Genomic DNA, 72,089 nt, shown 5'->3' on the forward strand with positions numbered 1-72,089 from the left:
TATCCCCCATGGAGCTTCACTTACATGGCGACCCACACAATGGTCCGTGATGTATGGCCTTAAACTGCACAGCATTGGTCCGTGCTGCATGACCTTAAACTGCATAGCCATGATCCAAGTGCACGACTCTAAACTGCATGGTCCAAACTATGTTACCTTAAACTTTAGCGGAAGTTTAGTTGCTCGACCTTAAACTGCATGGTCTTAGTTGTGTGACTTTAAACTGCATAACCACAGTCCAAGGTATATGACCTTAAGCCATAGTGCGTGTCCCGACCACATACTGTTAAACTGCTTTGCCCAGGTCCAAGAGGCATGATCATAGAAACGCCCCCATACATGCGCACATGCCCTTTACGTTCATCTTCACGCATGCCTTCCCTAACTGACCCATTCGTGTGCGCGCACCATCTTTATTGCTTCCCCAATGTGTCCATTTACTTCATTACCATCATCCACCATTCCCTAGTGAGTTTCACTCATGCTCACCAAACGGCGAACCATTTCGATATCCATACTCGTCGTCAGCTAGTGAGTCACCACGTTTCACCCACCATTCATACATCATCCATTTCTCATTAGGCAGCCTTATGTCATCTCCCCAAATTGAGTCAAAACCACCACGATACTCACTACATGACCTCCATAAACTGTCATTCATCACCACTATGGTCCAGCTGTATGACCTTAAACTATAGTACATGTCCTGACTGCATGATGTTAAAAGGCTTCGCACAGGTCCCGAAGGCATGACCTTAAATACGCCTTCACAAAAAAAGAAGAGAAAAAAAACAAGCATGGTGTATACCTGGTTAAGGGAACGCCATGAGTAAAAATGATGGACGGCATGGTCACGAAACCATGTGTAAAAGAGTCTCATGAAAACAAAACCCAGGCATGGTGAAAACCCAAAAAGGGCGTCGTGAGTAAAAACGGATGAAAAGGGTGGACATGACCGTAAGGTCATGCATAAAAGAGCCCAAAAATAAAAGAGGTTGGTGAAAACCGTCTTTACGGTGCCACTTCCCCAGTCCAAGTGAAAACCTGCAAAGGGCGCTAGGACCAATAAAGCAGATTGACGCAACATCACAGCCTCAACCGGCACCCAATTGCCAAACAAACGTAATTTTGACTACCAAGGTCCACACAAAATCCTCAACTGCCAGCATCCTATCACAACACAAAATGGCTCACCTGGGAGTGAGAGCCTCACAAGTTCTCCCAAACTTCGACATCAATATTAAAATGAGTCCCTGAGGGTGCTGACGATGAACAATAAATCCCTCGAAATCAAGAAGAGTCCTTGAGGGTACGGGCAATGAACAATAAATCCCTCAAAATAAAAAAGAGTCCATGAGGGTGTGGCCGATGAACAATAAATCCCTCAAAATACCAATCGCTCCATGTCGCAAACTTGTCTGATAGGGTGAAGACATTAAAAACTAATCCCTACAGTCTCGGGAGGATGAGGACCACGACAAGAGCCCTCAAAGTCTCTTCTCCCTCAAAGTCTCCATGGGTGGACATGCACAATGCATCAAAACATCTGAGCATCCTAGTCACAACATTGCATGGATTTCTCCTCGACGTTCACGTGGTCCTGTGGCTAGGAAGAAAAACGAAATAAAGCCAGAGAAAATTTTCTTAATGTTGTCCTTCTCACTTCTCTCGAAGCACAACATTCGGTGGGACATGCTATTTGAAGACATTTTGCAGCACCATGGGTCCCTGATGCGGAATAAAAGGGAGAAGCCAGTCAATAAAGGCTAACAAACAGTGGAAATTTTGACAGTCTCAAAATGGCACCAGGACTGGTCAAGATCTTCATAAGCACTTCAAAAGGCCACCTGCCAATTTTCGTCACAATCCGACATGTCTAAGGCAGTGCAGGCTGAGGAACAGTTTCGGTAAAATTAGCCTCTAGCACCCTAAAACGGACTCCTATAACTGGAAACCTACTCTCAAAGCATCAAATAGTCGTGAGACCACCGCCATTGGATTTAGCACGATTGAAAACCCCCAGGGGTCAAATTTTAGCATAAATGGACACTCCAAGAAGAAGTTATAGGCAAAAGATCGAAACAAGAGGAGCCGCACACTATTCCCATACGGCCACCTTGCAACTAAACTCCACATGAATAGTGATTTTCAACGGTCATATCTCACTTGTCCCGAGTCGGATTGCACTCAAATTTTGTGAGCGTGTTCGTCTTGTTGAGACCAGCGTTTCGATATGTGACACGCCCCCACGACGACGCCCGTGCGCAAAGAAAAGCTAAAGAGAATTTGTTGATCTATGAAGAAAGTTGCAGAAAAATCAGCAGCGACACACCTCATTTGAAAGGCCAAATCACGGCGCTCGCACATATATCGACGCGAGACCAGTTTTGTCGTGTGTGTAAGGTCTAACGGTATCTCTGGTTCGAACCCCGTACATGATGAATGGTTTGATTTCACACACGAAGCCAATGAAGTGACTGTAAACTCCGACGACGAAATTCCAGATTCCAACAAAAACTCAAAAGTTGTGAAATCTTCATTCGGGCACGAAATCTAACTGTGTTTGTTGTCACGCGATCATGACGGTATGTTCAATGTGATCCAGCGAAGAAATCACGAAAAAACATCAAGAAATGAGCACACTATCAATCCGAAGTTTTCAAAATTCATTTAAATTTCAAGTCGCAGGATTATGGCTTAAAAACATGATTCAGGGCTCGACATTGGTATCAAATCGATCGTCATGCCAAGCCTTACAAGAAAACAATCATCTTTTTGACAAACGAGCACCAGAGCAACCCTAGATCATCCATGAAAAATTACGTATGTTTTAAAGCAGCAGCAAAGACTGTTTTGGAATTTCATGTAAGCAGGGGAAAAACAGTAATTTTGCACACATTTTTAGAATTTCTTTAATTCAATTAACTCTTAATTTTCAGCAATTAGGATTAATTTTGATCAATCCACCTATGTTTGGGCAAAAATATATATATCACATACTATCATTATACACAGGACCCTTCACTTGTTTAATAAAATTTTTATCTTGCCTATTGTTGGGTCTCGTCTTGAGAGAGAGAGAGGAAGGAGAGAGAAACTTTTGGGTCGATACCCCTGGGCTTAACATAAATCTCTTTCTCTCTCTTTTCTTTCACTCTTTTTTTTTCTCTGCTCTTTTTTTTCTCTCCTCTTTCTTCATCTTTCTCTTTCTCTTTTTTTTTCTTCTCCTTCTTCTCATGACTAGATGAAGGTCTGAGTCCCTTCCTAGGCAACATGTGACAAGGGCAGTCACTGTCTCTGTCATCTCTCTCTTTCTCTCTCTTCTCATTTTTATCATGATTGAGATGATGGTCTAAGTCCCTTTCTAGGCGGCAGGTCTTGTAGCCTGCACGAGCAGTAGGGGCAGTCATCGTCTCTATCATCTCTCTCTCTTCTCTTTCTCTACCTCTTTCACAAGCGACGGAAGCCTATCGTCGTCTATGTTTCACTCTTTCTTCCTCCCTTCTTCTCTCATTCTTCCTCGTAGTCGAGCATGACCACCCATTTTCTCTTTTTTTCCCTTTTATTCTTTGTATGACCACATGATCCCCGTGCACCTTTGGGTCCACCTTTTTCTCCCTTTTTTTGTGGCCCCTCGTTTTCTTCCCTTTTTCCCTTCTTTTCTCGTTTTCCCTCACATTCCCCTTCGTGGTCTTTTTCTCTTTCTCACAATACATGGTCCCGTACTTTCCCTTCTGTTCTCGTTTTCCCTCACATTCCCCTACGTGGTCTTTTTCTCTTTCTCACAATACATGGTGCCGTACTTTCTCTCTCTCCCACTAAATGGGCCCGAACAACTACCATTGCCACGCCTTTTATTTCCAACGTCGTGCGCGCAACAAACCTCAATCCCGTGTGCAACTTTACCTTATTGCCCCGTGAACCAATTCCAATCGCCGCGCGCGTGAACTTAACTCCTATGGCCGCGCCAGAACTTAATTCCGATTGATGTCTGTGAACTTAATTCCTATAGCGTGTGTGAACTGAACTTCATCGCCGTGTGTGGACATAATGCCGTGCGTGAAACGTCCCACCTTCTTGCCGACCGGGCAACCTTTCCACCCAACGCGGTTTATATAAACAAAAACCCATCGCCGTGTGCCTCTCTCCTCGACACAGCCGAGCCCTTTCCCATCTTCGTTGTTGTGCCCCTTCTCACTGTTACCTCCTAATCTCTCTTTTCTATTCCTCTTCCTTTCTCTTCCATTGCTCGCACCCTCCTCAATCAAACACAAGCGGACTCTTCGTACCCCTATCTCTCTGTCTCTTCGCCCTTTTCAGCCATCCCGCGAGCCATCTCTTTGCCCTCTTCAGCCATCCCGCCAGCCACCACTGGTAGCCGGGGCACATCCATTTTCTTCACCACCTACTGCTCCTCTGTCATTACACTCTGTTAGTTGGCTGCAGCACCACCCCTCTTCTGTCATTACTCTCTGTTAGTCGGCTGCAGCACCACCCCTCTTCTGTCATTACTCTCTGTTAGTTGGCTGCAGCACCACCCCTCTTCTGTCATTACTCTCTGTTAGTTGGCTGCAGCACCACCCCTCCTCTTCACTTACAGTCGCACCCACAACCAGGCAGCCACCTCCTCTGCCCAATTTACCACCTCCTTTTCCCAATTCACCGCCTCCTCTCCACTCCAACCGGTTGCCGTCATCTCTCCACTCCAATAACCACCATCTACGACTACCCTCGTCCTTCTTACCTGCGATCAAGCCCCGACCCTGCTGCAGCAGCTGCTCCCTCTCTCAGCCCCTGTCACTGTCACCCATCTTCTCCTCCACTACCTGTGGCAATCTAGCCACCACTTCCGCCACCTTGCAGCAACCTTGCTGCCCTTTTCTCTCTCTAAATCCAATGGCGAACACCACACCAGCCACTGCCCCCCTATCTAATCCTCTGCTGTTCACGCAGCCTCTCCCCTGATCTCTCTGCCATCTCCCTTGCCAGCCATCACTCAACCGCCACATCTTGCTGTCCCACCATCGCAGCCTGCCACCTCTCATCAGCTGCCTTCTCATACATCCACCATCCTTCGCTCCAACTTCCGCCACTTTCTGCTGCAATCACCACCAGCAGCCACCTGCAACCTCCGCCTTCCCCATTCTGTTCCTTCGCAACAACCTCCACCTTTTCATCCGCCACCATCGTCCCATGCTCCCAGCTTTCCGTGGTCGCCATCCCATCTTGCATCATTCCGGTTATTTCCGCCCCGCTAATCTCTCCCACTCCACCGCACCATCCCTGTCGTTCGCCACTTCTGTCCCTTTGACGGTACCCTTTAGCTCCCCATTCTTCTGCTGCAATTTCCCTCTCTAAAAACCCCCAGGAGAAACACCGCACTTCTTTTTCGTTTCGTCCCGTTTATCTTCGTTTCGTTTCTTTTAATTTATTTCGTCCAAACTTCCCTCGTTCAAATAAACCAACTCTCCTCACCAAACAAAAGTCTCTCGTGACTTTATCCTCTCGTACCCACAAACCCAGTATTCTCTCTCTCTCTCAACTAATCTGTTTTTTTACAATATCTAACATTACTCTTCCTCAGTCACACATCTTCCTCAGTCACACAACAACCCCATGCATAGCCCTCTCTCTCTCTAAACCAAAGTACTTTTATTATTATTATTTATTCCTCTCTTCCTCTTCTAATACATTCGTTCCATTCCACCTTATTTCTGACTACCCTTTTTTCCATCTTACTCCATTATGTAGCTAATTTCAATTCAATTTATTTTATTTTATTTTTGTTACCTATTTCATTTTGTCTCATTCGTCTCCCTTATTTTATTTTTCTCACCTCACCCATTTTATTTAATATCTTTTTTATTTTATTTTATTTATTTCACTCATTTTATCTTATTTTATTTATTTCACTCATTTTATCTTATCATATTTTACTCTATTCCATCCATTTATTTTATTATAATAATCTCATCTTATTTTATTTTCTTCCATCTCTTTTATTTCATTCCATTTCATTTTATTTATCTCACTTCACTTCATTCTATTTTAATTATTTAAATGTAGTTCCATTTTATTTTAATTCACCTCTTTCATTTTCATTTCACTTCATTTTCCATCATTTGTATTTCACTTTCGTCGCTTTTTGAGGACCTAGCGAGAGTCGAGCTAGTCTTCATCTCTTCTTTGCTTGTTTGATCAAAGGGCAGGCTGAGCCTTGTACTCGTGCGAGTCCTGTCGTCGAGCAGTATTGTCGTTGCGTCAGTCTGAGTTACTGTATCCGTCTTGCTATCACGTCAGACAAACCGTCGCGCTAGTCCTGTCGTTATGCCAGCCTAGTCGCCTGGTCGAACTTCTTCTCTTATTTTCACTTCTTTTATCTCTTTATAGCAAGGTCGGGTCCTATGACCCACATCTCTGTATTTTTTATGTGTGTGCGTGTTTGCAGGAAAGGAGAAACATAGCAAGAGAGGCGATTCCAAACCAGCCACAGGTTAGGGAGCTCTCCAACGTGATCTAAAAAGGCATCCATGTGAATCAGCCCGAGTGTGTCACGAACCTAGGTGATGTAAGTCTCGCCTCACGACCATAATTCCTTTTTTACCAGTCGGGGAACCTACTCTTGTTTCGTGAACAAGGTTCTCGATAGAGCGGTCTCAAGTCCCTAATCTTTCGAACTCGAACTACGTGTCACCCGATCACCTAAATTTGAAGAGGTGAAATCGAGGCATCCGATCAAACACATTTATTTATACATTCGTCTTTCCTAATATGTTTATAAGGGAGGTCTATTGTTTTGCAATTGATGAAAAATTATTAGTTTTTTTTTTTTTTGTTAAAATTAGTGTTTTAAAACAACTTTATTTATTGTTGGTTCGTTGTTCGTCGTGGAATATTAAGACCACTTCATTTTCCTTCGTCATTACTTGTCTTTGCATTTAATGGTGCTTAAGTCATCGTTGCCTCATGTTACTTTTTCCCTCCACTTGAGAGCCAATTGCTGGGTACTTGGCAGCATCCTCTCACCAAATGTCTCTCTCGCTCTTTCACCATTGGACACCTATCCTGCTTCTTATTAAAATATAATTTATTTAATATATAAACCTTGATAACGAGAAAAGATAAAGAGCGTAATACGAACTTGGAAGTCGGTGGCCAAAAGGACGAAAACCACGGACTCATGGAAGTGGGGCACCACGCTTTTAAAGACACATTGAACTTTTTCTCTCTGATAAGGTTCGTATTCTCTCACTAGTAAGAGATTCTAATCTCGTGTGAGTTTTATATAACATTTTTTATTATATTAATGATTTATTTTGGTATGGGATGATATGCATGTGCTTAATTACCTAATTAATGTTTAATTATACCTATTTGATGATGATTTTGTAGTGAAAAAGCTGTTTATTTTCAATTGATATTTATAGTATCATATCATTTTGAAAAGCATATCACATTTATATATTGTGGTTTTGTATAGATCTTTTTAAGTGTACAACTTTGGGATTCAAGAATTTATATTCGATCTGACTGTATCTTGGAAGTTTACTCGTCGAGACCCTCAAAATTTTACTGAAATGAAGGCGTTTAACACTTCAAAAAAAGCAAGTTGCTCTCGTGCCTCCAAATCCCTAGATTTTAGGTTCCGTGTTTGAGAGTTTATGTCCACGGTGATATTTTATAAACCACAATGAGATTATGTGATACTTTGCTTAATCAACTTCCTCCATAAGAGTGCTACATCATGAAGTTAGGGCATTGGAGTGATTGTATATGAACTCGTGATCATCTTTCCATTATCCATAATGTCTTTTGTGCCTTTAAGCTCTCCATAAGGTTAGCACAATGGACTGGGGGGTTCATATTGATGCTTCCTCAACTTTGTTAGCTTATTCCCTATGCTAATGTAATTATTCAAATTATCAATTATAACTTGAACTATATACTTCTCACCCACTTACCTCGCCACATTATCTAACAAACTACCTAATAGCTTGACATCTTTCATTGCTTATGTGGCGTCTGCATAGAACACCTTTCTCAAGTGGATGTTTAGGTGCATTTTTATACATCATACAAGTCCAAGCAGCTCCAATAATTTTCCTCGAGTCTCATAAAGGAAGGAAGTGGCACCTAGTTGGCAAGGACAAGTATATGCTTGATTCTCGATCTTTGCATGAATTGTCCCTCTTAGATTCAGATTCAAATGGAATTTCAATAGCTGATTGTTGAAGGAATGATAAGCTTTAACTCGAATCCCATGGAGATAGGAGACAGATTTACCCATCTTCATGGTGTTGGGCTGCTAGATTAACATTACAGCTTGATAGCTGGTCAAGCCTATATGAAGGAGGACCTCATAGGACAAATATAGTTGAAATATGTTCCTAGAACTTATGTACGCAAAACTTCAGTAAGGTGGCGAATGCAGATATCTCCAGGTATTATTATTTGGAGTCTGACAAACCCTAAAAAGCGTAAAAAACGATCATCAGATATGCCTTGGTGACCAGTAATTGGCAAGTTCTACCATACAATCTTGAAATGTAATTAAACATTGATGATTCCAATTCTAAGGGTCTTGAACCCATTTAGCCAAATATGATGTAATTTGGAAAAGGTGTGATACCCCTTTACGAATCAACAATTGCCAAGAAGTACAAGCGACTGGCTGCCATGAAGCCCTACCAAATGACATCGGATTAGGGCGAAATTTTGCAGATCTTCATACTAAGGGACTATAAGCCTGCCATATAAGTTTCATGAGGTTTGGATGATATTTGTTGTATCTTCAAATTTACTGTGCCTTGTATGGTCTGGCCAGGTATTTATACGCAAAAGTTCAGCAAAAATGATACTTTTCGCCTAACTACCCATTTAAAATCCGTCGATGCGAGAGCAGATTCTTTCAAATTATGGACAACATAAAGTATCGACCTTGCGACCTTCTTCCAGTGGTCCACCCGTAGTGCAGGCTAAGAATCAATTAAATTAAACAAAACAATGCAAAATGAAGAAAAAAGAGCATGTACGTACTTGTAAGCGAGGCCCATCAACGTTGTCAATGCAAGGGAATTGTTTCCTTTGTCGATTTAGAGTCCCGTGCCAGAGACAATGCGATTTCTTATGGAGTTGGAGCCTAAGTCTTCCAAGGTGAATATCAATCACTGATGGCCTAGTAGCCTAGGGCTACAATTTTGTTGAATCTAAAATTTCTAAGGTTTAAAGGGTTTTATAATATTAGGACAAGGGTTCAAATGGGTGCCGATAGACTAGAGTCCCCTTCCAAAATCAATATGAAAGGGTTTAAAGATGGGGCATTAGACTGAAAGAGGAGTTTTTTTAGTGTGATGAAGGGGTTTTCATATGGGGTAAATGAGGTTTCAAGATGGGGGTTTCAAGAGGGTTTTGAGACCCACTTAAATAAATTTAATTTTAACTCTATAATTTGGGTTGAGGGGGAGTTCAAAATGGGGTTAGGTTAATTTAAGTTGATAAAAGTTGATTAATGGGACTTAATATAGGTTGTAGACTCCCTAGCCTGGGATTTGGGCAAGAAATGGAAGGTTTAACCGTAAGCCTGCGGCTAATTAGGCTGGTTTCAAGGTGGGCTATCTTAAGTAAGCAATTTTATGGGTGGTTTGGGCCTAATTAGGAAGGTTGTAAGGGCTTAAGTTTGTTTAGGTGTTCAACTAAGTAGGTATGGGTTCAATTAATTAGGGTTTGTAGTTTATGGTTGGGGTGTATGGAGCACAAGTGTAGAGTGCACTAGGGTGCACATGTGTATATGGTCCCTAGTGTGGTTTATTCTACGAAAATCGGTGTTTGGTTAGACAAAAATTAGGGTTTTGTTTGGAATGGGTTTAGGAAAGCTCCAGGTTAATTTTCAATGATTTCCAAGATTTTTGGATTCCTGGAATTACATTAGCTAAAAAATAAGTGATTTACAATTGCCTCGCTTTGTCACTTATGTCACACACTTTGGACAAGATGATCAGAGAAAATGGAGTTTGAACATAGTTTTTGAAACAAAAGTAATCACTTGGATGTCCAACAACAGTCGGTCTAGGGTGCCAGTGGTCTCCAAGACCAGGAGATGAGCTTAGCCTAGGCTTTGGGGCAATCGTTGAGAGCTCCACTGTTGATTCGTGAGATGTAATCATGGTATCAAAGTTCATTATCAGAGTTTTAAAACATAAAATTGGTTTTAGAAGAGAAGGCAGAGAATTTCTCAGCTAAAAAATAAGTGGTTTACAATTGCCTCGCTTTATCACTTGTGTCACACACTTTGGACAAGGTGGTCAGAGAAAATGGAGTTTGAGCATAGTTTTTGAAACAAAAGTAATCACTTGGATTTCCAACAACAATCGGTCTAGGGTGCCAGTGGTCTCCAGGACCTGGAGATGAGCTTAGCATAGGCTTTGAGGCAATCGTTGAGAGCTCCACTGTTGATTCGTGAGACGTAATCGTGGTGTCAAATTCCATTTTCAGATATTTAAAACATAAAAAAGGCTTTAGAAGAGACGGCAGAGAATTTCTTAACTGAATAAATGCCAAGTTACCTTCTACCCCTAGTTACTCTGAAGGCCAGAGTCTTATAGGGTCGGAATTCGATGTTTGGGATGTTTCAGCGGTTTGGGTGAGAGGTCAAGGTAAGGTATGATTGGTTTGACATCTCTCTCCTTTCACATGTGATCGTCTTTCCGAGCATTCTTTGGCTCAATGCTCGTTCGGCCTTAGGATTTGATCCCCTTATTCTACAAGTCTAGAAAATATTCATCAATATGGGCGATTGATCCAACTAATTTGTTTTTGAAAATATTTTGAAGAAATTTTTAAAGAGGGAGATGATTTGGAAACAGAGAGTGGTGCCGATTTTAACAAAGGAAATAAAGTTTATGAAAGCACAAAAAATAAAGTTGAGTTTGAAAAATCCAAAATTATGACTGTCCCTGAGATGGAGCTTGAAAAATTAAAAAGATTGAAGAGAGAGATTTTTCAAAACATGGTAGTCATTGTTTTAACTTGCGCAACCATAGAGTATGGCATTACAGTGTTTCCACCTATGGCCTTATATGGGTGATAGAAATTTTGTAGAACCTTTCTTAGATGGGGATTTTTACTAACCAAAATATCTAACCAGAGAATTAAATTTTAGAAAATATTTTTGTGATGATAATTTTTAATTTTTTTTAGTTCTTTCAAAATTTCTTCCCTTGCGATTTAGAGTGAGTTAACCTTATTTACATCCGAGCCAAACCTAACTAGGGCCATAAGACTAGAAATCCGTGAGTACTCTTTGTCCTTGATCCTTTGGTCTTCGTATTACAATCCTAAAAGGGGTCTTCGAGTCTTCAATCGAGCTCAAGTATATAAAAGTGTTTGGACACTAATCCTAGTGCTTCAGAGTTGCCTTGGATTTTCGATATTGTCCTTGCCATTACCGAATTCTGGAGTTCAGATGATCAAGGTCTTTCAAGTTTGTTGGAGTGGTCTTGCTGCTTGATCCGCCAGGCTAATGCTTTTGAGAGATTGGGCACTAGTTTTTCTTTGAGCTTTGGACTTGGAGCCATTATTTGATTTTTAGGGGGGAGGGAAATTACTTTCTTTCGCATGGGGCCATTTTAGGTGTTCAGCCCAGCATTTAATTATTTATTTCTCTTTTTTAGCATGAGGTCCTTTCAGGTAAGCTTGTTTGTAGTGATATGCCTTGTTGGGTACCGTAAGAGTATCGTCTACCAGGAATGCAACATCTTTTGGGTGATTGGGTTGACTTCTCTCTATCTTCTTTGGCTGGGCCCTATAAAATTTGGCTATATGACCAAGTTACAATTAAAACATCTTTTTAACTTTTTTAAAAATTTTCCCATTTTCTTGTTTTCTTTCTTTGTTTCCTCATTGTTTTCTTTGTACTCCTATCTCTCTTATGATTGGGTCTTGGATACCTTTTTTGAGTAGCCAAATAAACCTATTATTGGGCTCTTTCATTTTTCTCTTTGATCCTATCATTCTCTTCCATCCTAAGATGTCCTCTTAAATAATCAAGGGTGCGGATGATACCATTTGTAGCACAAGTTTTTTTTTTAAGGTCTTTCCATGGATTAAGGAGGTTTTCTATTATCTTCAAGATTTGATGATGCTCAGATATGGGTTCTCCATAACCAGTAAGTTGGTTAGCCATTGCAATCATGTCATCAAAAAATTCCAACATCGATTGGTTCTCTCTCATTTTATGTTGGTTACATCTTTCATAGAGTTCATGTTTGGCCATATAATTGTCATTGGTGTACCTTTTCTAAATAATCTCCCATAAGTCTTTAGCATTAGTGTAGGGTTCAAAGACCTTATGCAATCTACCACTAAGGCAATTCACGATAGCACTCTTACATGTAAAATTATTATTCTTCCATTTTAAGTATTTTTGTCTCTCTCTAAGTGTAGAGTCATCATCAAGTTCAGATATGATTTCTTCTTCAATTGCTTACAACAAATCCATAGTATGCAGCAAATAATGTACTTTACTCTTCCAAAGAGAGAAATTATAGCCATCAAGCTTATCAATCTTTACTAAATCAGTCAATATAGCTCTAGGATTAGCCATTTTTTATACATATTGAAAATTCGTAAACTCTGATATCAATTGTTGGCCCAAATACATTGGATCGTTTTGGTTTTCAAAAATAAATGGAGCTAAAATAACATGCAAATTGGGTTTTGAAACCAACTATAAATATTAACAAACATATGGCATAGAAATATTATCAAAACAGTCACAAAAACTTGCTGTAAATTTATTTAAGACTCAAAATAGATACACAAAGTTCATTAATTTTATTATCCACAAAGGAATCAAAACCTAAAATCAATTGCAACTATTGTAAAGCTCTTCTAAGCAATCCTAATGTAATTTTCAGCAAGCATAAACACATCAAAAGCCCATCTAAATCATTCTAACAAAATAAAATGATACTCAATAATTTTTTTGTTGCTCATACAATCTTTTTCAACCTCCAAGTACTATTTTCAGATACAAAATATAACGAAAAAGTTGGAACAATCAGTTTTGTAGTCTTTCTAGAGAAAGAAACTTGATGAGATTGCGCTTTTTATGAACATATTGTATAAAAAGGAAGATAAAATTAATGCAAAACAATGGTTAGCAAATAACCTAGAGAGAAAGACAATTGTGAGATTTAACACAGTGCTGTATTTTATCTTATGACACTGGAGGGCTCTCACAGAGATGACAGGCATATCCCTGGTATTCAGCTTACAATGAAGTTTAAGCGAGAGAAAGAGGTTTCAGAGAGAGATAGGAAGCTCATGTAAAGGTACCTTGGTCTCCCAAAACTATTCCCCATATATAGCTACAACAAGAAAATGAGAGAGACTCATGTAGAGAGAGAATGACAAAGTATTATTGCATCTCAATGGCCACTTGTCCCTCTCTTTACGTGACTCTTTATTTTTCTCTACACACAATACTAGCCTTTTTAAAAATATATTTTAAGTGGGGTAGAAAAAAGAAAATAAATAAAATAAAAATCGGACCGCTATTTTGCAAATATTTAAAAACACATTTTCTCCAATATTGCCTTGATTTAGTTGATATCCCTTCCAGCTACCAGGAAGCTTCTACCATATCAAGTTAAAAGAAGACCATGGATGCAAAGATACCTGGGATCTTGTGTCTTGCCCTGCTAACACTTCTATCAAAGAAAGTAAATGGGTATTTTCTGTGAAGCTTAGGTTAGATGGAGGGATTGAGCGTTAGAAAGCAGCGCTAGTTGCTCAAGGCTACAAGCAGGAGTATATCTATGAAGAAACATTTTATTCGGTAGCTGCAATGACCACGGTGCACACAATAATTGTCTTCTCAGCTATTCGTGAGTAGATTATCTCTTAGATGGATATGAAGAAATCCTTATATAGTTTAAAACGAGCTCCAAGAGCATTATTTGAATGATTTTGAAAGGTCATTCTGGGTGCTCAATTTATACAAACTCTCTTGGCCATTCACTATTCATCCTCTATTGTTTCTTAGGGATAACCATTATTCTCCTATATATTGATGACATTTTTATCACAGGTGACAATCATGCTAATTTACAACAGGTGAGAACCATGCTTATATACAATACTTTAAAGAGCTTTTCAATCACGCAAACATATGCCATGCCACAAAATATCTTAAGGGTTTGGAACCTAAACGAGGTAAAGATGAAGGCTAAAGCATCAATGGATAGTGCTCAGAAGTACCTCAAGGGAGAAGTTTCACGATTGACACAAGGAATGAGTTCACCACCGTGGGTCCGCAAGAGCACGGTCTAAACGTTCCCTGATGTGGCGATGACCCTTTCTACTATTGACCATGAAAACCAACCCTTTGATGATCCCAAATCAATTAACTCGTACTCGACCAAGGTTGCCATTCATAGTCTGCATATAGCTCATTTCTACAAACATCCACTAGCGTATTAAAGTCTCTTAGGAGCAACCACGTCCCCTAATTTAATTTTTGAAGTCCGTTAGTTAATCCCATAAAAGCTCTCTTTCCAAAACTGTACTGTAATCGTACACCCTTGAAACAATTATGACACCATTAATGCTAAGTCGAATAACCTCTACAATAATAATTTGTTCAAGAATTTCAATGGGCCTAACATAGTATATGTTGGGATTCCATAGCACTAAAAATCTTAATTTCCTTCACATTCATCAGAAATAAAAGAATCATGAAAGCCAAGCTTCCTTGAACAATAAGCAGCCATGTTGTAATTGATATTGAACTTATTTTCCAGCAAGAACATTAGTCCTACATTGTTATCCGATGCAATATTTTTTATATCTGACAATCTATTAGGGCCGCGAATGGGCCTTACAATCCAAGAAATAGTTGACATCAAATTAAACATTAAAGGAAAGAGATTTGGGTTTTTAGTCTATACCTGGCTTAGATTAGCTAGCTTTGGGAATACAAGCCTTTGTTTTTAGGGATTGTCTACAAAGAGACTATTTATCTTTTGTACATAGAGGTCACAATTATTATTGGTCTTTAAATTTCAAAATGGGTGGTTGTCAGAGTGTCATTAAATAGACATAAAATTCTAATAAAAATTCTCGGACTTCATGACTTACCCCAAGCCATCCAATTTGTGGACAATCCCTTGTTTTTAATAGTCTTTGGAACATCAGTGGAATTGTTGTTCTCACCCTCAAGTGATTGAAAGAATGTTGGCATATTGTCGTATGTAGATATAGCTAGTTCTTTTTTAGTTCTATTCACCCTTCCAAAATCCTCCAAGGTGCCCCCTTATGTAGTTGCTTAGAGAACTCCATCCTCTATTCATCTATTTTGCTAGTACCAATCTTATTCATGGCCCTTGAATTGATAGCTTTCTTTAACTATCTATAACTATCCCAACCACTTGGGAAGGGAAGGTCAGATATCTTTTCAAATCAGAAGACGATGGTCGATCGGAGCAAATATTCCAGCTAGAGATTTTTAGGTTGGGCCTTCTGTTGTAGTTCAGTTCCCTCCATAACCAAGTACCCTGTCACACCCCAAGAATTTATAATACTAATATTCCTGAGATGTGACAGTCAAAACATATATATATTTCTTGATAGGACAAATTTACAGTTGAGAATTCTTACAAGGTAACAAAAGAAAGTTAGCACAACAACAATGTCTTCCAAGGTTAATCTTGACTAGCACTCAAAATGAATCCGCATTTATCCTGAAAAAAATGTTTACCATAATTTGATGAGTTTGGCTACTCAGTAAGTGATCATCATAATCCTAAAAATAATCATGATTGAAAGATATCAATATTTTCAAAAAGGAGATCTATTAACAGAAATGCATTAACAGTTTCACTTTCAAAAATGCATAATTAAGTATAATCTGAATAATTGAAATACATATCACATTTTAACATCAATGCATAATTAAAAAGATTTCACAAAATACCCTACTGGCGTCCCAAGTAGGTCACCTATATACCCCATTAGCGTCCTGATAGGTCCACTTAATCCATATCGGCATCCCAGATAGGTCCACTTAATCCCTACCGGCGTCCCAGATAGGTCCACTTATACCTCACCGGCGAACCGGATGAGTCTACTTGCATACTTAAATTATTTCTAAATCTCTTTAAACATTCGAAAGCGGCAACATCATGTACTCAACATATCACTCAAATCATTAATATGAATTTCACTTAAACCATTAATAACAGTCACTCTCTATAACATTTCAAAAATAACCAATCAAATATTTTGGGCTCAAATTTAGAAAGGTAGCAGTTTGTAAAGGCATTCTAGCATAATTGCCAATTTAATATGTATAGAAAAACTCTTATAGAAATTCAAGAATACGGAATTATCACAATTTATGGGATATCAATCCACAAATAAACATTTCACAACAATACTATAATCAATTGCAAAAATGTCAATTTTTAAATAATAAGGCAGTCATTTGCACATGAATTTTACAATTACAAATATTCAAAACAGTAGAAAGAAATATCACAATTTTACTATCACATTTATTTCTAACAATAGACAAGAAAAATAAATAAATTTATTTTTCATAATTTACAGCATTCAAAATTTCTAACATAGATAAAATATCACAATTTTTATTAAAAAGATTATTTTTCAAGATAATGAGGTCACGTGCACATAAAATTTATCGCGCCTAAAATTCATGATAATAAGCAGAAATAATTATTCCATTTCATTTTTTAAAAAGAATGGATTATTTTTCGAGACAATGAGGTCACTTACACACAAAACTTATAAAATAAAGATCCTGGACAGAAATATCACTATTTATTAAAAACAGACTATTTTTCAGGAAGATGATGTCACTTACACACAAATATTTGAGAGGGAGCTTCCGATAAAAATTCGGCTCGAGAGAGGAGTTCACTGTGTTTCGACCAGAGAGAAAAATCTCATAAGTTTTCTAATGTAGGAGTCTTCACCCCTCTGAATTTAAATTCTACTAACATATTATTTTATTCTTTTATTACGTTACAGGTGTGAGCGTTAGTTTACGCTTTAAACACCTAAAGCTTTCATTACGTTACAGGTGTGAGCGTTAGTTTACGCTTTAAACACCTAAAGCCCACGTCCTTTAGTGGACGTGGCAAGAGCAAGGAAACATAAAGCTTTTAAAACAAAAGCTTTTAAAAGTAACGATGGTCCCTAACGATGGTCCCTAAGGACCATCATGTTCAAACGAATTGTCATGTATTAATAGTTTTTTTTTTTTTTTTTGAAAGTTTAGGATTGTTACATTCTTCCCCCCTTAAAGAAATTTAGTCATCTAAATTTGTGTACCTGATTACTGAAAAAGATAGGGATATTTTTCTCTGATATCGTCTTATCGTTCCCAAGTCGACTTATCTCTTTAATGGTACTGTCATAATACACGGACCAAAGGAATCTCCTTCTTGCGCAACACTTGCACGCTTCTATCCAGTATCAAAATTGGCTGCTCAATGAAGGATAGGTCCTTCCTGATCGGTAAAGGTTCATATTTCAAGATATGGGATGGGTCAGGCTGATATTTTCGTAGTGAAGATACATGAAAGACATTATGGACGTTTGCCAATTCGGGTGGTAAGGCAAGTCTATAAGCGACACCTCCGATTTTTTCTAGGATTTCAAATGGTCCGATGTAACGTGGGCTCAACTTTCCTTTCTTGCTGAATCTCATAATGCCATTTATTGGTGAGACTTTTAGGAAAATTCGATCACCTGCCTCAAATTCAAGATCTCTCCGTCGGTTATTGGCATAACTCTTTTGCCTACTCTGAGCTGTTCTGAGCCTTTCACGAATTAATGTTATCTTATCTGTGGTTATCTGGACAATTTCTGACCCCAAAAGCTTTCTTTCACCAATCTCATCCAAACAGATGGGTGACCTGCATTTCTTTCCATACAGGGCTTCATATGGTGCCATCTGAATACTGGCTTGGAAGCTATTATTATAAGCAAACTCAATCAGGGGTAAATGGTCATCCCAGCTTCCTGTAAAGTCAATAACACAGGCCCTCAGCATATCTTCCAAGGTTTGGATGGTCCTCTCCGATTGTCCATCAGTTTGGGGGTGAAAGGCAGTACTAAAGGTGAGTCTTGTCCCCATGGCTGACTGTAGTCTAGCCCAAAATTTAGAAGTAAACCGAGTATCCCTGTCCGATACAATACTGACCGGAACTCCATGCAACCGCACTATTTCCTTAATGTACAATTGGGCCAGACGATCCAAAGTGTACGTCGTGCGATTAGATAGAAAGTGGGCAGCTTTGGTCAACCGGTCCACAATGACCCAAATGCTATCATGTCCTGAATTTGTTCTAGACAAGCCAGAGACAAAATCCATAGAGATGTGCTCCCACTTCTATTCTGGCACGGATAAAGGCTGCAACAACCCAGCGGGCCTTTGATGTTCAGCTTTTACTTGTTGGCATGTTAGGCATTTAGACACAAATAGTGCTACCTCTTTTTTCATATTATTCCACCAAAAGATTTTCTTCAAGTCTTGATACATTTTAATACTTCCGGGATGTATCGTATAGCGAGAATGATGTGCTTCTTCCAATATAGCTTTCTTCATACTCTTATCATTCGAAACACAAACCCGACCTTTGAATCTTAGTAAATCCTCACTACATATAGAGAATTCATCTCTCTTTCCTTGCTTCACCTCTTTTACAATTGTTATAAGCTGAGGGTCTTTCTTTTGTGCCAATCGAATCTGTTGGATTAATTGGGGTTCTGCCTTAATAGTGGCAATCATACTTACCACACCATTAATGGACGGAGTTGGATGCCAATCCACTATTTCCTTTAACAATCTCATTTCTTGGATCATTAGATGAGCTAAGACTCCCGTAGATTTTCTACTTAGAGCGTCGGCCACAACGTTAGCTTTTCCTGAATGATAATGGATTGTACAATCATAATCTTTTAAGAAATCCATCCATCTTATCTGTCGCATATTTAAATCCTTCTGAGAGAAGAGGTATTTCAAACTCTTATGGTCCGTGTATATTTCGAATTGCTCACCATATAGATAATGCCTCCATATTTTCAAAGCGAATACTATTACAGCTAGCTCCAAATCATGAATTGGATATTTTTTCTCATATTCTTTCAACTGTCTGGATGCATATGCCACTACTTTCCCATATTGCATTAATACACAGCCCAAGCCTTTATGTGAAGCATCACTATAAATCACAAATCCCCCACTCTTCTCAGGAATAGTTAAAATAGGAGCTGAAGTTAATCGAACTTTTAGTTCTTGAAAACTCTCATCACATTCACTTGTCCACTCAAATTTGTCATTCTTCTGTGTCAATCGAGTCAATGGGGTTGCGATTCGAGAAAATCCTTCTACAAATTTTCTGTAATATCCTGCCAATCCCAAAAAACTTCGAACTTCAGTCACATTACTTGGTTGTTTCCAATTAACAACGGTTCAACCTTTCAAGGATCAACTGATAGACCTTCCTTTGATATGACATGTCCTAAAAATGTCACTTGTTCAAGTCAAAATTCACATTTACTAAGTTTGGCATACAATTTCTTCTCTTTTAAAATTTGCAATACCATTCTTACATGCTGCTCATGTTCCTTCTGATTCTTGGAATAAATTAAAATATTATCGATGAATACCACAATAAATTTATCCAAAAAGGGCTTAAAGATCCGATTCATCAAATCCATAAATGCAGCCGGTGCATTGGTTAATCCAAAAGGCATGACTAAAAATTCATAATGGCCATACCTTGTTCTGAAAGCTGTCTTGAGTACATCTTCACTTTTAATCTTAAGCTGATGGTATCCAGATCTAAGATCAATTTTTTAAAACACTTGTGATCCTTGTAATTGATCAAATAAATCATCAATTCTAGGTAATGGATACTTATTTTTCACTGTCACTTGGTTCAACTGTCTATAATCAATACACAATCTCATAGTCCCATCTTTCTTTTAGACAAATAGTACTGGAGCACCCCAAGGTGACACACTGGGCCTGATAAAACCTTTATCTAATAATTCTTCCAATTGTTGTTTCAGTTCCTTAAGTTCTGCAAGAGCCATTCTGTAAGGTGCCTTAGAAATTGGTGCTACCCTTGAAAATAATTCAATGGAGAATTCAATTTCCCTGTCAGGCGGTAATCCTGGCAATTCTTCTAGAAAAAACGTCGGAAAATTCTCAGATAACCGGAGTGGTATCCAAATTTATTTCTTCCTTCCTATCTTCTTTGATATATGCAAGAAAGCCTTGACACCCTTTTCGAAGGAGGCGATTAGCTCGAATACACGAGATTAAATATGATGGGGAGTCTTCTTTAACACCATTGAAGTAAAATACTGGTTGATTCGGAATACTAAAGGTAACAATTTTCTTATAATAATCAATACTTGCATGGTATGCAGAAAGCCAATCCATGCCTAAGATTACATCAAAATCTTGAATTTTCAGGAGTATTAAATCAACCAACAGTTCATTTTCTTCTATCTTTATTACACATGATTTGTACACTATATTGGTGTTAATTGAATTTCCCATCGGTGTGGCTACCTCTAGAATGTATTCTAATTGTTCTGGTTTTACCTTTAAGTGGCATGCAAAGTGTTGTGACACAAATGAATGAGTAGATCCAGGATCAAGCAAAACATGAGCTACTTTTTGGAAGATAGTAAGAGTACTTTGGATCACTGATTTTGAGGCCTGAGCGTCTTGCTCTGTAATCGCAAATACTCTTCCCTTCATCTGAGGCTTTGGAGCTATCTCTCCCTGCTTTGGAAGCTGTTGTGTTTGTAAGCTAGGACATTGTCTAATCTGGTGTCCCAATTTTTCACATTTAAAACAGGCTCCGGTATTCCAATAACAAGGGCTTGATCCATGATTTTTCCCACATTTTCTACATGGTTCTATTGGGTTTTGAAATGGCGAGGGCCTTGGCTTCTTGTTTGGCCTTTCAAACTGTTGTCGATTAGATGATGTAGGTCTAACATGACTTTTAAGATTTTTCGTCTTTTGGTAATCTTCAAAATCTTTTTCGACAATTTGGGCTCGATCCACTATTTCAGCATAAGTTCTCAATTTCAAGACTGATATTCTGCTTCTAATAGCTGGCCGGAGACCCCTTTCAAATTTCTTCACCTTTCTTGCCTCATTGTTAATCATATGTGGTGCAAACCTGGCCAATTCAGTAAACTTGCCCTCGTATTGTGCTAATGTCCTATTTCCTTGGATTAATTCTAAAAATTTCATTTCTTTTTGGTCTCGAATAAAATCTGGGAAATACTTTTCATTAAATGCCTCTAGAAATACTTCCCAAATCAAGGCTTTATTTTCTTTGACCAATACTCCTTTTGCCATTCGCCACCAGTGTTGTGCTTCACCTTCTAACATAAAGACTGCCAATGCCACTTTCCTATCATCAGGACATTCCATTACTTCGAATATTTTCTCTAATTGCATAATCCATCCCTCGGCTTCCAGTGGGCTTACAACACCCTTAAAAGAAGGTGGGTTCAATTTCTTAAATTGTTCGATATTACCCCCACCATTTCCTGTAACTGACTGCCTGGGTGGATTGTTGTTTTCCACCTGATGTTGCATTAGAGTAACCATATTTTTCAAGGCTTTGTGAATTCCTTCCATATTAGCCTCAGCTATTCTGGATCTTGACTTTGTCCCGGTCTGTACACACAATAAATGTGATTTTAAGTACATTTTTTTTAAATTTCCTAAGAATCTTAAACCTATTGCTCTGATACCATAATTGTCACACCCCAAGAATTTACAATACTGATATCCCTGAGATGTGACAGTCAAAACATATATATATTTCTTGATAGGAAAAATTTACAGTGGCGAATTCTTACAAGGTAACAAAAGAAAGTTAGCACAACAACAATATCTTCCAAGGTTGATCTTGACTAGCACTCAAAATGAATCCGTATTTATCCTGAAAAAAATGTTTACCATAATTTGATGAGTTTGGCTACTCAGTAAGTGATCATCATAATCCTAAAAATAATCATGATTGAAAGATATCAATATTTTCAAAAAGGAGATCTATTAACAGGAATGCATTAACAGTTTCACTTTAAAAAATGCATAATTAAGTATAATCCGAATAATTGAAATACATATCACATTTTAACATCAATGCATGATTAAAAAGATTTCACAAAATACTCTACTGGAGTCCCAAGTAGGTCACCTATATACCCCACCAGCGTCCTGATGGGTCCACTTAATCCCTATCGGCATCCCAGATAGGTCCACTTAATCCCTACCGGTGTCCCAGATAGGTCCACTTATACCTCATCGGTGAACCGGATGAGTCTACTAGCATACTTAAATTATTTCTAAATCTCTTTAAACATTCGAAAGCAATAATATCATGTACTCAACATATCACTGAAATCATTAATATGAATTTCACTTAAACCATTAATAACAGTCACTCTCTATAACATTTCAAAAATAACCAATCAAATATTTTGGGCTCAAATTTAGAAAGGTAGCAGTTTGTAAAGGCATTCTAGCATAATTGCCAATTTAATATGTATAGAAAAACTCTTATAGAAATTCAAGAGTACGGAATTATCACAATTTATGGGATATCAGTCCACAAATAAACATTTCACAACAATACTATAATCAATTGCAAAAATGTCAATTTTTAAATAATAAGGCAGTCATTTGCACATGAATTTTACAATGTCTAAATATTCAAAACAGTAGAAAGAAATATCACAATTTTACTAAAAGCAGAAATATCACATTTATTTCTAACAATAGACAAGAAAAATAAATAAATTTATTTTTCATAATTTACAGCATTCAAAATTTCTAACATAGATAAAATATCACAATTTTTATTAAAAAGATTATTTTTCAAGATAATGAGGTCACGTGCACATAAAATTTATCGTGCCTAAAAATCATGATAATAAGCAGAAATAATTATTTCATTTCATTTTTTAAAAAGAATGGATTATTTTTCGAGACAATGAGGTCACTTACACACAAAACTTATAAAATAAAGATCCTGGACGGAAATATCACTATTTATTAAAAACAGACTATTTTTCAGAAAGATGATGTCACTTACACACAAATATTTGAGAGGGAGCTTCCGATAAAAATTCGCCTCGAGAAAGGAGTTCACTGTGTTTCGACCAGAAAGAAAAATCTCATAAGTTTTCTAATGTAGGAGTCTTCACCTCTCTAAATTTAAATTCTACTAACATATTATTTTATTCTTTTATTACGTTACAGGTGTGAGCGTTAGTTTACGCTTTAAACACCTAAAGCTTTCATTACGTTACAGGTGTGAGCGTTAGTTTACGCTTTAAACACCTAAAGCCCACGTCCTTTAGTGGACGTGGCAAGAGCCAGGAAACACAAAGCTTTTAAAACAAAAGCTTTTAAAAGTAATGATGGTCCTTAAGGACCATCATGTTCAAACGAATTATCATGTATTAATAGTTTTTTTTTTTTTTTTTTTGAAAGTTTAGGATTGTTACATACCCCCTTCCAATAACTTCTGAGCAAGACTCTAACCAGTCTCCCTAGCTCTTCCGGAAGGACCTAAAAAGGGAGCAACCTCTTCACTCGAGCTTTGTGAGGAAAAGAGGCCAGAAGATCCTTATCGTCAGTCAACAGTTATAGCTTCTCCAGTCTCCTTCCATAAATGAAAGAGAGATTTATTCCTTTCCCAACCCGAAAGAACCTTACCTTTCTTGTTAGGCGTGTCCCTTTCATATTAGGTATGGACCTTTAGTATCAATAATTTGGATATCAACCAACCTATTAACTAAACTAGACCACTTGATGAAAGGATTACTACGTTGGACTGACTTACCTAAAAGCATGGAAGGCAAGACGAACAAGGTAAGCCAAGGATGGACATGAACATGCATATCTATTTCTTACTCAAGCAAGGTCAGGTACGGATAGGCAGAATAGGTTTGACTAAAGCAAGGACAGGCAAGGCATGACATGCACAAGACGGTTGTTAAGAACTCAGGACTTTTTAGGAAAGGGAGGGTTGTCGCTTGCTTGAGGCAGAATATGTCTTTCTAGTCTAAGAAGGGGTGTCCCTTGCTTGCGGAGCCGGGTCCTTTTCCCATCCAACCTTTTTTGTATCAATCTATCACTATGCACAATATGTAGGGCGTCTTCAAAAACTTGGGTGGCAACCATATCCTTATGCCATTGACAAACCATTATTTCCTCAAAAGAAGGCATGTGACATGGCCCTTGTTGATCCTGTGTTACCAAAGTTTTTGGCACACTTTCTGTATCATTCAACATATTTTCTTCAAGATTTTGGAAAGGGTCATAGGATTATCAACCTAGACATCACCTTCCAAACGGTTTTCGGAAACATTGATTTTGGCCCTTCAAGGACCAAACAGTAGTGAAAAAAAGTAGTTTGACCCTTAAAGGAAGAAAAAGTTAGGATATAGTTTGAGCTTTCAACTTAGTCCACTTTTGATTGTGAAATCCAAGTGCACAGGATGACTCTTCTTCTTCTTTCTTTTTCTCTTGAAATTTAGCCAAGAAATCAGTCTTATGCTCGAGGAAATACGAGTATGTTGTAGACCAGCAGGAGTACCACTATAGGCTCCTTCCATATGTATATGGGAGGGACTTCATCTTTCCATATTTCTATTTTATTTCCTTTTCTCAAATCTAATTTTGTTTCAGATATCACCATCTTTAAAATGGAAAATTGTTGTATACGAATTCTTACAATGTATCCTCAAAGGATCATCCATCTTGGTAGTTTCTTGAAGAAAAATTAAAACTAATGGTCTAAATATTTTTTTTCATTAAATTATAATTTTTCATGTTAAATATTATATATTCTTTAAAAATTAAGTCTAAAATTTATCTCAAAAATAAATTTTTACGAAGGAACTCATTTCTATTTATGAGTCCTACCAGTATTCGCAAAATCGAACCGAAACGGTTAACCAGACATGGGCCTGGAAGCGGTTTAACCGGTAAACTGGCCGATTCAACTGCTCTAATCGAGCATGTCCCGATCGATAAAAAAGTGTTGAAAGAAATAAAAAAATACAAAAAAAAAAATCTACTAAAATATGCAAAGCATATAAAGAATGATTAAAACAAAACACATTCAAATGAAGTTGAAAATTAATGAAAAAAATGGATTTTAACCTATTTTATATTTTTCAAATGCTATTTTTAAAATTATCTAAAAAAGATGGGAAAATATAAAAGTTAATATTAATGACCAAAATAATTTTTAACCTTTACCACAATGTAATGAATATTAAAAAATGCATTACAAATCAAATTCTTTATTTTTTAGAATTACAATACATTTTTAAAAAGAAATTTTAAAATAATGCCAGTTGATCACCCAAACAGCCCAAAACCGAAATTGGCCACTGGCTAGTTCCTATCTAATTGGGCGATTAGGAGTTAGATGGGGCGATTTTACAAACAATGAGCCCTACGACTCATAGAAATTGTCCCTTTCTAATAAATGTATGCATAATTACTATGTATGCCAACCAATGTTAGAGAGTTTTGAAAGAAGTGACCTAGAGAGCGTGAGGAATAAAAGTCTCTTACGTAGAGAGAATTTGGGAGGTTAGTATTTAAAAACTCACTTCTAAGGGCTATTTTCCATCCCCAAGAGTTTTGAAAGAAGTTACCTAGAGAGCGTGAGGAATAAAAGTTTCTTACGTAGAGATAGAATTTGGGAGGTTCGTATTTAACAACTCACGTCTAAGGGCTATTTTCCATCCCCAAGGAAAAAGGAAGCCTAAAATGATTTTCCACCGTTGATATGGTTTTAGCTTATTCCACCATCCCGTTGGATGAAACAAACCCAACAGTCACAAAGATGACCGTTGAAAGGGTGACCTTTTTATCTATCACACCAGAGCAAAGCCAATTTGGAACCCAACGTGAGCGAGTAGGGAGAGAAAGTGAGAAGAAGAGAGAGAAAGTGAGAAGAGGAGAGAAAGAAGACAGAAGGGGCAGAAGGATAGAGAGATGTGACGAAGATGCAGAGTGAATGGTTAGAGGGAGAGGAAGATAAGCTTGGTTTTTTCTTGCTCTCCTTCTTAGTTTGCTGATGCTCTCTTCTTGTGGTTGAACCCTAATTTTTTGGACCCCACTTGAAAATTCGCCTCCATTGTTTCTTTTCTTCTGGTATTTCGAGTCTTGGAGCTGCTGTTTTTGGGCAAAATCAGCAAAGAGGATATGGCAGCAACTAGGAACGAAGTGCCCCAAACTAGAGGTAATAAACAATTTTAGGGTTTTTTAGTTTATATTATATGATATTATTTTATTTATGGTGAATAGTTCTCTGAAATTTTAGCTGACTGCTTGTTTAGACTCTAGTTTGTTTGGGTTTTTTATTGGAAATGAATTTGTTATATTCTTTTGATTTTTTTCATCCCCATAGTTTTGAATTAGAGGATGATATAGGGATTCTTTCATCTGCAACTAATTCTGTGAATTTTTCACAAAATTGTTTCATAGTTTCCTATTTCTGATAAAAATCTGTGAACAATTAGTGTTATTTTCTTCTCCTGAAACTAGATGTGCACACTTAGTGTTATTTTCTCCTCCTGAAACTAGATTTAAGGAACATTTCCAGAATCAGAGGATGATCTAGGGATTCTTTTCATCTGCAACTAATTCTGTGATTTTTTGTTTCATAGTTTCCTATTTCTGATAAAAATATGTGAACACTTTTCTTCTGAAACTAGATTTGATATATTTTTCAAGAACATTTCCAGAATCAGTTTTAAGTTTTCATTGGCTCAGTTATTTTATTTTGTTGTCCCGGGGTTTTTCCCCATGGCCATTTATTCTCTGTTTTTTCCATAGTTTAATTTTTTATAGCAAGCAACGTTTGTATTCTTTTTATTCTTTTCATGTCTATAGCCTTCATAACAGAGGCATGGCTATTTGGGTTCATCTTTTATTTTGTAGGTAATGGTTACTTTGTTCGTCTGCAACTTGTTCTAACCTGAAATGGGTTTCTACTGATTTCATACGTTTGAGCTCACAATCAATCAAACCATTGTTCTTATGTTGTTCACTTTTTCTTTCTCTGGTTGTGTTTTTGAAAAACCTTGTGGTCTCAGGTATATGTTCTTTGTTTCGGCAATATTTTTACAGAATCTAGGCATGATTTTCATGTAGGAAGCCAATGTTTGTGTTATTTTTATTCTTTTCATGGATGTTAGGGTTTTATCTATTATTTTGTATGTAAGGGTTACTTTCTTTCTCTGCAACTTGTTCTAACCTAGAATGGATTTAGTGGTATTCATATTTTTGAGCTCTTAATCAATCAAACCATTTTTCTTAGGTTCACTTTTTCTTCTCTGGTTGTGTTCTTGAGAAACACTTCCATATTCAATTTCTGGGTTTTCTTATCTTCAGTGGGTTTTTGCTGTCTATCTATCCAATTGCCTAGGGTTTTCAGGGCTTAATGGTTCTTTGAAATGGTACTTCCTCAGTTTTTGAGTTTGATTGTTTTAAATGGTACTTCCTCAGTCTTCAATGGTTTTCAGGGCTCCAGTTTTTTAGTTTTTTGTCTATCTATCCAATGTTGGCTTCCTTCTTCTAATCTCTCTCAATGGTTGGCTTCCTTCTTCTAATCTCTCTCAATTTTAGGCTTCCTTCTAATCTCTCTCTCTCTCTTTCTAGTTTTAAGGTGGAGCAATTGTTCCTGGTAAGAAGAAGGCAGCAACCACTGATGGCAACAATAACCTGAAAGCATTGGGATATAGGAAATCTAGAAGCCGAACAAGGCAACGTACTCAAGATTGAAGACCTAAATTCTGCTTTCCCTATTCTCTCACGAAGCCTTTTCAACACACCAATTACTATTTTTTACTCGAATTCTTTGATAACATGATACTTCTCTCTCAAATCTCTCGGCCAAGTTACAAGGTCTGTTAAGAACCTGTTCATATTTGTTTCTTGTAGAATCATCCCTCTTCCCCCTCCCCTTAAAAATTGAATCTCTCTCTCAAATTGTATTTCTCTTTTGGTTTTCAAAAGCTTTGGAGTGTAACTTTCTGGCCAATGCACGGGCTGCTGTTACAGCCAACTAGGTAAATGAGCAAACCATTTCTAATTATTTTCCTCTCAATTGATATCATTGTCTTCCTTGCTTTGTCATATGAATGATTTTGGCCATATACGATTTTCCACACTCTGATAAAATCAGGCATTAAAAAATGAGATTTTTTTTATAATGTCTTGTTCTATTGGACCCTATGTTCTCTTGGCCTTCTTGACATTTTGTGCAACATATTTGTCCTTTTCTATATTTCTCCACAAGAACAATCGGTCCCTTGAATGTTTTCCAAGTTTTCCTTCTCTTGTGGAAAAAAATCAACGAATAAATCATTTCTTTGTCATTTCTAATTATTTTCCTCTCAATTGATATCAATATCTTTCTTGCTTTGTCATAAGAATGATTTTGGCCATATACGATTTTCCTCACTCTGATAAAATCAGGCATTACAGAATGAGATTTTTTTTTTATAATATCTCATTCTATTGGGCCTGGCCTTCTTGATATTTTGTGCAACATATTTGTCCTTCTCTATATTTCTCCACAAGAACCATTGAGCCTTTGAATGTTTTCAACTTTTCCTTCTCTTGTGGAAAAAAATTAATGAATAAATCTACGACTTCTTTTTGATGTCCATACAAGATCAACTCTCTCTTTCGAACTCGCAGTGAAGATTTTTCCATGAGACCAAGGAAATCCTAGTACATTTATTAAATCCTGAGAGGCTGACGCCAGTTTTTTCTTTCTCAACTTCTTTCTCTCTTTTTGACAAGACTTCTTCTCCTATCAATGGTTTGAAAGCATAAAATAGATGCCCAATAGAGATCATGAGTTCGTATTTGGTTTTCACCATCTCCAACTCAAAATTATATGGGAGTATAGAATGAGACCACCTTTGGTACAAGATGGTCACATTTGTCTTGAATGTCAATCCGGTGGCTGCAATTATTTCGTTGATCAAGCTCATCAAACTTTAAAAGAATTTTCTTGAACTTCGTGACACGTCAAAACTATCAAATTTCACATCGAATGGTCAAATTCCATTGACCAATCCCAAATTATATACATCGTATTTAAGAAAATCTGCAATTGCAGATATATTGTTGTCTTATTGGTTCAAGGTGGCATGTCTATATCATCCCCTATTGAATGCAAAGGCTCTCTTTTTAATTCTTTATCTAATTTTCATGGCAATGTTTCCCATGAGAGAGAGATTGGCCTGCGGCCTAGAGTCGCAGGCTATGGGGCGGAGAGAGAGATATTGGCCTGCGGCTTGGCCCAAGAGTTGGGAGAGAAGATAGGAGGAGAGAGTGAAGGGGAAAGAAAGAGAGAGAGAGATGAGAGATTGAGAGAGGGGAGAGAAAGACAGAGAGAAAAAGTAAGGGAGCCCAGAGGGAGATAGAGGAGGAAGGAAGTGAAATGGGGAGAGGGAGAGGAGAAAGAGATAATGGGGAAGAAAAAAAGAAAAAGAGGGGAAAGGAAGAGAGAATGAGGGAGAGAGGAAGTAAGAGATTGAGGGAGAAGAGAGCTAAGAGAGAGCTACGAGAATAAGAGAAAGAGAGTGGGCCGCCTGCAGCCTGTGAGAGAGAGAAAGAAGAGGAGAAAGATAATGGGGGGAGAAAAAACGTGAGGGGGGGAAGAAAGAGAGGAAAAGGGAGAGAGGAAAAGAGCTAAGAGAGAAGAGAGAAAGAGACTGGATTAAGGGAGAGAAGAGGGAAAGAGACTGGATTAAGGGAGAGAAGAGAGAGAGATGAGAAGGAGAGAAGAGATAGAGAAAGAGATGAATTAAGGGAGATCGAGAGGGAGAGAGAGAGGTAGAGGACAGAAATAACAGGGGAGAAAGAAAGAGAGAAAAGAGAGATGAGAGACCGAGAGAGAGGGAGAGAGTGAGAGAAAAGATAGAGAAATAGAGAGGAAGTAAGGGAGACCAAGAGGTAGAGGAGAGAGATAATGGGGAGAAAGAAAAAGAGGGAGAAAAAAGAGAAAATGAGGGAGGGAGGAGTAAGAGAGCTAAGAGAAAAGAGAGAGGAGAGTAAAAGAATGGATAGTGGAATTAAGGGAGAGAAGAGAGAGATGAGAGGGAGAGAAGAGATAGAGAAGGGAGATTAAGAGGGAGAGAGGAATAGAAGACAAAAATAATGGGGGAGAAAGAAAGAGAGGGGGGAAAGGAAGAGAGAAGAAAGAGAGATGAAAGATCGAGAGAGAGAGAGAAGAGAGAGGGGGAGAGAGGAGAGAGGGACAGAGTGAGAGAAGAGATAGAGAAACTAGATTTGATATATTTTTCTGGAACATTTCATAATCAGTTTTAAGTTTTTTTTGGCGCAGTTGTTTTATTTTGTGGTCTCAGGGTTTCCCACATGACCATTTATTCTTTGTTTTTTTACATATTTTAATTTTTTGTAACTAGCAATTTTTGTATTCTTTTTATTCTTTTCATGTTTATAGCCCTCATAACAGAGGCATGGTTGTTTGGGTTCATCTTTTATTTTGTAGGTAATGGTTACTTTGTTACTCTGCAACTTGTTCAAACCTGAAATGAGTTTCTATGGATTTCCTCTGCAACTTGTTCTTAGGTTCACTTTTTCTTCCTCTGGTTGTGTTCTTAAGAAACCATTGTGGTCTCAGGGTGTCTTCTATCGCAACTAATTCTGTTATTTTTTCACAAAATTGATTCAAAATCATTTTCTTGTTTCATAGTTTCCTATTTATGCTAAAAACTGTGAATACTTAATGTTATTTTCTTCTCCTGAAACTATATTTGATATATTTGTCAGGAATATTTACATAATCAATTTTTGAATCAGATGATTCTTGTCATCTGCAACTAATTTTGTGAATTTTTCATAAAATTGATTCAGAATCTGTTTCTTGTTTCATAGTTTCCTATTTTTGATAAAACTTCGTGAACACAGTGTTATTTTCTTCTCCTAAAACGAGATTTGAAATACTTTTCTTGAACATTTTCAGAAGATTCTGTTATAAATTTCCATTGGCTCAGTTGTTTTTTTCTGTGGTCTCAAGGTTACCCCAATGCCATTTATTCTTTGTTTTTTCCATAATTTAATTTTTTGTACCAAGCAACATTTATATTGTTTTTATTCTTTTCATATCTATGGCCCTCGTAACAGAGGCATGACTTTTTGGGTTCATCTTTTATTTTGTAGGTAATTGTTACTTTGTTCCTCTACAACTTGTTCTAACCTGAAATGGGTTTCTATGGATTTCATATTTTTGAGCTCACAATCGATCAAACCATTGTTCTTAGGTTCACTTTTTCTTTTCCTGGTTGTATTCTTGAGAAACCATTGTGATCACTTTTTCATGGTTTCCCTCTCTATTTCTCTTCCATCTCTCTCTCTTCTCCTTCTCTCTCTCTCCTCTCTCTTCTTGTAACCTGTAGGCCCACTCTCTATCTCTTACTCTCTCTCTTCTCCTTCTCTCTCTCTCCTCTCTTTTCTTGCAACCTGCAAGCCCACTCTCTTTCTCTTACTCTCTTGACCACTATGGTTTATCAAGAACACAACCAGAAAAGGAAAGAGTGAATCTAAGAACAAGTTGTAGAGGAATAACTTGTAGGTTTACTTTTACTTGTAGAGAAACCATTGTGGTCACTTTTCATGGTTTCCCTCTCTATCTCCCTTCCATCTCTCTCTTCTCTATCTCTCTTCTATCTCTCTCTTTTCTCTCTCTCCTCTCTCTTCTCTCCGTCTCAACGCTGCTTGCAACCTGCAGGCCCACTCTCTTTATCTTACTCTCTTGGCCACAATGGTTTCTCAAGAACACAACCAGAAAAGAGAAAGTGAACTTGAGAACAAGTTGTAGAGGAACAAAGCAACCATTACCTACAAAATAAAATATGAACCCAAATAGCCATGCCTTTGTTAAGAGTTATGAGGGCTATAAACATGAAAAGATTGAAAGGAATACAAATGTTGCTAGCTACAAAAAATTAAAATATGTGAAAAACAAAGAATAAATGGCCATAGGGGAAACCCTGGGACCACAAAATAAAACAACTGAGCCAGTAAAAACTGATTCTAGAAATGTTCCTGAAAAATATATCAAATCTAGTTTCAGGAAGAAAATAGTGTTCACAGATTTTTATCCAAATAGGAAACTATGAAACAAGAAACGTCTGAATCAATTTTGTGAAAAAATCACAAAATTAGTTGTAGATGAAAAGAATCCCTATATCATCAACTTATTAAAAAACTGATTCAGGAAATGTTCATTAAAATTATATCAAATCGAGTTTCATGAGAAGAAAATAACACTGAAACAATTTTGTGAAAACTTCACAGAATTAGTTGCAGATGAAGTGAGCCTAAGAATGGTTTCTCAAGAACACAACCAGAGAAGAGGGAACCTAATAACAAGTTGCAGAGGAACAAAGTATGAAATCCGTAGAAACCCATTTCAGGTTAGAACAAGTTGCGGATGAACAAAGTAACCACTACCTACAAAATAAAAGATGAACCTAAACAACCATACCTCTGTTATGAGGGCTATAGACATGAAAAGAATACAAACGTTGCTAGGTACAAAAAATTAAAATATCTAAAAAACAAAGAATAAATGGCCATGGGGGAAACTAAGACCACAAAATAAAACGTGCCAATGAAAACTTAAAACTGATTATGGAAATGTTCTTGAAAAATATATCAAATCTAGTTTCAGGAAGAAAATATTGTTCACATATTTTTATCCAAAATAGGAAACTATGAAATAAGAAACAGTTTCTCAAGAACACAATTAGAGAAAGAAAAAGTAAAACCTAAAAACATATGAAATCCGTAGAAACCCATTTCAGGTTAGAACAAGTTGCGGATGAACAAAGTAACCATTACCTACAAAATAAAAGATGAACCCAAACACCATGCCTCTGTTATGAGGGCGATAGACATGAAAAGAATAAAAAGAATACAAACGTTGCTAGCTACAAAAAATTAAAATATATAAAAAACAAAGAATAAATGGCCATGGGGGAAACCCTGAGACCACAAAATAAAATAATTGTGCCAATGAAAACTTAAAACTGATTATGGGAATGTTCTTGAAAAATATATCAAATCTCGTTTCAGGAAGAAAATATTGTTCATTGATTTTTAAACAAAATAGATAACTATGAAATAAGCAACAGATTCAGAGTCAATTTTGTGAAAAAAATCACAGAATTAGCTGCAGTTGAAAAGAATCCCTATATCATCCTCTTATTCAAAAACTGATTCAGGAAATGTTACTTAAAAATATATCAAATCTAGTTTCAGGAAAAGAAAATAACAATAAGTGTTCATAGATTTTTATTAGAAATGGGAAACTATGAAACAATTTTGTGAATCAATTTTGTGAAATCCTTATATCATCCTCTGATTCAAAACTATGAGGATGAAAAAAATCAAATGATTTTAACAAATTCCTCCTCTTTTTTTCTCTCCTCTTCCCTTTCTCTCTCTCTTCTTTCCCTCATTGTCTGCCTACGACCTGCCCGATGCCACAAGACCACCTCTTTCTTACTCTCCTTTCTCTCTTAGCTCTCCCTCAATCTCCTCATTCTCTCTTCCTTTCTCCTGTCTCTCTCTTTCTCCCCCGTTATCTCTCTCGTCTACCTCAATCTCTCCCTCTTGGTCTCCCTTAATCCCTCTCTCTCTCTCGATCTCTCATATCTCTCTCTCTCTTCTCTCTTCCCCTCTCTCTTCTCCCCTCCCTCTCTCGGTCTCTCATCTTTCTCTTATCTCTTCCTTTCTCCCCTCTCTTTCTTTTTCCCCCATTTTCTCTCTCCTCTACCTCTCTCTCCCCTCGCTCTTCCTTAATTCCTCTCTCTCACTCTCACCCTCTCATCTCTCTCTCACTTCTCCCCCTCTCTCTCTTCTCTCCCTTAATTCCACTCTTTCTCTTACTCTCCTTTCTCTCTTCTCTCTTAGCTCTCTTACTTCCTCTCTCTCCCTCATTCTCTTTTCTTTTCCCCATCTCTTTCTTTCTCCCCCATTATCTCTCTCCTCTTCTCTCTCTCTATCTCTCTCTCAGGCTAAGGGCCCACTCTCTTTCTTGTACTCTCTTAGCTGAAATTCCTGACTCAGATAAAGGGAATGCAAAACCCCACAGCCATGCGTGTGTGTGAAAAGCAGGAAGAAAAGAAAGGGAGATCAAGCAAGAACGATCTGACGATGGGGTAGTGTTTCCCTAGAGGAGTCAACAAGCTGGTTGGGTGCCTTGATCTCGCTCCACCTGTGTTGCCTTCGGTGGGGTGCTGAGTTCCAGACATGTGGTGGTCCCAACCTTGAGATCTCTCTCTCAGGAACCGCGACCCGCGCAAGGTGAGTGCGTGCATGAATGCGAGCAAGGTACGAACGAGTGAGAGAGGAATTAAGGTCGTGAGGCAAAACTTACCTCACGTGGGTGCGTGACACACTTGGGCTAGCTCGCATGGGCACCTTTTTAGATCATGAAGAAAGCCCCCAACTCTAAGACTGGTTCAGACTCGCCTCCCTTGATCTCCGTGCTTCCTTCCTGCAGTCACACACACACACATAAAAATGTCTAGACAAGTGGGTCAAGGGGCCTCAGTTTGTCTTTTAGGGGAGCACACACGCTCGTGTGTGCCCAAGGGAGAGAAGTGGAGAAAAATAAAAATGAAAATATGTAAGATGTAAGAGGGAGATCGATTGGGGGGGGGGAGGGGGGAGAGAGAGGAAGAAGAGAGAAGTGTGAGATAGGGAGAAAGTAAGGGGATTATAGAGATAGAGAGAAAGAAAGGGGGAGAGAGTAGAGAATGAGAATGAGAGAGATGTAGGGTAAAAATAAAGAGAGTAAAAAGTGAGATACTTGAGAGAGGGAATAGAGAAAGAGAGACTCTTTTGAAAGGAGAGAGAGATAGAAAGTAGGGAGAAAGAGAGAGCATGATACTTTTGAAGAGCAGGAGAGAGAAATAATGAGAGAAAATTTGAGAAAATAGAGAGAGAGGAAAAGGAAGAAATGTACTTTTGAAGAGAGAAAAGAGGGAGAGAGAAAGAGGAGTTAAGAGAATAGAGACAGAGAAGGGAGAGAGGGATTTTTAAGAAAGAGGAAAGAGAGAAAAGTTAAGGGAATAGAGAGAGAGAGATAGGGAAGAGAGAAAGGAGTTAAGAGAATAGAGGAAGAGAGAAAGAGGGAAGGGAGAGAGGGATTTTTTAAGAGAGAGAAAAAGGAGAGCAAGGGATTTTTGAAGAGAAAGAAAGAGGAGAGAAGGGTTAAGAGAATAGAGAGAGAGGGAAAGAGAGGAGTTAAGAGAATAAAGAGAGAGAAAGAGGGAAAGGAGAGATGGATTTTTTAAGAGAAGACAAGAGGAGAGAGAAAAGAGTCAGAGAGAGAACAAAAGAGGGCGAGGCAGTGGCTAAGCCGCCGCTCGGGGAAGCGAGAAAAGAGAAGGGAAAAGAGGAGAAAAGAGAAGATGGATCTAGAATAAGAGGGAGAAGGCGAGACGGTGATTAAGCCGCCACTCGGGGGAGAGATAGAGAGACGATAGAAGAAGAGAGAAAAAAGGAGAGAGAAGAGAGAGGGAAAGAAGGGTAAAGAGAGGTGAGAGAGAGAAGGTCATAAGAAAAGGGAGGGGGCCGAAGCAGTCGTTCGGGAGGAGAGAGAGGAGGGAAGGAGAGAGAAAGAAGAAACGGGAAGAGAAGCGAGAAAGAGAAGGTCATAAGAAAAAGGAGGGGGCCGAGACGGTGACTGAAGCTGTCACTCAGGGAAAGGCCTTCAAGCTGCCGCTCGAGGAAAAGAGAGAAAGGAGGAGTGAAGTGCGAATCAATGGGCTGGAGCTTGACATGGTTGGCCGGAGGGCGATGGTGGTTCCCCCCTGGAAACGCTCTGATGTGATCGATTTTTCATAAGGATACTGAATGGTTACAGATAAACGATTCGCGTGAGATAAGGTAATCATGAAACTTTGACCAATATATCTTACAGCTCGCACTGCTTGTTGACCATAATTCATGAACCCAGTCACCATAGGGAGAATAAGAAGAGGGGGTGAGGTGGTGTCTGAGGCCTACCACTTGGGAAAAAGGTCTGACCACCACCCCTGGGGCAAGGAAGAGTAGAGAGAAGGTGAGACAGTGACTGAGACTACCACTCGAGGAAAAGTCTCCTCACTACCGCTCGGAGAGGAGAGAGGGGGAGAAAAGAGGAAGAGGAAAGAGAGAGAAGTGAGAGAGAAAGAAGAAGGAGATAGGAGAGTAAGAGGAAGAGAGAGAAAGGGGAAAAGAGAGAAAGAGAGAGGAGAGAGAAGGAAGAAATAGAAAAAAGATAGAAGAGGACAGAGAGAGAGGAGGAAAAAAAGGAGGGAGAAAGAGAGAAGAGAAAAGAGAGAAGAGAAGGAGAGAGCAAGAGAGAGGAGAAAAGAGAGAAGAGAGAAAGAGAGAAGGAGAAAAAAGAGAGAAGGGGGAAAGAGAGAAGAGATAGAAGAGGAGAAGGAGGAAAGAGAGAAGTGAGAGAAGAGGAGAGAAAAAGAGAGAGAAGGGGGGAAGAGAGAAGAGATAAAAGGGGAGAGAGAAAGAAAGAGAAAGAGAGAAGGGGAAGGGAAGAGAGAAAGCGAGAAGGGAAGGGAAGAGAGAAGGGGAAGGAAAGAGAGAGGAGGAAAGAGAGAACAGAGAGGAGGAAAGAGAAAGAGACGGGGCCAGCGGCCTAGCCGCCGACCCTGACCTCACACGTGGGGAAGGGAAGAGATTACCTAGTAGGCCTTGGTTTGGCCGTTAGGACCACGGGCAATAGCAAAAATATCTTCTCTCCTGTCTCCCACACACTGTTCACAGAAAAATAGTCGGGGGGAAACACTCAATAATCTAAATTAAGTTGAGAAGTCTCTTCTAGTTATTACATGCTAAGTATATATAGGCAAACCACTAAAACATTGGTAGATACTAAAAAATTAACCTAATTATTGAAAAAGACAATTAAAATGAATTAAATAAAATTTAGAAATTAGGGGGAAAATGATGATTTTGCCCCTAGCCCACAACAAGCAAAGTAATTCCAAATCAATCCCTTCCATGGCCATGAACTCAAGTGAACTTCTTGTGGCTGACGTGGGGTCTTTCCAGTCAATGTCCGGCCAAAATATTATCCGACATTTGTAGAACTCGGTGTGGTGGTCATTTTGGTATACATTTTGAGCCATGAATCAAGGTTTAAGTCGCTAGCTCGAAGCGGCAAGTTTTGCAAGAAAGTTGCAATCTGATATTAAAGATTGCACTTGTTTCCGATTGTTTCCCTCGATTTCTTTTCTTTAGATTGACGAGCAAGTCACCCTGATCATTTTGCAACAAGAATGACTCAATTTGGTGGCCAAATGACCACTTTCTCAATTGGGGAATTTTGGCCGGAGTCGGGATTCCAGTGACCGGAAGTTGCCTCTTCTTTGTCCCTAAACTACAGTAAATCCGACCGTTCATCACGAGGTTTTTCCTGAATGAAGTTCTCGACCCTGTGGTCGCGATGTCTCCATTTTCAAGCCAATCGAGTAAGCAGGTGCTATGATACGGCTGTTAGATCAAAAGGGACTTTCTTCTTCAAATTTCCTTCAAATTTCCTACAAATTTTGTCTTTCCATGACGATCTTCTCTCTTCGATTTTTCTCTGCTCAGGCCATGCCAGCGAGCATGCCATATATCAAAATGATCGGGCCCATGAGACGAACATCCTCTCAAGATTTGAGCATAGTTGGACCCGAGATGAAGGAGATATGGCCAAGGGAAGTTTTAGCTCGAAATTGGAATAAAAAATTTCCATAAGTGGAAGCTGGTTCACCGAGGGTGCACCAGAATCACGTGCGGCCTACCTATTTTGGTAAGTTGACCGTAGAGGCGTTCGAATAAGCCGACACTTGGTACCCGGGGGTTTTCAGACGTTTTGAATCCAATGTAAGCGGTCCGGCAATCATTTGAAGTTTCGGTGAAAGGGCTACAGTTACAAGGTCTCTATTTAGAGTGATAGAGGCAGAATTTCAAAAACTGTTTTGATGTCTGATCCGCCTTAATTTCATCTGATTGCTACGAAACTCGATGGGTGTTCTTAAGAGACCCTTAACCACATTTTTTATCATTTTTGGGCCATTTTGGGACTGTGGAAAATCGAGCTTTGAATTGGAGCTTATTTACTTACTGCTTTCGTGGTCCACAAGTATTTTAGCACCTGTGGCCTTAGGTCGCAAACTGCTCTCCCCTTATGCATGCTGGAGATAACAAGTGTCAAAAAATACCCTTCAATAGTGAGAGCATCTATATCTCTCACAACTCGACTCGATTGTATGAAGTGGAAGATAGAGCGACAATCTAAGTGTTAAAACTCTTAAAGTAACTCTAAGAAGCTCTGAGTAAAATGCCTAATGGATAAAAGATACTATCGATATATCTGGGAGAATGAGGAAAATGAAGGGAAGAATCATGCCCGCACAAAGGGGCGGACGCAAGCATGAGTACAAAGGGGGCAAGAGAGTGGAGACAAATGGCCACTTTATGATGCGGCTCCGTGCATTACAAGTGAAGAATAAAAGAGAGAAGGACGAAGGAAAGGGGCTACAAGAAGCCAGGACCGATCGTCATTGTGGCTACGTGCGCAATGCCATATCAAATGGAGGAAAAGGGGAGAAACGAGGTGCCCAAATGCCAAGGCTGCAAGTTGTTGCGACTCCATGCATGGTGAAGCCGTGGGTGAAAGGAAGGAGGCGAGGTTGACAGGGTGCCGGGGCAGCAGGTTACTACGACTCCGTGTATAGTGATGGGGCGCAGGATGCCGGAGCAATAAATTGTTGTGGCTCCGTGTATAGTAGGGTGTATAGTAGGAGAGAAAGGACATGACCGCTTATTGTTGCGGTTCCGGGTTGTTATATACACAACCACAAAGAAAATGACAAAGAAAGAAGTGGGAGACAAGGCCATAGGAAGTGGTGGCTTCGGGTTGCTGCGTGGGTGCACGATAGTGAGAGAGAAGATGAAGCAATAGGGGAAGACGGGGCCGCAGGTAGCTGCGGCTCCTGGTTGCTGCGCAGGAAAGAAGGGGCAGAGAGAAAGAAGGGGAAAAGAGAAGGGAGAGAGGAGAGAGAGTAAGCTTGGGGTGTGACCTAGCTGAGGTGCACCACATGAGAGAGAGAATGGCTAGACATGGATCAGGGTTAGGGTGTATGGACTAGGGTGTAAGCTAGGGTGTAGGCTAGGATGTATGGACTATGGTGTAGGCTAGGGTGTAGGTTAGGGTGTACGTTAGGGACTATGAGCTAGGGGTAGTTTCTCTTTCTACAAAAATTCTCTCTCCTCACCACTTGATCTAAGAGTTAGAAGCAAAGATAAATTAACATAAGCTTAATGCCTCATTTCATTCACAAATGATCAAGCCTTCTCTCTTATACATCCTAGACAACAAATGACTTATGCTCTCTTATATAGAGCAACTACGAAACAAGGGTGGCATGCTCAAAACTAAGCCAAATTGTAGAAAATTACATATTAAATGAATTAAAATAAAATCCCATTTTTAGACAAAATGACCAAAATACCCCTCAGTACTTTTAAGCAAATGACAAAATCATCTCTCCATGAGCGGCCTCTTGCAATGGCTAGACTTTAAGAGCTTTTTTGAATGCTTGAGGTGGTAATTCATGTAATCAATCGTCGTAGAACCAATGCTTGCTCTATCACAAACATTTTGATGCCCTTTAATCATCTTGAAACATATTTTTCATGAAGAACCAAAAATCCGACCAAGTCCATAAACTTCAACGACCAATCTAGTGCGATTCATGGTGTTCTAAGTCCTCATTTTGATCACAAATTGAAGAGGACATTGTCACAATCACTTTGCACTAAATTTCATCTGATTTGGTTTTCGTTTGAGCATATTCCAAATTTGGCAAGTCATCAAAAAATGGGATTCCGATGACTAGAAAGTCTTGCCTTTTTCAACCTCGAAATTCGCATTATCTGGCCTCCAATTGTGCATAAAAACTATACTGAATCATAGCCTTCGTGATACATTCGCAAAGGGCCTATTTTTGCGATAATCTGACAACGAGATCTCAAGTTATGACTTCACGAAGTTTGGGATGTTTTCTTGTGTAAAATCTAATTTTTAAGCTTTCAAGCTCATCTTCTTTCGTTTCGGGCCACATCATGACACGAGCCGTATGTCAAAATGGCCGAGTCGTCGAGACCTAGCTTGTGTACAAATTTGAGTGTATTCTAACTCAAAACGAGCAAGTTATGAGTATTAGAAAATCATCCCAAAATGGAAAAACACAGTTTCCATTTATGGAAACTGGTTCACCAAGGCTGCATCGCAATAGTGTAAAACCCACTCTTTTATGGTAAGTTGGGACCAGAATGGTCTTGAAAGATCTGATTGAGCCTAAATTTGGTCTTTGGGGGTTTTTCGATATTTCGGATCTAATGACAGTGGTCTGGTACTATTTTGAGGCCCCAAAAATAGGGCTTTAGTTATAAGGTCCCTTTTAAATATGATGGGAGCTGGTTTTGAGAACCGAGTTTCGTCCTAATCATATCAAAACGTATCGAAATTTGACGAAACATTTTGAGAATCCTTCGGCATCCCAAACTACCGTTTTCATGCCTTTTGAAACCGTTTCAATACTTTTTAAGAGGTTTCCCATATTTAGGCTTATTTGGCAGTGTTCTCATGGTCTGGCGATGTCTTGGGTACCGGCAGGACCAGGTTTTTACTGGCTCTCTCCTCATGCGTTTCAGGGATACAAGTACATTAAAAATAACGTATAACAACTTGCCCCGCTGAATGGTTCTCTTTGAGAGAAGCAAGAAGTATAGCATTCAAATAAATTTTTTTGTCGAAATTCATCTTTCGAATCATTACTAAGGCGCCTTTATTGCCTCTCAACAATCTTTTTTCTTCTCGATCACCAGCATCAGCACAATCCTTGAGGAGAAGGCCATGCCAAGCTTCTTCCTGGAGGGGTGACCGAAGTAGACTATAGCGATTGCGGGCCTTTCTTAAGGGCTTCCTTCCCAATGTCACTAAAATCCATTTTTTGGAAGAGTGTGCTGATAGGGTGCCTTGTGGAAGGGCTTATCGTTCCATCTCAACAACACATCCTAATGGATTAGCTAGTGGGTGCCCTTAGTGGGCTTTTTGCTCCCAATCTAGTTGGTAGGGAAGGGCTGATCTGGCTTTCTGCCAACACCTTCCAATCTTCTTAGCTTTGAGTGAGTGCCTTGCTTAAGGGCTTTCTCCCACTTCAACAGCTTTATTTGCAATAACTGAGGGCCTTTGGTGGACTTGATCCCAATGTCGCACGAACTTCATTTTGGCTCTGAGTGAGTACCATGTTTAAGGGCTTGCTCCCACATCAGTTTGTGGGGAAGGGCTGCTCTGGATTTCTGCTAGCACCTTCCAATCTTCTTGGCTTTGAGTGAGTGCCTTGCTTAAGGGCTTTCTCCATCATCAACAACTTTATTTGCAGCAACTGAGGGTCCTTGGTGGACTTGATCCCAGTGGTGCAGGAACTTTGTTTTGGCTCTGAGTGAGTGCCTTGTTTCAGGGCTTGCTCCCACATCAACAGCTTTATTTGCGACGACTGGGGGTCCTTGATGGACTTGATCCCAGTGGTACAAAAACTTCATTTTGGCTCTAAGTGAGTGCCTTATTTAAGAGCTTGCTTCTACATCAGCAACTTTATTTGCATCAACTGAGGGCCCTTGGTGGACTTGATCCCAGTAGTGCAAGAACTTTGTTTTGAGAAGGGCTGGTCTGGATTTCACCCAGTACCTTTTAATTTTCTGCTATAACTGGTTGAAGATGTCTTTGGTCAGAGCTCCATCAACCTGTTTACTAGTTCAAGCACCCTTTTTGGTTCTCACTTGAAAGGGATAGAAGTGGCGCCAAAAAAATGATTTTCACCAACTTCTTTTTATTGGGGCTCTTGTACCCATGACTTCGAGGTCACGTCCAAGTTTGATTTCCGTTTTTACTCATAACTCCCTTTCGGGTTTTCACCATGCCCGATTTTCTTATTTCCAGGACACTCTTACTCATGGCTTCATGCCCATGCCCACCTATCATTTTTACTCATGGTGCCCTTGCGGGTTTTCACCATGCCCAATTCTTTTATTTTGGCAATTTTACCCATAGCATCATGGCTATGTCCGCCTGAAGCTCTCACTTTTACTCATGATGATCATCATCGGATGCTTATCATGCCAGGCTTTTTTTTCTTTTTAGAGAGATCCTCCTTCCTTGACAATGTATAAGATAGAGGGATTGTATTTGCATAAGGCCCACTAGGGTGACAAATATCCTGAGTGAGGCTTTTATTTTGGGGAAGTGGACACCACTGAGGGTGCAATGGGCTTTTGCAAGGTGACAAACGGTTCACACTTGCTAGGTGTTGAGGGTTTAGATGGACAAGTGGGCTCTGATACATGAAATATTCCATGAGGTAATGTATACTTGAGTCGTTAGGGGTAGCAATCTACTAAGGGTGGCTACTCACCACCAGGGGATTATGGCTCAATGGAGTAGTGGACCATTGGTGTGATGGTTTATTGGCATTAGTGACCTGCTGGGGATGTCGGTCTACTTGGGATGTTGATTTGCTGAGGTGGATGGACCAGATAGACCATTGAAAGAGGTGACTCACTAGGGATGTTGGCCCATCAGGCATAACAATCCATTGGGGGAGATGGACTGTCGGTGTATATGGTCCTCTGGTGGTAGAGTCCACTGGGGAAGGTGACGAGTCACTGAAGGTGATAGCCTTTTTGGGAATTGATGGACCACCGGGGATGGTATGTCATCAAGGGTTCTTTTGGTGCTTTAAGCATGATCTTACCCATGGGGTTTCATGAAAGTTCGAATGAGTAGGGTATGTTTGGTACAACTCCATAGGGATAATGGAGTTTTTAAGTTGAAGCCCAAGTGAACTGTTAGGATGGTTTGTGATGAGGTCAGGGTTGGTGAATGGGGTTATTTGGGATTCCATGGTTTACGAAGTTCATCCCCCCCAGTTGTAGACTTGTGTACTTCTAATGGTGTTTGTTTATGCCTGATGTATTTCCAATGGGGATCAAGTTTATCATGGACATAACTCTGCTGAGGATTGGAATCATTAAGGACAAAAAACATCCTTAGAGTCCATTGGATTTTATTAGACTGAATCCAGGGTTATACTTGATCAACAGGTTCATAGTTTGGGATGAGAGGGTTTGGAAATGGGGGGCTACTGAGCTCAAGGTTCTGGCTTCATATAGCTAGCTTGAGGTTACCCAATGAGGCGTTAGTGTGTGCAGGTGGAGCAAGTGTAGGTGGAGCAAGGAGCATAGCCCATTTGTCCACCAAGTGTTATTGTGCATAAGTGGTGCTAAGCTCATGCCTAAGTCGAGGGTTTGTGTGGGCTGCGAAGAGATTGTGAAGGGTAGCGAAAGAGGCATTCTTCGACATGAGTCCATGTGTTTAAATGCATGAGAGTAGAGACAATAATGGACTAAAGAGGAAGGGGTTCAGGTTTTAAATGCAAACCGAGAACCTTTTAACTAATGTAGAGGGCCAAGAATGAACTTGACGAAGCCGCACATATGTGCATGCCCATGTTCACATGAAGAATTAAAAGAGACAAGGAGTATTTTGACGGAGCCGCACAATGTGTGTGTGACCGGACTTGTATGAAAGGTTGTAAAGACACTTTAGCGGGGCCGCGTGACATCCGCATGCTAGGGTTTGTACGAAGGGTCGGGAAGAAAGAGTATATGTTGAGGGGCCGCGCAAAACGCCCATGCCCAGATTCGCACGAAAGGTTGTGAAGACACTTTGATGGGGCCACACGACATCCGTGTGCCCGGGTTTGTACGATGGTTGGTGAAGAGAGAAAAGAAGACAATTTAATGAGCTGCGTGTTCGCACGTGCCTGTGAATTTGGAAGCAAAGAGGGTGGATGCATGACGGAGCCACGTGGTCGCACGTGCCTTATGAGCTTGGACTCAAAGCCGTGCATGACAGAGCCGCGCTTTCATACGTAACTTACTCATTCACCACATAAAAGCGGCGCGAGAGGTGCCTTACCCCATTACCTCAAGCTAAAAAAAATTTACTTTCACCATAGCTTTTTACCACTTTTATTTTTACTTTTGAGAGAGAGAACAATCAAAAGGAAAGTGGTTTTCTGAAGCCATGGTGAGCTTCAGCTCTGTCCCTCCTCAAGGTATGGCCCCCCTCTTTGATCTTGTTACTTTTTTTTGTGTTTGTCCATAGCCATAAACTCCTATTTTTCTGTTACCTTCCACTGCACACCAAGTGTTAGGCGAAATGTGCCAACACTCTTTGTTAATGCTATTTGTGTTGCACCATGAGTTTTCTCAAACACACTTCTCTTGCTTGATATTTCTTGCTACTTTATGAGCCCCTTTCACAAGTTCTTGCTGCATTTTTTCCGTGACCACTTGATTTGGCCGTAAGCACCATGTGTATTCGCATTGTGAGTGTCTAGGCACGATCTTCCTCATATGCATGCACCGTCAGCCTCTCGGTGGGGCTAGCCTAGTTCGTGTAGTCTTGCACCTGCTTATGCACCATGTGCATTTACGCAATGTCTTATGGGCGTGCATACGCTGTGAACCTTAATACATCTAGCCATTCTTAAAAGGGCTTGTTCATGTTTGTGTGCCATATGCACTTGTGTGTGCATGGCTATGGGTACCTCGACGAGGTCAGCTATCAGGGAGTTCATGAAGACTTCTGTAGGGCTTGATTCATGCGCGTGCACCATGGGTGCCATTCACGCATATGCGTCTTGACCACTTCATGCTGGAGCTCGTGCGTGCGCACATCTGGGCTTGAGCTTGATTTTGTGCATGCCTGGCCGCAAACACCTAGGTGAGGTGTTTTAGCGGATATGCATTATTCTTACCATGAGCTTGGGCATACTCACACTTATGCATGCACAGGCTATGAGTACCTTTGAACCTGCACATGCTGGAATTTGGGTGTGCATGATCTTGCGCGTGTCTGCGTTTGCCTGTGCACGAACTTGCGCATGCCCGCGTTTGTGCGTGCACACACTTGGTTGCTCTTGATTTTTGTGTGTGCATGGTTGCAAACACCTAGGTTAGGCAAGTGTTGCGCATGCCATGAGTGCGGCTTGAGCTTGCGCATTCCTGGAACTGCGCGTGCACGCACTTGGTCGTGCTTGATCTTGCGCGTGCCTGCGTTTGCGCGTGCAAGCACAATGAACACCTAGGTGAGATGCTTTGAACTTGTACTTATATAAGTGTGCTTGAGCTTGATTTTGCGAGTGCCTGGAGTTGTGCGTGCATGCTTCGTGAACACCTAGATGAGGTGTTTTGAACTTGTACTTATGCGTGCTTGAGCTGGTGCATGCACACACAATGAACACTTATTCTGCATGTATCATCCCATAATGAAGGGCTATTCTGAGAGAAGGCAATTGAATTTCTAAAGGCAACACAACTTCACCCCCATATGCCAGAGAGTAGGGAGTTGACTGAGTTGAACCTCGGGTCGTAATACGATAAGCCATAGAATTTTAGAGTCTTTCATGCCAATCCCTTTTAGTGTCAGAGACAGACTTCCTTAAAGCATCACAGAGGGTTTTGTTAAAAGCTTCGGCCAATCCATTAGCTCTTGGATGGTACATGGTCTAGTACTTCCACTTAAATCCGAACTGGTTGATCAGACGGTCAATTTGATTACTCCAAAATTGAGGGCCGTTATCAGAAGTGATTCGGTCAAGCACACCAAATCTATATATGATTTGTTGATGCACGAAATTGCCCATTGTAAGTCCGGAGACTTTCTTGAGAGGGATGGTCTCAGCCCATTTAGGGAAGTAGTCTGTGGTAGCAAGTATAAACACGTGCCCCGAAGAAGACAAAGGATCAGTGGGACCTATAATGTCCATGCCCCACTGAGCGAAAGGCCAAGATGCCACTGTCGGGTGAAGAGATTCAAGAGCTTGGTGAATGAAGCTCGAATGAATTTGACACACTGGGCAAATCTTTGCAAACATAAGGGAGTTGGCATTCATAGCAGGCCAATAGTAGCATATCCTGATGATCCTGCTATACAACTTAGGACCAGACTGATGCATCCCACAAACTCCAGCCTGAACTTCTTCAAGCACGTGGTTCACCTCTTTTTGATCGATGCATCTGAGCAGCATATCATTGTAAGATATTCGAAATAAGATACCGTCACAATGCACATACCGTGTGGCTGACCTTCGGATCTTGTTGAGCTCAATAAGGTCTTTAGGAAGCCGGTTATGCTGCAAATACTCCTTAATAGGGATGCGCCAGTCTGTTACTGGCTCCACTTCTGCACACATATGATCTGAGGATTCTGGCTCTTCATCACCTTCTTCTTTTCTTATAATCACGGAAAAATCATGAGAACTACATGAGGCTTTATCTGTAATGATTGCTCCTAATTGCACTCCATCTTCATTGTCAAGGCTTTTAACGAACGCAACACATCTCCATCCAGCTATCCATAGTGGTGCTTGAATTTTTGTCCCCAACTTGGCAAGCGCATCGGCTTGTGCATTAAGCTTTCGCGGTACATGCTCAAGAATAATCTATTCAAATCCAGTTATTAGTGCTTTGACATTATTGAATAAGGCTTGAGATTTTCCTTCCTTACATCATATACCCCTTTGAGTTGCCTGATGGCCAGCTCTGAATCTCCATAAATGCTCAAGCTTTTCAAGCTCATATGGGAAGCAATCTCCAAGCCTATGATGAGCGCTTAATATTCTGCTTTGTTATGTGACTCTATCTCTAGGAGAGAGAATGATAGAGGGACAAGACCATCACCAGGGGTGGAGAATACTACTCCAGCACCACCTTTCTCAAATTGGAATTCCTCGTCAAAATGCATCTTCCAGTCACATGAAACTTCAACATGAAATACTTCATCCGGTAGGTCATCAATTAAGGGAGCATCAGCTGAGAGAGGGTGTGTAGGCAAGAAATCTTCCAGGGCTTGTCCTTTGATTTCTTTTTGCGACACATATGTAATCTCAAACTCCATGAGGAGTAATGTCCATTTCACAAGTCGAGCCGACAGACAAGGGTGCAACAGAAGAAATTTAATAGTCGAGAGATGAGCTGAACCAGATGTGCAAGAAAATAGTGTCGGAGTTTCTGTACTGTCAAGATGAGAGCCAAACACATTTTGTCTATTGGGCAATAGTTCTCTTCAGCTCGTTGCATCCTTCGACTCAAGTAGTACCATGCCATTTCTTTCCCCTCGTCACTGTTTTGAGCAATCAGGGCTCCAAGTGACTCATCTAATGAGGTCACATATAAGATGAGGGGCTTTCCCAGGATTGAGGCAGACAAAACTGAGGGTTTTAATAAATAGCTCTTGATGTCTTTGAAAGCTGTTTGACATGCTTCATCCCATTCGAAAGGCGTGTCTTTCTTCAAGAGCGTTAGAAGATTTGGCACCGTCATGAGATATTAGAGATGAATCTTCGTATATAGGCAAGCTTGCCTTGTAGTGATCTAAGCTCTCGTAGATTCCTTGGAGTTGGCATCTCCTGGATGGCTTTAATCTTGATAGGTTCGATCTCCAAGCATCGATACCTGACAATGAATCCTAACAATTTTGCAGACCGTATGCCGAAGGTACACTTCAAGGGGTTCATCTTGAGCTGGTGAAGATGAAGTCTCTCGAAGACTTTTTCCAGATTTCTTATGTGATTGCTTCTTTCGTCGGACTTTACCACGAGGTCATCTATGTATGTAGCATTCCACTTCTTCATGCAGCATGTCTTCGAAGACAGTGGTCAGAGCGCTTTGATAGGTGGCTCCAGCATTTTTGAGGCCGAATGGCATCACCGTATAACCAAAGACTCCCTTAGGAGTTAAGAAAGCATTTGACTCTTCATCTTTTGGAGCCATCCTTATTTGGTTATACCTCGAATAACCAATCCATGAAGGAGAATGCTTGGTAATTAGCGGTTGAATCTAGTTCAGTGAAAGGGATCGAGAAATCATATTTAGGACAAACTGTATTTAGTTCATGGAAATCAATACATTCCTCTTCTTGACCAACACAATATGAGCTAGCCATTTCGGGTACTTGACTTCTTGAATGAAATGTGTCGTCTTAAGCTTGTTCACTTCTGCTTCGATCTGTATCTCCAAATAAGCCTTGAACCTTCTTGATTTCTGCTTGACAAACTTGAAGGATGGGTCTATTACCAATCTGTGAACTGCAACCCGAGGGTCAAGGCTAGACATTTCTTCATAATGCCAAGCAAAGACATCTTGATTGGCTAATAGAAACTCAATATACTCTTTCTTCTCTTCAGGGGGCATAATGGTCGAGATAAAGGTGGGCCTTGGGTCAGTTTCATCACCCAAGTTTACTTCTTCTCAGTCATCAGCCGTGGCTTGACCACCATCTTCCAAGACTTTCGGAGCTTCTTCTATCTCTTCTTCACTGAGTGGCAGGGAATTAGCAATCTGCTCATGCATTTCAAGCACTTCAACTATTTTCTCTTTAAGTAGCAATTCTTCTTTTGTCTCTTTGGATCCTGAACCCTCAGGCTCTTGAACAGTCTGGGTAACTTCTGCTACATCTTGAGGCTCATGGGAAATGACCTCTTCAGAAGTAGGTTCCAGGGGAGATAGTGATAGATCTTGCGACATTATCACATAAGAGCTTTGGTGGGTGAAAAAGGACCATGAGGATAAGCTTGGGTGCCCCGGGTAACAAATGCCTTCGTTTTCAATATGTTAAGATGTTGTGGTCTCGATGATGGTGAAGGGTGCTAACATTCCTTTCTCATCATTCAACCCCCGGTTGCTAGACTGTTCATGGCCCATCTTCCTCATAATCTGATGAGCTGCAGGACTGTATAAATCCCATTTAGGCATAATTGCCGCATCAAGAAAAATATTACTACGGGGGTCTATTTGAACAGTTGTTACTCGAGTTTCTAGGGTGAATCACGGTGGAGGAGTAAGAACAGGTCTTGGGGGAGCAATGTCTTTCATCTTAGCTTTTCCTTTTCTTATAACATCCACCTTACTAAGCAAATCTTGTACTTGTCCTTTCAGCTCTGCAATAGAGGCTTGCCTTTGAGCTTCGTATTGTTGTTCAACAGTGCCAATAAATTTACGAATAAGGGAGGAAGGACCACTCATCACCTTCTGATGGGAAATTTGAGTTTCCATCGCAGTGGTTGAGAAATGCAAGATCTTTTGGGAATCTAGCATGTAGTTGGCTTGATCCGAGAGATAAGCACTATCCTTCTCCCTTTCATGGACTGGGATATGCACGACCTTAGGGATTTGCAAGACTTTGGGGAAATCTGGCTGATAGAGAGGTGAAAAAGTGAGGTGACCAATATCTTCCTCCCTTTCAGGGATTGGGATATGCAAGACATCAGGGATTTGCAAGACCTTGGGGAATCTTGTTGATAGACAGGGAGTGAGGTGATCAAACACCATCCTCTTCAATACGCAGGACCTTAGGTATCTGCAATACCTTGAGTTGGTTTGGGGGATAGTTGACCTGGGGGGTAAAGGAAGCATCACTCTCCTCTCTTAGAGAGAGTGGAATGAGCAAGATCTTTTGGTCAACTTTTTGTTGAACTTCAGCTTGACGTGTTGTTTCAACATTGAGGACGGGAATGGGGATATGTAACACCTTCATGCCACCATGAGAATAAGTGACTGTGCATCTTAACAGGTTTGAATTTGTGACTTCCCTTTTATCTTGCTCAATCTGAGCTTCCATTGGAAGAGATTCTTGTAAGGAGGGAATAGAGAATGAAGCTTCTCCTTCATGTTCTTGATACGACACTTCCTTTGGGGATGTGGGGAGATTTCTATCAATAGGTGTCAAAGGGATCACTTTTCCATCACAGAGCCACCCCATGGTTGTGTAGCCAAGGATGACCCAGAAGGATATTGTAGGACGTATATGTATCAATAACATGAAATAGCGTGGAAGTGTTCTTATCCCCATTCTTGAGCTTAAGACGGATGACACCTGCCGATTTTTCTCCCAACTGAATGAATCCTTGAACTGTTAAACATATAGGCTCAAGCAGCTCAACATTTAACCCAATTCGGGTAAAAATCCTTCTAAGCATAAAGTTGACTACTGATCCTTCATCCAGCATGATCCGTTTGATTTGACAGTCGTGCAGCTCACCAGTCACAAAGAGAGGTCGATTATGGAACTTCTCCCCCAACTGAAGGTCATCATCTGAGAATGTGATAGCCATGCAACTGTTATTACTTCAACATGTTCAACTTCAGTTTCATATACTTCAGGGAAGGAGAGAGCTTGCACCGAAGCCATACGAAAGTCCTTGGATAACATGAGAGCGTCATAGACACTTAAGAGACCTGGAAATCTCCTCAAGTGCTCGATACATCATATTTAATTTTGTCAGCTTTAGGAAGACCGGCTCCTTAGTTTACCACATGTTTTAAAGGGGCAGGTGGTGATGGAGCGGCCTTTAAAGAGGAAGGTTGTGCTACAGCCACCAAGAAAGGGTTGGCTGTAGTTGTGGGGTTAGGAAGAGAAGGCTGGCTAGATTGCGCAGCCAGAGTGTGTGTAGCTAAGATAAGACGAGGTGAAGGTTGTGATGGTACATGAGGTTTAGTGTAGAAAGGCGAAGAGTTTGAGTAAGGGACTGGTGGAGGTCTGAGGTATTTTAAGAGAGGAGGTGGTTTCTGAATGGAGGTGGATGGGTCTGGATAAGGAACCAGTGGTGGCCTGGGATATTTCAGGGACTTAGATGGAGCTGGTTTTTAATTGGTTTTAATCTCCTTCCTGTCCTCAACCTCATCTGGTCAACTGGAACTTTGTGCTTCCTTCATGAAACACCAACATGTGAGATGGCTTCGTAATTCGAAGAACTCTCTCCCCTTGAGTTCCTCAATAATTCCCCTAAATCAGGTTCTACAAGCCACTGGGGCTTCTTCTCAGGCTTCAATTTTAGAAGCCGATTGGTAGCAAAAGCTATACATCCCCAACACTTAAGAATCTGGCCCTTTGAGCGACCATCTTTCTTATCTGCTTACTATATTGTTTGCTGGTAATGCAAGATTTGAGCTCTTCATTAAGAGCCTCAAAATTTGGGCACTCCATGGTGAGTTCAGAGAGAGACTTTGAGAGGGGAGAAAGGTTTGAAGAATGGATAGAAGAAGGGACAAAGCTTTTAGGGATATCACTTAAATTGGGCCGAATCATGTTGCTTTTAGGGTCATCACCTGATTGGACTCAAAGAGGCTTTTAATGTCTTAATCGAGGATCTTTTAACGTCACAACCCTTGTTGGATGGTTGCAGGGGATCTTTAAGGTTTTTACCCTGCATGGACTCTTGAGGGGTGATTTTAGAGCCTTCACCTTTATCAAACAGTTGTGGGGTGCTTTTAGTGTCCTCACCAGTACTAGACAGATTCTGAATTGCTCTTATGGTCATGTATTAACTGCCCTCAGTAAAAAGTACTTTCCTTGAGACAAAGTCATACAAAGTAAGAAGAGGGGGAATGAGGGGTAGGAACACCGCTTCTCTTGGAATTTGGGGAAGTTTCACCTTGCAGTGTTGGGCTTTCAAAGGCCTTTTGTTCTTCTTCTTTTCCTTGGCAGGTTTGGCCTTTCGAATTAGTAGCATGGGTACCACCTTTGCTTGACGAATAACCTCCCTTTTAAGGTTTTTCATCTTACCATGACCATGATGTTCCTTCCATGATTCATGAGTTTCAACAGGGTTTGGAAAAAATGAGTTTTTGAGGGGTAGGAACACCGCTTCTCTTGGAATTTGCGGAAGTTTCACCTTGCGGTGTTGGGCTTTCGAAGGCCTTTTGTTCTTCTTCTTTTCCTTGGCAGGTTGGCCTTTCGAATTAGTGGCATGGGTACTACCTTTGCTTGATGAATAGCCTCGCTTTTAAGGCTTTTCATCTTACCATGACCATGATATTCCTTCCATGGTTCATGAGTTTCAACAGGGGTTTGGAGAAGGATTTTTTGAGGTGTTCAGAATGGGACCTTGAACCTGTTTGAGCTTCCCATGCTGTGGAACTTCGGCTTCTTGGACTTTCTTCAAAGGGGAAGGCCATGTGTTTTCTATAACCACCTCACCGCTTCGTATAAATTTTTCCAAAACAGCCCGAAATCCCCAGCAAAGATATAAATCATGTCCCTTTATCTAGTGATATTAGCTCCACAAGTTTTGATTTCTTTCTTTTGAATGTTTCGTGTTTTTAGGTACACAAGGTACAACCATTTCTTGTTGCACCAATATGTTAAAGAGTACAGGGAACATTTTGGGGGATAGTTCGTTCATAGGAACACCACAAAATTGTTCTTCTTACACTGTGACCATGTGTGAAGCCTCCATAACTTCTTCCCCGTTTTGAGACTTGCTTGACTGGCCTTTCTCTCCTTCTTTCATGCTGTGAGAAGTAGGGTCTGCTCTGGTAGCATTCTGGGAAGTTGCTGGTTTAGGTGGCTCATGAGTTTTGGCCAGTACATTCACAATGATTCGTCCTTCAGCTATGGACCCTTGTATAAATGTCTTGAAACTCTTACACTGAGATATCTCATGTCCCCATACTTAGTGAACAGGACACCAGAGATTTTCAGTACCTCGAACCAGGCTCTTGGGTTGCCTTGGAGTAAGCAGCACAATCAACCCTTGGATGGCCAGCATTGCAAAGAGATCAGGAAGGAGATCAGACAACACTTCTTCCAGCTGTAATGTTTGTTCCTGCTCCTCTTGAACTGTGACTACATGCGAAGCCTTGATAGTCTCGAAAGCTTTCTTGAGACTATCCAAATTGATTTTCCCTTTTTGAATTAAAGCTTCGATGTATTCTTTAAGCTGAACACAGTTCTGCACAGGGTGCCCTAACATTCGATGATAGGCGCAGTAGTTTCCATGGTTGACCAGTCCCGCTTGTTCTACCCTTTTGATCACAGGAAGAGTCACCATACCCTGTTCTATTAGCATCTTCAAAAGAGTTGTTACCCATGCTTTATTGAAACTGTGATGCTGGCTTAGCCTTCGCTTGAACTATTCAATCCGATACAAATTTTGCGACGGGAATACCCTATTATAATTTTGTGGTCGAAGCTGTTGTTGCTGAGGTTTCCCTTGATTCTTGGATGGTAACCCCCAAGAGGTGTTTAATGTTTGGAAAGGAGAAACTTTAGTACAAAGGTTTGGCCTATTGCTGATGAGATTTCGATTTTGACTTTCCCCCCGAGGTCTGTGCTTGACTACCCCCATGATGTTTTAGCAAGCTTTCAATTTTTGCTGCCCTTGTGATCATGTCTGAGAAGGTGCTAAGATTAGAAGCCTCAACATGTAAGGAAATTTCCTTCTTCATATTTTTTATGCATATTTGTACTGCGTCGTTATCAGGCATGGGATTAGTATGGTACATTGCAAGATCCCTCCATCTCTAGATATACTTGTTTACTGACTCATTTGTCCACTCGGTCATTGTGAGAAGTTCTACGTAGGAATGAACTGAGTTTGGGGGCAAACATGCATACTACTTAAAGGTGGGCCCAACTAAGGTTTCTACAAACCACCGAAGAAGCAGTCTAGAATCTGAGCCGATTCTTGGCATGTGGACATGAAATGGGCCACATGCTGCTGGGGCGACCTTCCCTTTTGGCATGAAAACTGTGACTGGAAATTTCCAGAAATGTTGACTGTATTTAAGAGAATAGTGGGGAATTCTATACTTCATATAAAAGCATGATATTCTGTAGTATTTTGTGTTTTTGAGTCTACTTTCAAATGAACAAGGTCCCAAGGCCATATCATATATATGTTGGAAGTTATTGACCAGTTGCTAAAGTGTGCCAGGTTTTTGAGAAAAATTTTCGAGAACTTTACACTACTGTGCATGCCACCTTTGAGTCATCTAATGACATTCAAATTTATGGGGCATGTATTTTTTTTGTAGAAAAAAGAGCCTAGTTTTCAAAACAGCAAGACTCATGAGTAAATTCCCCATATTTTGAAAGTTGTGTCTGTTTTATAGAGATGTGTTATACTGTAAATTCTGCTACACAAAGCAGAAAATTAACGCTCTGAGGATCAAGCTATTTGTCCCACTTTGTTCCATTATTGTGAGTCCCTTTCTAAATGAAAGTCGTGTATTTTTTAGTTTAGTTTATCTGGGAACAAGTCCTATGATTAAATACTGTGTAAATTTGAAGTTATGTCTAAAGAAGTGGACTGTGTTTATTTTGGAAAACTAGAAAAACAATATATGCTATATCCTATTCGTATATGAGGTATGGGAGCTTTACATTTTGTAATCCCACTATGGAGGATAAGTTGTTGGAAGTCTTTGGGAGTTTTTAGGGTATTTTAGATCAGTGGAAGGGTAATAAAAAACACATTGAATCGTGGATATGAGTTTTAATACCTGATACCCAAGTCTTGATTTAGATCCGGGCTACTCCCGAATAGTGTATGAAGACAATGTCATCAAGGCCAAATATACATGTGGATGGATAAGACAATGAACACAGTTATAATCGAAAGAGAAAGCGTGAAACCAAATCACAGACCGAATGCAAATGGATTGGCACACTATGACTTGGTCGCTTTAAGACAGGTACGACTTCTTTCTACCATTGAGCATGATTTTAATATATTAAGAGTTCATTTCTTTGAGAGCAACCATTTTGATCTATGATATCTTATGTGTAATTGTTGATAGTGTATCTTGATGTATTATGTGAATTAATGATCGGAAGGTTTGGACTAGTCATATAAGCTATATATTTGAATATGGCCAATATTTCTATATTGAGATTTTTTAATGCTTGTGTCCACTCTTGTATGAGCTTAAGTACTTTGATTCTAGATCTATGATTTTTGAGTCAAAATACCAATCCAATGGACATGGCCAATTCAAGATATAGAGCATGTGTAAGTGTTATACATGTGATTGCTTGAGATTATGAGATATGCAATTGATTATTATTTGTGAACTGTTTTATGACATGAGAAGACATGAGATATATCATGAATATGAGATGGGCATTAACTAGTCCTTATCATAGTTACTGGAATCTCTCCACTGACCTCGCGTTTCGGTTCTGAAACCTGATTTCGTGTTTCTGTTTAGGAATCTCCACAAAAACCATTTTTCGGAACTAAGAAAATTCGATTCCTTAATTTCGGAATTTCGATTCGACACATCTTAGAAACCATTTTTCAAAACCAAGAAAACTTGACTTCTTAATTTCGGAATCTCGATTCAACACATCTTTAGAAATCGTTTATCAGAACCAAGGAAGCTCGATTCCTTAATTTCAGATTCTCGATCCAACAGATATTTAGAAACTTGAACCTATTAATTGTGGGTAGACATTCCCAAATATGTCAAATCCGGATTTCAGTGAGGATTAAATCGTGATTCTACGGCAATTGGAGTAGAAATATTCCTTCGAATGCTTCTAGTGGTTGCTGGGTTTCATTATTTTACTTTTGCCACCTTAGATGACCTTTACTTTAAATTAAAAATACAACTGGTAATGCAAAACATACAATTAAAAGTAAAACCATGGCATAGACAAAATACTATTTTGTATTTATAATAATGAAGTTTAAATCACAATTTAGAAATGCTTGTCATTTGTATATAATGACCGTAAGTTCAATAGTCAACAGAATGACTTTAAAATTTGGGAAACCTTCTAATAAGAGACACCCAAAAGTGATTCTAAAGTTGATGAGGCAGAAGATGTGTTTGTGGCTTCATTCTCCATAAAAATGAAATTTTGATTCCTGGTAGGGACCGTCAAACGCATTCCACTATCCATATTATTGTAAATCTCAATCTCAAACTAGTATCGATCTTGGATCCATATACTTCATAAACTTGATTCCAAATATGTTAGAATCATGATTTAAAACAACAACATATCTATGTTCCACAAATGTCAGAAACTCGATTCCATAGTTGTCGAAAACTCGATTCCGCTTATTAATGAATCTTGACTCTTGGGGTGTCGATTCTAGAGGGATGGGAATCTCAATTTCAAGGAGGACGGACTCACGATTCCATATGTCGAAGAAACTTGGATCTATTTTGGTCGATACACAATTATCAAAACTAGGAATCTCGATCCCCGCGATTCCTATTGTACGAACAACGATTCCTAAGATAAGAATCTTCTAGCCAGCTGCGATTCAGCGATTCTGAATCCTAAAACGATTCGGGTTCCCAGGCGTTTCCAACAACTATGGTCCTTATGTTGCCTCAAGCTATATGCTTCATTGTTTTGAGCTTTCCTAAATGATGAGATGATGCGTTGTATTCTTATTTTGTGAGTGCTTAGTGATGCATGATCCCGGCATGATTCTTACATGAATAAGTGAATATTGTATTATGTTATGGATAGCATATGAGAATTATTACGTGGCACATAAGGCTCAATCTTCATGAAAAAGAGTTTTCATGTATAGGATAAGATTTTCCTTAGAAGCAGTGTAATTCTCACTATTTTGGAAATTGAGATGAACGGAACCAAAATGTAGCATGAGTAAGGATTATCTTAAAATCTACTTTTATATCTATTTATAAAATTTTAAATTTCAAAAATGGTTAAAATCAAGTAGATCTATAAACATATGAAAAAATTGATAATGTGTTGCAAGATGCATTATTTTTAAGACTCAAAATCCTTTTTTTTCATATGCATATTCCTCGATGTGGAGATGACCAATTGTAGGGTTTTTCAACATTAAGACAATCTTTTTCGATGGATTTTTGAGGTGCACTTGTAATTCGACATTTTAAAGTTGCAACCTTCTATAAAAATTTTCCTTTTAATAAATACCTTGTACTTAAAGAGTTAATATTTTGAATGCCAGTGAAGAGATTTTTTCTACTATTTTGAATGTTATTCACTTAAAGCTTGTTTGGGGGTACTCGTTGTCACTGTCAATTCAGCGTTTTAACAAATTAATCCTTATAATGAATAATCTATTATTTGCTACTATCCAATCATATCATTATCTAGGATTAACTTAATAGGAAATTTGAGTTTTTCTACTATTTTGAATATTATTCTCTTAAAACTTGTTTGGGGATACTCGTTGTCACTGTCAATTCAGCGTTTTAACAAATTAATCCTTATAATGAATAATCTATTATTTGCTACTATCCAATCATATAATTATCTAGGATTAACTTAATAGGAAATTTTACGTGTACATTTATCTTTATGAAAAGATAATTTTACTTTACTCATATTAATTTGCTGAAAATCATTTATGTTTATTAAGAAATGGCTACAAAATGTCTATATATTAATATAGAGAATGCTGCAAACAACCAATAAAATAATATATTAATTTAAAATAAGATAATCTACTCATGATAAAATCAACAAACAATGAACAAAATGATATATTCGTTTTAAATAAGATTATATAATTAACCGCCATCCAAACATGGCCTCCCTCGTCTCCAAATTTGAGTAGTTTATTTTCTAGAAAACAATTGTTACTTAGACCTTTCGTAATTTAATCATAAAATTTGAAGGGCTATCACACATGCATCTAGCTAGTTTATCTAACTTTTTAAGTTTAACTTCTTAACGTAATCTATTGTTTATCTAACTTTTTAAGTTTAACTTCTTTACCTAACAAATTATTTTTGTTGGAGCGGTCGATCTGGCGTTTAAAAGAGGCGCTCGGGCGTTTAGAAGAGGCGGTCCGGCTGTTAGAAGAGGCGGTCTGACGATTATTTTGCTGGAATGGGTGGTCCGGCTTTTCATTGTGACAGTCCAGGATTGGAGAAATGGCCAATCCGGCATTTTGAAATAGTGGTCCGGTATTTCGAATGGGCAATTCTGCGTTTTAAAGTGGCGGTATGACATTTTAAAGTGGCAGTCGGGTGTTTAGAAGAGGCGGTCCGGAGGTTAGAAGAGGCAGGCCTGCGATTATTTTGCTGGAATGGGTGGTACGCCATTTCATTATGACAGTCCGAGGATTGGAGAAATGGGCAGTCCGGCATTTTGAAATAGCGGTCCGACATTTTGAAGGGGCAGTTTGGCGTTTTAAGGTGGCGGTATGGCATTTTAAAGTGGCAGTATGGCATTTTGCAGGGGCAGTCATGCATTTTAAAATGGCGGCCCGGCATTTTGAAATGAGCAATCCGGTGTTGTACAAGTGAGGTCCGGCATTTCCTTTTATTGGGATCTGAAAATGATTTTTTATGTCTTGAAAGGGTATTTTCATAAAAAAATGAACTTTTTGTATTAGGGTATTAGAACTGAACTTTTTGTATTGGGGATATTAGCTAAAAAAAAGTTGGTTTTGGGAAAAAATATGTTAAAGAAAAGTTAGATCGGGGTAAAGTGCCTAGAAAGTTCATATTTTAGGGTTTTAAGGAATTTTCCCTTTAGTTTATGTGCTACTTTTAAGGAAAAGGCGGTTTGAAAATGATTTATAGGAGGTGAATATTTACTATTGTAACAAGGATGTCACAATACTATTTAATGTCAAATTGGATGGTTTAGGGTGTGGCACGAAATTTGAGTTTTTTTTTATTTTTTATTTTTGACTCTAGTCAATGACATGCTTACAACTACCCGATTTAAAATAAGACGGATGCGAGTGATTGTGACCTCCTTGTGCTAAAAGTAAATAGTTTCTTCATATACTTTTCCATAATTTACATATTAGAAGCCGATATTGAATGGGACACACAATTTTAATAGGACATATGTTTCCAAGAGTAAACTTATTTAGATTTCTTAAAACCCTAGCAAAAAAACTTATATATAAGTGATCTACTCATGCATGAAACCTGAAACTGTCCAATTTTTTATATGGAAATGTATATTATGGGAGCTTTTTACTTTTTAGTATAAGGAGGTCACTAGCATCATTGACTACTAGATATGACATCTGGTGGTTGGGGATGTATCATTGACTTGGTAAAAAGTCCAATTTTTTTTTTAATACAACGCTGTATTTCAATTCGTGGGATTTCATATCCAATGGCTACAAGTGATTGTGATCTTCTTGTCCTAAAAATGAACGATCTTATAGTATACATTACTTATATTAGAAGGGACAATTTCTTTCTCAACGTCTTTGTATTTGATCTCTTTTCCCTTACACTGTCTTCTTTTCTTATTCAAAGGGCCACCGCCTGCCACTCTTAGGATTGTACCTTCTCTCTCTAGCTAAGTAGCAAAATAATATCGTTCTATTTCTCTCTCTATGTTCGCAAAATCGAATCGGAATAATTAATTGGATATGGGGCCAAAGCGGTTTAACTAGCCAAATCGATAAACCAGCCGATTCAGCCGTTTTAATCGCGCAAGTCCCGGGCGGTCAAAAAATTGTTGAAAAAAATAAAAAAGATGAAAAAGAAAAAAGATATGAAAAGCATAAAATGAATGATTAAAACAAAACACATTCAAATGAAGTTAAAAATTAATAAAAAATCGATTTTAAAAGTGAGTATTAATGACCAAATTTTTTTTTAATATTTATCATAATGTAAAAATATTAAAAAAAAATGTAATAGAAATTAAATCCTTTATTTTTGGGATTTTATAGATAGTTTTTTGAATTTTTATTTTTAAAATACCGATTGATCACCAAAACCACCTGAAACCGAAACCGAAACCGACAAGGGGGGCAGTTCTGATCTAACTGGACGGTTATCGGTTAGATCAGGTGGTTTTTCAAAGAATGCTCTCTCTCCATTTTAAAGTGAGGTGATACTGTACACTTACTTACTCCCTTAGGAATAAAATTAAGTTGGGAATTTTTTTTTGATTGAGAATTTCTGGAAACACCTAAAAAGTATTAGATTATTATTTTTAAAAGAACAAAAATTGAATTTTTAATTTTGTAACATATAAATCTTACCCTTCAAAAAATTGTGCTGTTTTCATTCAATCATGAAGCATTATTTGTCTTCAAACCTTTAGAAAATACAATTTTTGAGAGAAATAGTCTTCTTTTTCTGTCTTTGTGAATGTACATGGTCGTCTTCTTCTGTCTTTGTGCATATACTTTCTCCTCCGTCTCCACGATTCACACCTGCAATGCGAAATTTCATAGTAAACCTCTCTCTATATCTATACACACAATAGACAGAATTGTAAATGTGTCTTCATGATTTTAATTAAATTTTATATGAAATCCCAAGCTCTACATGTTACTTTTCATAGATTTCCAAGTTTTATAAGAAACATGCATTCTTTTGAGTACTATTTAACACTAAAGAAATAAGATCCAATTCATCTCTGTAATTTGATAAGATAGTTATTTCCTAAAGAGTAATTTGATAAATTTCAGAACCTTTTTTGAAGTGTATTTGAAATTTGATAAAAAAAGAATGATTCATTGTTTATAATTAACTAGGGAAAATAGATAGATTTAAATAATTCTTGTTTCAAACATTAAGAAATACCTGCGTATCCATCCTTTCAGTATCCACCGCTCCCCCACCTCCGCGACTTCTCCACTATCCACCACGCGGCCAGTCCCACCATGCACAACCTGAAGGTGCACCGGTTCCTGCTGCTGCTCTAGTTGCTGAGCCTTCAAAAAGACGACGGTCTAGTTCTTGATTGGCGCTGCAATTCTATCTTAGATTATCTGTTCCATGCGCCAGCTGTTCTTGAAAAGCCTCACGCCGATTCGGAGGTTCCAGTGGAGGTTGGGCTAAAGACTCTCTTATTTGTCTTTCACTGTTGAGCTCATACTCAAACGTCTTGACCTGCTCCTGAAGCATGTTTATCATATTCATACGAACACCTGGGTGATTTATACGGGCATTTGCCTCGTATATCGTAGATTCCACGGATGTGGCTCTGTCGGTGGGTTCGGTGATCGGCCTCAAAGTCTGGCGCATTCTGTGTGTGCCGTAAAGCCTGTGGACTTTAATAAATTCATCCATTCGATGTGGACGGAAATATTGCGCGTGTGCCGTAAAGCCTGTGGACTTTAATAAATTCATCCAATGGTTTAAAAACCGGATCGGTGACCCGGATCGGGCTTTTCAAAAACCGATCCGGATCGGCGAATCGGCGATCCGGATCGGCGAATCGGCGATCCGGATCGAAATCGGGTGAATCGGTCAGAATAAAACTTCAAAAAAATCCGAAAAAATTATTAAAATTCATTATAAATATTGGTTTTTAGGAATTCAATAAAAAATGAGGGTACTCCATTAAGAATTTTCATGTTTTTGAATGAATATGCAAATATTGATATGTTCTTTCCCTGCATGAACCGCCATTCAGCATTTAATTTACAGTATTTCGTGCTCATCCCTACACTGTTGCTGTTGGGACTCGATATGTGAATAATATGGTTGGGATAGGGTGGCCTCAGAATCATCATCTCTCTCGTTTTCTCTTTGAATAATATGGATTAAAAAAAAAAAAAACAAATTTTCAAAAAAATCTATCATGGATTAAAAAAAAAATCACAAATTTTCAAAAAATTCTATCATGGATTACAAAAAAAAATTCGATCATGGATTAAACAAAAAAAATCACAAATTTTCAAAAAATTCAATCATGGATTACATAAAATTCGATCATGGATTACATAAAATTCGATCATGGATTACAAAAAAAAACAAACAAAAAAAACAAAAAATTCAATCGTGGATTACAAAAAAAGAAAAAAATAGTTCGATCATGGATTACAAAAAATTCAATCATGGATTACAAAAAACTCTATCATGGGTTACAAAAAAAGCAAAAAACAAAAAATTCAATCATGGATTAAAAAAAACAAACAAACATTTCAATCATGGATTACAAAAAAAAAACAAACATTTCGATCATATATTACAAAACATTCGATCATGGATTACAAAAAATTCTATCATGGGTTACAAAAAAAAAAAAAAAAAACAAAAAAATCGATCATGGATTACAAGAAAAGAAAACAAACATTTCGATCATGGATTACAAAAAATTCTATTATGGGTTACAAAAAACCAAAAAATTCGATCATGGATTACAAAAAAAATCTATCATGGATTACCAAAAAAAAAAAAAAAAAAAAAAAAAAAAAAATTCCGTACGGAATCGCCGATTCACTGTTCGGACTCGCCGATTCCGTACAGTGAATCGGCGATTCACTGTACAGAATCGTCCGGTTCTCTCTAGAACCGGACGATTTCCGATTTTCGGGGCGATCCGGTTCCTTTTCACTATTTCCGAGTCGAACCGGGCGAGTCCGGTTCGACTCGGCGTTTTTTAAAACGCTGAATTCATCCATTCGATGTGGAGGGAAATATGGCGTGTGTGCCGTAAAGCCTGTGGACTTTAATAAATTCATCCATTCGATATGGACGGAAATATGGCGCAAGAATACAATTTGGACCGCATCTTTTCCTACGGTATCGACATGAACTCCAACTTTGTCCCTTGCTACTGTTACTCCTACTGGCCATGCTCTTCATCTGTAAATTAATTCAAGAAATAAAGAGGAGGGATAAGGAGAGAGAGAAAAAGATCCAGTAGAGAGATACGTGTGTAGTCATAAGGCCTTTAAAGCAATATTTTTCTCTCTTATAATTTAATATTTATCACTAAAAAAGTGAAGCTTTTTAGAGAGAGAAAGTACATTTACTTAAAGGCTAAAAAGTAACCACCCACTTCTCAGAATTACAGGGCCAAATTAAGATTTTAAGAGGAATCCGAACGTTGTAGAACGGCCTCATCCATCTCTCTTTAAGAAAGATTTCATGGCTAAAGAGAGATACACAGAAATTTACAGAGTTATCACAATTCTGGTAAAAACCTAATGTTTGACACTGCCCCCAATCCGACGAGTGTGTCCATCTCTTCCCTCGAGTTTTTCAACATTGGTATCAGAGCAGGTTGTTAAAGCGTGGTCGGCTCATAATCTACAGGTCCCAATTTTTTTTTGGTATTTTATATCTTATTTTTTTCCTGAGTTTAATTTCCATTAACTTTGATATTGTACTTTGCCATTCACGTATATCTTGCTATAAATTTTTTCTAACCTTAAATTTAATAGTTTGAATTTATTTATTTATTTTTATGAATTTCTCTCTCTTAATTTACTGCTCCTCATTTGCGATTCAGTGTTTATTTTTACTAGTATTGTTGGTTCTGGAGTATTTCTCTCAATAAATTCTTTTGTCATATTTTCTATCTCTAGAATGTGTTTGGCTTACGTGATCATAGCGTACTCGGATAAATCCTCTGTTTAATCTTTTGGAGAGAAAAGTTAAAGAGATGGAGACACTATAAGAATAATAAAAAAGGGAGAGAGAGAAAATAAGTTTAAGGTTGTTGCAGAAGAGTTATCTTGACTTAGCATATGCCTCAATATTAGGTTCTCTCTATGCCTCAATATTAGGCTCTCTCTATAGAGTAGGGACAAGTTGTGTGGTTATTTTCTCTCTTTATAAGATCAAGTTGCTGACACAGTACATACTTGAGCCCACGGTCAAGTAACAGAAAATAAGGCAAATAATTCTTCTCTTTATTTTCTAATAAAATTAATAATAATAATAGTAGTAATTTGTAAAGACTATCCAAAAATTTACTTCTACTCTATGCACGGTAGCTAAGCATCTAAATTTGTGTATTGTTATATACTTTTTACTGACCATGGACTACTTAAAATCAGGTTGCAGGCATCTTCTTTCTTCCGTCTTTTTTGTTACTGAAAATTGGTGCATATTTTATTATTATTATTATTGAATCTTATTATACACTCGTCAATTCTATTAGAGTAAAGGCTTACATATCAATTGCATGTATTTATTTATTTTTATTTTTTTGTGACCTATAATGTAGGGATTTTTGACATATTTTATTTGCATAATAATTGTCACTGCATTGCATAATTATCCTATGCTTTGGTCTCTTTAGGTTAGAAAATTTCATGATCTTGATTTTGTGAATTTGTCTTCCTTTTTTTTGTGATTATGCAATGCCATATTTTTTTGTTGAAAAATATCAAATATCATTGTAGACTCTATATCTTGTGCTAAGACATATCCACATATTTAATGAAAAATATTCTTATGCAAGATTTGACATAAAAATAGTTGTTGTCTTACTTTATTAATTTTTTGTTGCATCACAGCAGTGCGAATATAAACTGTTCGAGTAAAATTTTCTTTGAAGTTGCGGCTCATTGAGAGTCGGCAAACCTATTGGGTTAACTAGCAGACTAATTTTTCTTTTTTCTTTTTTTTTTTTTGAACTTTTAGGTATTATCTAAAAAATTAAAATAGCATCTAAGCTAGTCATGTTAGAATTATTGAAACTTGAAAAACTCAATGGGATCATTTTTTCTATGTAGAAAAGAAAAATTGGATATATTCTTTTTCAAGATAGGGTAGAATATGTCCTACAAACAGAGCCATCAGTTTTAGAGCCTAATGTCAATGGTCAAGCCAGAAGGCGACTTGAAAAATGGTTAGAAGATGACAAAGTAGCTAGAACTACTATGTTGAGCTTTATAGAATATGATTTAATTAGAGTATTTGAGGATTACACCACAGCTCAAAGTATAATAGGCGCCCTATCTGAAAAGTATGGTACCACTTCTGAGACTCATGTACAATTGTTGTTAGAAAAATACAATTCTTCCAGAATGAAAGAAACGGACTCAGTTACCGAGCATGTCAATAAAATGACAGTGCTCGCAAAAGACCTTGTTGCAGCTGGAAATCCAATCCCCGATCCCATGCAAGTGTCCAATGTCCTTAACAGTCTCCCTCCATCTTGAGAGTCTGTTGTAATTGCATTGAACTATTCTGCACAAGGGATAACTATGTTAAATCTTCTCATGCATCTTAGTATTGAAGCTGAGAAAAGAATGAGGAAGAAGTCAAATGAGCTCCACTTTGCCCAAAGTTCATCTTCTCAGATCCTCAAGAAACCTTTCAATTATCAGAAAAATAATCGGTATAAGGGAATGAGGAGAAATTTTAAAAATCAAAAGAATAAGGTTGAGAATACATGTTTTTATTGTAAGAAAATTGGGCACATCAAGTTTAATTGTCTTTAGCTGAAAAATAAAAGTAGGAACCAAAATAACAACCCTGTTCGAAATAATCAAAATAAGAGAAAGGACTTGATTTGCATAATCCTATAATCAATAGTTGCTGATCATGACCTGAGAAATTGGTGGGTCGACTCAGCCTCCACTCGACATGTCTCGAAGACCAAGGATGGATTCACAGAATTGAAGGATATTGTAACCAGTAACCAACGGATTTATATGAGAAATAACACCTACTGCGATGTATTAAGTGTTGGTACTTTCAAGCTGTATTTTTCAGGAGGAACAAATCTCTTATTGACTGATACATTGTATGCGCCCAATATGAGGTGCAATTTTATTTCTGTCCCAAGGCTAGACGACAAGGGTTATGAAATAAGGTTCAGGTCTGGTCCGGTTACCATTGGGAAGTATTCTAGAGCTTTGGTGTACGGTACTAAAGTTGACAATTTGTACCGATTGAATATTAATGAAAGTTCATCATTTTCTGGTTATATTGATGCCTCTTTTGATGTTTTTATGTGTATGGATGGTCCATATTTATGGCACTTAAGATTAGGACATATAAATAAAGACAAAATGAATTAAATAGTTAAAAGAGGCTTGCTCCCCAATTTAGGAGAAATTGTGTTCAAAACATACGAGCCATGTATTTCTAGTAAAGTAACTAAGAAGCATTTCCCTAAAAGGAAATGGTCTAGTGAACTACTTAGTATTGTTTACTCTGATATATGTGGCCCATTAAATGTGAAAATACATAGAGGTATGGAATATTTCATAACATTTATAGATGATTATTCACGTTATGGATATGTATACCTAATTAGTAAGAAATCATATATACTAAAAACATTTAAAGAATATAAAGCTGAGGTAGAAAATCAGTTAGGTAGACGTATTAAAATTTTTCAAACAAATAGGGGAGGTAAATATTGTTCTGCCTTATTTTCTGAATTTTGTAAGGAGCATGGTATAATTCACCAAACAATTATGCCATATACACCACAACAAAATGGTGTAACTGAAAAGAGAATTAGAATTCTAATGGACATGGTTAGGTCTATGATGAGCCATTCAAATTTATCACCTCATTTTTTGGGTGAGGCTCTCAACACTGCAATATATATCATTAATTATATTCTAACTAAATCTATATACTTGATCTCATATGAATTATGGACAGATAGGAAACCTAACCTTACTATCTTGAAAGTTTGAGAGTTTTGGGCACATGTGCTTATACCACCACAAAATATAGATAAATTACCAAGTAAAACTATAAAATGCTCTTTTATAGGCTATTTAGAAAATTCTAAAGGGTATAGATTCTATAATCATGATACTGTATCATTAGTAGAGAGTCGTGATGCTCATTTCTTAGAAAATATAGATGATGAAAATATTTTAAATAAGCCTATGGACTTCCATGGAATTGATAAAGATAAGGGTCTGAAAAACCTTGTTTCTCAGACTCTTTCTTCATTTGGTGAGAATGATTCAATTTAATCAAGTATACCAGATAGGCCTAAAAGAACTAGAGCCCCACCTTGCGACTTTAAAAGAATTTTATATATTTATAAATGAAGATAATTACTCTTCAATGAGTGATGATACAATAGATAAACCTCGAAGCTACAGTGAAGCTATTAGCTCACATGACTCAACTGAGTGGATTCAAGCCATGGATGATGAACTTGATTCTATTAAAAGAAATCAAGACTGGGAGTTGGTTGACCTCCCTAAAGATAGAAAATTCATCGGTTGCAAATAGGTCATAAAGAAAAAGCTTAATGCAAATGGTTCCATTGATAAATATAAAGCTAGGTTGGTAGCTAAAGGATTTACCCAAAAAGAGGGCATAGATTATGTAGAAACTTATTCTCCAGTAGCCAAATTTCCATCTATTATGATCATCTTTGCATTAGTTGCATATTATGATCTAGAATTATTTCATATGGATGTCAAAACAGCTTTCTTAAATGGGGAATTAAAAGAAGATACATACATGAAACAACCAGAAGGATATGTAATTAACGGCCAAGAAGACAAAGTATATAAACTTAAAAATTCTTTATATGGTCTAAAATAGTCTTCTAGGCAATGGTACTTTACTTTTTATAATGCAATCACTGAAATTGGTTATATAGCCAATAGGTTAGACCATTGTGTATGTGTTTGGAATAGTGGGAGCAATTTTGTTATATTGTCACTATATGTGGATGATATTTTGATAGCCGGTAATGATATTGGCATAATTAACCATACCAAATCATGGATAAGTTCCCATTTTGAGATGAAAGCATCATATGTATTGGACATTAAGATAATAAGAGATAGAAGTTCAAGACTTCTATGTTTATCTCAAGAAAATTATTTAGAATGTGTTTTAAAGAGATTTAAAATGGAAAATTGCAAACCCATAGATACACTTGTTTGTAAAGGCTTAAAATTATCAAAAAAAATGTATCTATTAAATAATAATGACAAAGCTGAAATGGAAAGAATTTCATATGCTCAAGCTGTAGGATGCATAAATTATGTCATGTTGTGTACAAGACCTTATTTAAGTCATGCATATGGTCTTGTAAGTAGATTTCAGAGTAATCCCGGGATGGCTCATTGACAAGCTATAAAAAGCATACTTAGATATATTCAGAAAACTAAAAATTACAAGTTGTGCTTCCAAGCTAACAACTTAGAAGTTAGTGGGTTCTCTGATCCAAATTTTGCAGGAGACCCAAATGATAGAAAATCAACATCAGGAATTGTATTCTTCTTTGAAGGTGAATGTGTTTCTTGGTCTAGTAAGAAACAAGGTTGTGTGGCTCGGTATATTGTGGAAGCTGAGTATATTTTTTGTAGCATTGCTACAACAACTTATGCCGCCTAGATTAAACGCTTCATAAATGATTTGAAGCTAGATATAACCGACGGACCTGTTAAATTTTTTTGGGATAATCAGGTTGCTATTTCATCAATTAGAAATGGAGCTTATAGTTCCAACGGTAAGCACATTGAAATTGATTACCATTATATTTATGATATTATTGGAAAAAATGAAATAACTGTAAGTTATTTGCCATCTTCAGATTGCAGACCCTTTAACAAAGGGATTGAGTGCAGAAATATTATCAAAGCATGTCTTGGTCATGAGAGGAAAAACCGCATTAGCGTCAAAAATCATGACATGATTTTGAATATTTTTTGTTATGAGATGTATAACTGCACTTGCGTGAAAGCCTCATGACAAAAATATGCACATAAATGTTAAATTCATTAAGTGGTAAAGATTTTACGATATTTCAATATATATGGCCCTCATCCCCAAATGGGAGATGTTGTACGTGTGTGGCCATAGGGCCCTTTAAACGTGCAATATTTCTCTCTCTTATAATTTAATGTTTATCACTAAAAATAGAGGCTTCTTAGAGAGAGAAAGTGTCGTTATCTAACGGCTAAAAAGTAACCACCACTTCCCAAGATTATAAGGTCACGTTTTTTCAGAGATTTCAAGAAGAATTCGAACGTTAGAGAATTCCTCCTCCATCTCTATTAAAGAAAGGTTTTATGGCTATGGAGAGGTACACAGAAATTTACAGGGTTCTTACAATTCTAATAAAAACTTGATATTTGCTATCGATAGTCTCAAGACACTGCCCCTAATTGTAAGAGTGGGTTCATCTCTTCCCTCAAGTTTTTAAACACTTGCAGTTGTAAATTAATTCAAGAAATCAAGAGGAGGGATAAGGAGAGAGAGAGAGAGAAAGATCCATGAGAGAAAGAAAAGCGGATAATATCTTCCGTTTTAAAAAAAGATTTGAGAGACAAAAAGTAGAGAAAAACAAAAAAAAAGATTGAGATTGTTCACTCTATGCAAATAACCAAAACTGATAAGCACGATTTATTCAAAAAACAGAAGAAATTGAGAAGAGCAGGGAGAGGGATCTACATACCTGAATAATAGTTTCTTGAGCTGAATTGTGAGATGTGAAAATGAAGGCGCTGGTTCTCTTCTTTCAATCTAAGAGAGAGAATGAGAGACGCTACACACTTACGCTAGATAGAGAGAGAGTGGAGAGAGGCAGAGAGAGGAGGCATTAAAAAGAGAGAGAGAAAGAGAAAACATGGAAGTTGGGCGGCTCCGTCTCGGTTAGGGATTGAACGGCGAGGCTTACCAGTTTTGGCGTGCTCCCGTTTTGACAAGACTGAAATACTAACCAAGGCGCCCCCATCTTTCTCTTTCTAGAACAAGTGTTGTCTCTCTCTCTCTAAAATTAACGAGCATTGTTATGTGTTCTCTCTCCGTTTTCTCTCTCACTAAAACTAACCAGCGTTGTTTAGTGTTCTCTCTCCGTCCCCAGAGTAAAAATAACATGCAGATAACATAAAGGTGTGTGCACTTCTTTTCAGTAGCGTTTTAGGAGAATTTGATTAATACATTTAAGTTATCCAAATTTAAACCTTTTAGGAGTAAAACACTAAGCAATTTCCATGAAATAATTTTTGTCCCAACTTACTTGGGCTACGAAGATTTTAACTGTGAAAGGAAAGAGAAACGCAAGGTGGAGCTGCAACTGCCAAACCAAAGAAACAGTTAGATTTTCGACGTCAATTACATTTCTGGCATCTAGTTTTTTTTATTTACAGTAACAGGAACCATTTATCCTTAGGAAGGTGGTTTTGATCTCCACCAATCAACAAATGGCTTTATTTTCTCTCTTCCCATCTCTCTCTGCACCTTCCATTCCGTATGCTTTTCTCTGCCTTCCACGGTCCTTTAAACCGCCTACAGTTCGTCCTCCATTCTTTGCACTTCTCTGAAGCCATCATACCTCTTTTGTCCCTCTTTCTTCATCTTCTTCAGCTACTCTCTCTCTCTTTCTCTCACCCTATATCATCTTCTTCGTCTTCGTCTTCGTCTTTGTTATCCTCTCCTTCTCCTTTGTCTTTCTTTTATACCATCAAATTCATCAAAGAACAAGAAATGGGAGCGATTCGAGTGGTGCTGTGGGTGGGGGTCGTGAATATAGCCGGGCGCTTGGTGCGGTGACTATGGTAGTCAACAATTTCTGAATGATTATCATTGCCAAGGCCATAGGGGTGCTTGTCATTGTAGACTTAGCCATGTTGATCCGATTTTGTCATGTCATTGCAACACCAGTTGCTCTGCAACCGATGGAGAATGGTGTTATGCAACCGGTAGAGAACGGTGTTGAACTTGCAATGCATGCTCAACAACAGATAGAGGATGGTATTCCGCAACCGATGGAGAGTGGTGTTCTGCAACCGATGGGGAACGGTGTTGGGGAGCATGCTCAACAACAGCAACAGTAGAGTCAGATTAAAAGGAAGGAGGTTAGAGAGATCATCATCACAAGTACCATTTCTTGCGGTTGCACCTCTTTCTCTCTCTCTAGACAAGTGAGATTTCTTGCGGTCTCTCTCTCCTTTATTTTTCATATTTGTGGCTTAGTGTTTTGAATACTTTGTATGAAAAGTGGCATGAATAAGACTTGACTGGTTAGTGGATCAATTGTCCCTCCAAATGTGATACTTGTCTTTTCTGCATTCTACATTCTTCCCTCTTCAATGCTGATGCTTCATGGGTGTCTGTCTTTATATGTGTGTGAGAGAGAGAGGAAGGGAGGATGGCTTAACAACTTGATATTGGAAACCTTTGGGATCCGCCATGTCCTATATTAAGTGTGGTAGAGAGAGAGAGAAAGGATTGCTTAACGACTTGATGATTGAGAACCATTATTAGGGTCTGCCATGTCCTATACCATACCAGTGTATGCTGAGAAAGAGAGAGAGAGGATCGGGGATGGCTTCAAGACTTGATGATTGAGAGAGCCTTGTTTGACCCATTAACTTTTTCTATTTGTTACCCTCCCTCCAATAATCAACGGTTATTGAGAAAGAATACATTTCAATTTCGAGCGCAAGGCTTCGTCAGCAACTCTCCTTCCAACTTACTTTGTCCTCACTCCTCAGTGACCGGCATTTAGAAATTTATTGAAAGAGAGAAGAACAAGTCATTGACCTCAAAGAGAGAGAAGAACATATCATACTCCTCGGCCAACCATATCCCATAAACTCTCAAGGTATGGTATGCTTTCCCAAAGATACAACGTGCAAATATATTATTTTATCTTTGTATAAGAAGGTCATTCCGTGCCATCAGATGCGAAATCTGAAGGTTCGCTATATCTTATTAACCGCATTCAAATTACCAAAAAGGTTTTTGAGGCTTTTGTCGCACACTCGTAGCCACATGCTTTGGCCCGATCGGCTCATTGTACAGTTTTCTAGGAGTCAATTTTCTTGGAAAAGCTGGACCATTCGTGTTTTGGTTCTTAGTTTAGAATTTTAACATTTTGGACCATTCGTGTTTGGTTCTTAGTTTAGAATTTTAACATTTTCCTCGGATTCCTGAATGTTCATTTTAAATCTAAATTTTGAAATTTTTAATTCCATGAGGAATTGATATTTCATGGAAATAATCAATTTTGCTGCATAAGAACAAAAAAAAAATATTAAAATTTTCGAGGGAGAAACTATATCAGATTTTAAAAAGAGAAAACATATTAAAATTTTAGAGAGAGAAAATATACAAAAAAATTTAGAGATAGAAAATATACAAAAAATTTTAGTGAGAGAAACTATATCTCAAATTTAAAGTCTTAAGGAGACCATACTAAAATTATAGAGAGAGAAACTATCTCAAATTTTAAGTTTTAAAGAAAATATCTTAAAACTTTAGAGAGAGAAACTATATCAAATTTTAGATAGAGAAAGTACCTAAAATTTTTAGAGAGAGAAAGTATTTAAAAATTTTAGATAGCAAAGCTATCTCAAATTTTATCTTTTAGAGAGAAGTTATATTAAAATTTTAGAGAGAAAAACTATCTCAAAATTTAAGT

The 72,089-nt window shown here is 38.4% G+C and overlaps 4 long non-coding RNA genes across 4 annotated transcripts; 3 read left to right on the forward strand and 1 right to left on the reverse strand.

Moving 5' to 3' along the window:
- Nucleotides 1–5,587: 5,587 nt before the first annotated feature.
- Nucleotides 5,588–6,915, forward strand: LOC148782374 (uncharacterized). Its single transcript, XR_016053421.1, has 2 exons — nt 5,588–6,346; nt 6,449–6,915. It is a non-coding gene; the product is annotated as an uncharacterized LOC148782374 (long non-coding RNA).
- Nucleotides 6,916–25,713: 18,798 nt separating this feature from the next.
- Nucleotides 25,714–28,187, forward strand: LOC110006409 (uncharacterized). Its single transcript, XR_002279352.2, has 2 exons — nt 25,714–26,330; nt 27,752–28,187. It is a non-coding gene; the product is annotated as an uncharacterized LOC110006409 (long non-coding RNA).
- Nucleotides 28,188–50,062: 21,875 nt separating this feature from the next.
- LOC148782375 (uncharacterized) lies at nt 50,063–58,672 on the forward strand. Its single transcript, XR_016054262.1, has 2 exons — nt 50,063–53,469; nt 54,571–58,672. It is a non-coding gene; the product is annotated as an uncharacterized LOC148782375 (long non-coding RNA).
- A 549-nt stretch (nt 58,673–59,221) lies between these two features.
- Nucleotides 59,222–60,996, reverse strand: LOC148782376 (uncharacterized). Its single transcript, XR_016054261.1, has 2 exons — nt 60,572–60,996; nt 59,222–60,198 (listed from the first exon to the last, which is right to left on the reverse strand). It is a non-coding gene; the product is annotated as an uncharacterized LOC148782376 (long non-coding RNA).
- Between the last annotated feature and the right edge of the window lie 11,093 nt (nt 60,997–72,089).

This window comes from Amborella trichopoda, chromosome 4, assembly GCF_054954075.1.
Source record: "Amborella trichopoda isolate Santa Cruz 75 chromosome 4, AtrichopodaSantaCruz75HAP2 v2.0, whole genome shotgun sequence".
NCBI classification, from domain to species: domain Eukaryota; kingdom Viridiplantae; phylum Streptophyta; class Magnoliopsida; order Amborellales; family Amborellaceae; genus Amborella; species Amborella trichopoda.